We start from the raw sequence: 70552 nt of genomic DNA on the forward strand, positions 1-70552 counted from the left end.
TGCCGGAAGGGTTGAGCGGGACTGACTGTTGTGTAGGCGGATGATCACCTTGCTCCATTGCTTCAAACTCGTCTGTGTGCGGGTTTGTTTGTGAAGGCTCGGTGGCTTCGGGAGCGTTTAGATCATAGAGGTGGCGGTCGGGGTTTGTGACATCAGTTAGGGTGATATTTGGTAGAACAACGCTAGGGACTGCCTGGTTGTTCACCATAAGGTAATATCCTCCGCCTACTCTGTTCTTAATCAGGCGGCTGGATCGGCAGTAGCTGATATCCATAGATAGGGGAGGTAGAGATTCTAAAGTTTGGAGTTTATCCCCTAGGTTTAGGCCAAGTGCTATGGTGGTGATTAATCCACCAATTATAAAAGGTTGCCGGCCTCTAGCACATAAGGTGCGGATATGATGAAATAGAAAGGAGGCGGCGTTTACCTTAGTATCCGGTTCGAAGACGCATTGGAGGAAGAATAGCTCCTTTGAGTTGACCTTGCTGTTGTTTGGTCTTCCAAAAACTGTGTTTTGCAGGATGCGGATAAAGTACCGGATAGTGGGGTTATGTATATGGGAAAGAAGGAGCTCTTCCCAGTTGTAGGTATCGATACCGGAAATTTTCTTGAAAAGGCCGAAAACGTCAACTGTGTTCCAGTTTGAGTGTGGAGGGATTCTGGGGTGTAGCAGACCTTCTATGGGAAATTGTAGCATGGTACTCAATTGGTTTTGGGTTAAGGAGTACTCGGTGTTAAACATACGGAAGGTTGTGGTACCGGTTAAAAATTCGTCTTCACCGGCGGGAGTGGTGTAGTCGTATGAACTTAAGAATTCTAAGGTTAGGGATGGGTAGGTGGGTTGATTATGAGTGCAAAGGAAGGTTAAGTTGGCTTGACGGAGCATCCATTCGATACCTTGGAGTAATCCTAATTGTTGTAAACAAGTTAAATCGGGGTACCTGGTGGAAACGACGCCTCGCTGTTGGAAACGCTCGAATTGCTCTCTTTGATAATTTTCATCTTCGGATCGGAAGATGATATTTCCGAAATTCTGATTTCCCGCCATTGTGATGAATGAATTTTGAAGGGGTGATTTGGAAAGAAAAGAAATGTATTTGATAGGAGAGAATGGTTTGTGGTGAATGAAGGAAGGTTTGGTGGGTATTTATAGGAAAAGAATTTGGAAGTTGGAAAGGAGGTGGTTGAAAAGTGAATGAATGTGGGTAAATGTGAATAAATGGGGAAGATAAAAAGTAAAAAAAAGGTGTAACGTTCGTCTCCAACGGCTCCTTAACGTTCACTAGTCTGAAGGGTGTTACGCTCGTCACAGGGGTGTGACGTTCGTAACAGGCACTTGGCGTGCCGTCCGTTATGGATTGTGTGACGCTCGTCACACATTCCTTTTTGGCAAGGCTTCAGTAGCGTTTCACAGAATCACTTTGGTAAAGGATTTTATTTATATTATTTATTTTGTTTTGTTTTTGATTGGTTTATTCTGCAATATAATTTCTCCTGCACGCTTATTCTACTTTGTATAATAATAAGTCATAGGTAGCAACAGTAGAGAGCTTAATAGCTATTGCATAATAAAATTAAATAAACAGCTTCAATAAAATGATCATAATGTAATACAGGAAAGGAAAACAATGAAATGAAAGAGAAATAAATGTGAACATGAATTCAAATAACATTAATGAATAATCTAACTTAAAACTAAATAACTTAGAAAAATAACTAAATTCTATCCATCTGCACGATCTCTGGCCGGAGGAGCAAAAGAGTTAACACGATGTAGCAACTCGTGAAACTGATCTGTCATACTGTTCATGTATCCTAGAACTTCGTGTCTCATGTCAGTAAATTCTCCTCTGAGGGCGTCTTGTTCTGACATCAAAGCTTCAATGGCGGTGTTATAATCAGTTCCGGGCATATGATGCCGGAGGTCGGATATTGCTGATTCTTCGGTCTGAACAGGCTGAGGAGGAGGGTCAATATCATAATAGCCGGATGGTGTCTGAGGGTCAGATTCAGCATGAGGGATCTGGTCATCATAAGTCTCATAGTCATCACAAATCTCATAGTCCTGGATGGATTCAGTGGATCTAGCAGGAGTAGGGGTTTCGTTCAGGTTGTAGAGCCAGTTACTGCGGTTATGAATGCTAGTCCTAGGATCGGGCATGGTGAATAGGCAAAGAACCTGGTTATCAATAATAAGCTCAAACTCGTCAGACCCTAGGTTTGCTATAAACATAGTGTTGAAGAGGAAGGGTATACTCATAGTAGTAATGCCACAAAAAGGGCTTAGGTCAAGCATAGGTTGACGTAATCCAATAGCATTACCTATCATAGTTATCAAACCGCCTATTCGGATTGGTGCTCGCTCATCCTGGATAAGGTGGTCCAAATTAGCTAACATAAAAGTAGCACCGTTTACTGGACGGTTCTGGGAAGCACAAAAAATGATGAAGAGTTCATCACGTGAAACTAAAGTACTGTTTGGCTTCTTCCCAAACAAAGTGTGGGTCAGGATCTTATGGAAATAGCGAAAGGCCAGGTTGTGTATGTTTCCAGAGAGAAACTCATGTTCTTCGGGCTCATCGTTTCCAGTCAGCTTACCCCAAAAGTGTTCAAGTTCTCTATTTTCAAAAAGTTCTTCCTGGCTTACTGTGAATGTGTCAAAGGAGGTAGGAAAACCCAAAAGGTTGGTAAAGTCTCTAATATTAAATTGGTACTCCATGTTGAACATTCTGAACTGGATAAAACCTCTGCTAATTCCTTTCCCATGGCTGGGTAGATAGATTAATGAGCTAAGGAATTCTAGTGTGAGTCTCCGGTAGGTGGTGAAATGTCTCAGGATAGGGGATGTCTCCCATCCTATCTGGTTCAACAAATACAGGACACTTTGTCTCAGTCCAAGGGCAGTCATAGCCCAATCATCAGCATATAAACTAGGTAGCATCTCTCTAGTGGCTAGTTCTTCAAACTTTTGTTTCTGAGCCATTCCTCTGAATTTGATACCCATACGATCACTATGTCCCATCTGGTTAGTGTTAGCTAGAGAAAAGAAGACATGAGTTTTAGTCAGGATTTGGCCAAATGCCGAAAGAAGAAAAAAATTATTATTATTATATATTTTTTTTTCTTTTGAATTAAAATAAATCAGGAATGAATACTAAACAGAAATTAAAAGAATAATTAAGGAAGAAATAGGAAGATAATAATAATAATATAAGGAGATAATATAATAATTGTGGGTTGTCTCCCACTAAGCGCTTTGTTTAGATGTCGCAAGCTCGACAAAGAAACTGTTAAATATAATCTATTAATCCTGGAGGCATTTCGTCTAAGTGTAGGATTTGCGAATCCCCATTGGTTTCCGCATAGTGATAGTGTTTTAGACGTTGCCCGTTTACGGTAAATGGTTCTGTGGATTTGCCTTTAATTTCTATTGCTCCACTGGGAAAAATGTTAGTGATATGAAAAGGACCTGACCATCTGGATCGTAGTTTTCCTGGGAATAACTTTAGTCTAGAGTTAAATAAAAGGACTGCGTCGCCTTGCTTGAAGATTTTCCTTGATATACGCTTGTCATGCCATTGTTTTGTTCTTTCTTTATAGATTCTGGCATTTTCATAGGCGTCTCTTCTGAGTTCCTCTAATTCGTTTATGTCAAGGATTCTCTTTTCACCGGCGGCTTTATAGTTTAGATTCAGATTTCTAATAGCCCAATAGGCTTTATGTTCTAACTCTACCGGGAGGTGACAGGATTTTCCATAAATGAGCTTAAATGGGGTCGTCCCTATGGGGGTTTTATAAGCAGTTCGGTATGCCCACAAAGCTTCTGGTAATTTCAATGACCAATCTTTCCTTGAAGTGGCGACCGTTTTTTCTAGTATTTGTTTGATTTCTCTGTTAGATACTTCCACTTGTCCACTGGTCTGAGGGTGGTAAGGTGTCGCTATCCTATGTCTCACTCCATACTTAAGCAGTAGTTTTTCGAGTACCTTGGATATAAAGTGCGATCCACCATCACTGACTACTATTCTTGGGATGCCAAATCTCGGAAATATTATATTCTTAAAGAGTTTAGTTACTACTCGGGTGTCATTTGTTGGAGAAGCTATAGCTTCGATCCATTTTGATACGTAGTCAACTGCCACTAGTATGTATTTGTTACCGAAAGAGGATGGAAAAGGTCCCATGAAGTCTATTCCCCACACGTCAAAAATCTCTACTTCCAAAATACCTTTTTGCGGCATTTCGTCACGTCTAGATATGTTTCCCGTGCGTTGACATCTGTCACATTCCTTAATAGCCGCATGTACGTCCTTCCATATAGTTGGCCAATAAAAGCCGGCTTGTAGGATTTTAGAGCAGGTCTTGGATGTACTTGTGTGTCCACCATAAGGAGCGGAGTGGCAGTGTTGGATTATATTTTCTACCTCTTCTTCGGGTATACATCGACGGAAAATACCATCGGGGCCTCTTTTGAAAAGTAAGGGATCATCCCAGTAATAGTGTTTTATGTCGTAGAAGAATCGTTTCTTCTGCTGGTAAGATAAAGTAGGTGGGACTATTCCGGCAGCTAAATAATTTACGAGATCAGCGTACCATGGTGTGACGGATATAGCTAAGGTGGTTTCTGCTTGTTTGTCGGAGTTGCTCTCTTCCAAAGTAGCTATAAGTTTGTCGTACGAGAAATCATCATTAATTGATGTTCTTTCCGGTTCAAGGTTCTCAAGTCTAGAGAGGTGGTCTGCTACTATGTTTTCAGTTCCTTTCTTGTCCTTGATTTCTAAGTCGAATTCTTGTAGCAACAAGATCCATCTTAGGAGTCTAGGTTTAGCATCTTTTTTTGTTAAAAGGTACTTGATAGCAGCGTGATCAGTGTAAACTATTATTTTGGCTCCGACCAAGTAAGAACGAAATTTATCTAGCGCAAATACCACTGCTAGGAGTTCTTTCTCGGTAGTGGCGTAATTCATTTGCGCTTCATCCAGGGTTCTGCTTGCGTAATATATAACGTGAAGCTTTTTATCCTTTCTTTGTCCTAAAACAGCACCTACAGCATAATCACTGGCATCACACATTATCTCGAATGGTTCATTCCAGTCTGGTGTCTGCATTATGGGTGCTGAGATCAATGCTTGCTTAAGCGTTTGAAATTCTTTTAAACAGTTATCGTCGAATATGAATTCAGCATCTTTCATCAATAGTCCGGTTAAAGGTTTAGTTATCTTAGAGAAGTCTTTGATGAATCGTCGGTAAAAACCGGCGTGTCCTAAAAAGCTTCGTACTTCTCTCACGGTTCTTAGGGGTTGAAGATTTTCGATTACCTCTATTTTGGCTTTGTCTACTTCAATTCCTCTGTTCGAGATGATGTGTCCTAAAACAATTCCTTCTTGTACCATAAAGTGGCACTTTTCCCAGTTAAGTACTAAGTTTACTTTTACACATCGCTCAAGAACTCTTTCTAGGTTTTCAAGGCATTCTTCGAAACTATGTCCGTATACGGAAAAGTCATCCATAAATACTTCCATGATGTTTTCGAGAAAGTCGGCGAAAATTGCCATCATGCATCTTTGAAAGGTTGCAGGAGCATTACACAGACCAAACGGCATTCGTCTATAAGCGAAGGTACCAAAAGGGCACGTGAACGTTGTCTTTTCTTGGTCATCAGGGTGGATTGGTATTTGAAAGAAACCTGAATAACCGTCTAGATAACAGAAATGTGAATGTTTTGCTAATCGTTCTAACATTTGGTCGATGAATGGTAAAGGGAAATGATCTTTTCGGGTTGCTTTGTTTAGTTTCCTATAGTCAATACACATTCTCCATCCCGATTCGATTCGTTTAGTTATAGTTTCCCCTTTTTCGTTTTCAATAACGGTTATGCCTCCTTTCTTTGGTACTACGTGTACAGGACTAACCCATTTGCTATCAGATATAGGATATATAATACCTGCTTCCAATAACTTGGTTATTTCCTTCTTTACTACCTCACTCAGGATCGGATTTAGTCTTCTCTGGTGTTCCCTAGAGGTTTTACAGTCTTCTTCTAGCATGATGCGGTGCATACAAATAGAAGGACTTATTCCTTTAAGATCGGTGATGTGGTACCCTAGTGCGGTTGGATATTTCCTTAAGATATGTAGGAGTTTTTCTGTTTCGAGTCTTCCTAGGTCTGCATTAACTATCACAGGTCGTTCAAGTTCTAAGTCTAGGAATTCATATCTCAGATTTTTGGGAAGTGTTTTCAGGTCAAGGGTTTGTTTGTTAAGACATTACGTAGGGTCCGGTGTTATTGCTAAACATTGGTATGATTTGTCTTCTACAAGGCAGTCAGATGATTTGTCTTCTCCTAACTCTGCTTCTTTTATGCATTCATCGATGATATCCATGAAGTAACATGTATCTTCTATTGCAGGTGCTTTCAAGAATTGAGAGAGAATGAACTCAATTTTCTCTTCACCTACTTCGAAGGTGAGTCGTCCTCGTTTTACGTCTATGATTGCACCGGCAGTCGCTAAGAACGGTCTTCCCAGTATAATGGGTGTAATATCATCTTCTCTAATGTCCATAATTGTAAAATCAGTGGGAATGTAGAATTGACCTATGCGTACGGGAACGTTTTCAAGAATTCCTACAGGATATTTGATGGAACGATCTGCTAGTTGCACAGACATTTTGGTTGGTCTTAATTCTCCCATTTCCAGTTTCTTACATATGGATAAAGGCATAACGCTAATTCCGGCTCCTAAATCGCATAAGGCTTTGTCGATGACAAATTTTCCTATGTGACAGGGTATAGAGAAACTACCCGGATCCTTGAGTTTAGGGGGCATGTTTTGGATTATGGCGCTACATTCGGCAGGGAGTGTAACGGTTTCGCTATCCTCAAGTTTCCTCTTATTAGAAAGAATTTCTTTTAAGAATTTAGCATAAGAGGGCATCTGCGTAATAGCTTCGGTGAACGGAATTGTAACGTTTAATTGTTTAAGGAGATCAACAAATTTTCTAAATTGGCCCGCATCTTTGGTTTTAACAAGCCTTTGAGGGTAAGGGATAGGTGGTTTGTAAGGTGGTGGAGGTACATAAGGTTCCTTCTTTTCTAGGGTTTCCTTATTACTCTCTTCCTTTTCCTTAGGTTCACTTTCCTCAGTTGATTTCTTAGGGTTTTGGTTTTCTATCCTTGGATCAGACGGTCCTTCCACTTCCGTTCCACTTCTTAATATAATTGCATGAGCGTGGCTTCTCGGGTTAGGTTGGGGCTGTCCAGGGAACGTACCAGTTGGGGCAGCAGTAGGTGCTTGTTGTTGAGCTACTTGTGATATTTGTGTTTCCAGCATTTTGTTATGGGTAGCCAAGGCATCTACTTTGCTTGCTAGTTGTTTAAGTTGTTCGCCAGTGTGTACATTCTGGTTTAAGAAATCTTTATTGGTTTGTTGTTGGGAAGCTATAAAGTTTTCCATCATGATTTCCAAGTTGGATTTCCTAGGGGCGTTATTGTTAGGCATGGATGGGTTCGGTTTCTGATATCCCGGAGGTATAGCTGGGGCTTGATTTGGAGACTGTCCAGGTGCGTACAAAGCGTTATTACTCTTATATGAAAAGTTTGGATGGTTCTTCCAATTTGAGTTATAGGTATTCGAGTAAGGGCTTCCTTGAGCATAGTTTACTTGCTCTGCTTGGATTCCTGTCAAGAGTTGACAGTCCGTAGGAGTGTGACCTTGGATTCCACAGACCTCGCAATTCTGAGTTATAGCAACCACGGCGGCTGGAGGTGATACATTTAAACTTTCAATTTTCTGGACCAGAGCATCCACTTTTCCGTTAACGTGATCAAGGTTACTTATCTCGTACATGCCAGTTTTCGTTTGAGGCTTTTCCACCGTTGTTCGTTCGGTTCCCCACTGATAGTGGTTTTGGGCCATGCTTTTGATAAGCTGGTAGGCATCAGCATAAGGTTTGTTCATTAGTGCACCACCTGCAGCGGCGTCTATTGTTAACCTTGTGTTGTATAGGAGACCATTATAAAATGTGTGAATTACTAACCAGTCTTCCAAACCATGGTGTGGGCAAAGTCTCATCATGTCTTTGTATCTTTCCCATGCTTCGAAAAGAGACTCGTTGTCTTTCTGTTTAAATCCGTTTATCTGGGCTCTTAACATAGCTGTTTTGCTTGGCGGAAAGTATCGGGCAAGAAAAACTTTCTTCAACTCGTTCCATGTGGTGACTGAGTTGGAAGGGAGAGATTGAAGCCATCTTCTAGCGCTATCTCTCAATGAGAAAGGAAAAAGACGAAGTCGAATTGCCTCTGAAGTGACACCATTAGCTTTAACAGTATCAGCGTATTGGACAAATACGGATAAATGAAGGTTTGGATCCTCGGTAGGATTTCCAGAGAATTGGTTCTGTTGCACAGCCTGCAACAGCGAAGGTTTAAGTTCGAAGTTGTTTGCTTCGATTGCGGGCGGAGCAATACTTGAATGCGGCTCATCTTGCGATGGAGCGGCGTAATCTCTAAGAGCACGAGCTGGTTCTGCCATCTCGGTTATCGAAGGAAAAAGGTTTTTGAAATCAGGAAGTTCTACAGGAGGGAGATTGTTTGCAGCACGATATTCCCGAATTCGTCGTAAGACTCGGAGATATAGTTCGATATCGTTGATTCGTAAATAGAGCGGTTCGCCTTGTGAGCGAGTGCGTGGCATACAAATTAACGAAAGAAAGAAATAGAAGAAAAAGAAACCTTAGTCTCTACAGTGTAACGGAAGAGTTACGATATCGATTAAATAAAAGTCCCCGGCAACGGCGCCAAAAACTTGATCGCGACTTTATGAGTCGAATTTGGGGTACAAACTGCAAGTGCACAGTTCTATCGCGTAGTTTTAAAAGATATCGATCCCACAGGGACTTATGAATCGATATACCGTTATCTAAGGTTACTTCGTAAAGCTAAGGCAGGTAATACTTTGATTGTTTGGGGGAAGAGCTAAAACTAAAATAAGATCTAGATTAAATATTAATAAAGCGGATATCGGTATGTAGTTCGTCGTAATTAGGGAATCAATTCTTTGTCGGTTTCTTGGTTTTAAAATAAATCGTTTCAGTTAACTTTATTGATTAAAGGTTTTATCTCAAACTCTCGCTCTGTTGAATAAACCATGATTTTATGTTAATGTAGCTGTCACTTATAATTAAGTCAAAAACCATTTTTTGAAAGCAATAAAGTTGCAAAAACTCTTTTTAAGAAAACACTGACCGTTTTAAACACCCTTATCTCAAACTCTCGCTCTGTTGACTTAGGTTATACAATTAAATCCGAATGCTTAACTCTCGTCCTCACATTCAATTTTTAAAAATACTTTTTGGAAAAGGTCAGAATTTAATTAACTCTAAAACTTGCTCTCGCCCTGATCTAGAGTTAATGCCTAATTTACACTGTCCAGTTAAAACCTCAAACTCTCGCTCTATTGATTTTAACTTCTTTATGTCTTTTACTTTTGTAAAAAATCTTGTTATTAAACCTGTAAATTGAGACCGTAAAAAGATTGATTTTAATTTTAAATTTAATTAGACCGACTTAGTCTTGATCCCTTATTCCGCTTACTTTACATACCGATATCTAGGCGAATTAGCCAGACATGCTAAACAAACAAAAATACATATCATGCATAAACAGACTCATCCCAGGCAGATAATATAAATAAATAATAAAGCAAAGCATTAAATAATAATTAAAGAACCTGAATGCGTTAAACAATAGTCTTGAACACTCCACCACAAGCCGGTAGGATTTGTTCTTGGATTCTTCAATTAAACAATAAATTAAACCAAGGAAATAAAAACTAGATTCTAACGTAAGGTTAGATCCGGTAAAAAGTTACACAATAGTTTCCGGTTTAGAAACTATTGTGCGAAAAGAATTAACTAAATGCTAAAAAGGAAAATGTAAATTGCAAGGGAAATAGTGTAGAACTTGTAAAAAATAAATAAAGAAACAATGCCTAAATTGCTGGAAAAGAAAATTGCAAAAGCGAAAAACGGCAAAGGAAAAAAATTGGAAAAGCTTCCGGGGCCACTTTAGGTTTTAAAAGTGGCTATTTATATTGGTGTCATTAAGTAACTGCCTGCTGCCAAAAGGTCTTCAACGTGGCTAATTGCATGGCGTGGATATAGGGCCCAACACTCCTCAACGTCTCTTCAAGTCTCTGAGGCGTTACTTGCGCCAAAAATGTAGGGGAATGGTGTGACGTTCGTCACACCATGTGTGACGTTCGTCACAAGGCTGTTTTGCGTGACGCTCGTCACGCCCTCTGTGACGTCCGTCATAGGCACAACATTTGTGTCTTGCGCTTTGGGCTGGGCTTTGGCATTTGGTTCTTTTTCTCTCCTTTTTGCACCTCCTTTTCTTCCATTTTTACTTGTGCTTCAAAATAAACCACCTGAGACAAATAGGAAGAAAATACCACGTAATATCTTATAAAATGAAGTGAACTGAAATAAATAGTCATAGAATTTAATGGAATTAAGTCCTAAAATATGATATAATTTCGTGTTATCAATTGGCTACTAATCCCTTTTATCCGTCAATTGCCTCTTCTCTTGGAGGTCTTATCAAATAACACATGCCTCTTCTTGGAGGTCTTTGGGCACAATCTTGAACAAACATAAACAGAGCCTCTGAAGGAGGACTTGCCAGCAAAATGCCTGCCAAAAAGGTGACAGGACTTCATACTAAATGGAGTAAGAAGCTAACTACCTGAGTGGTGTGTCAACCACAATCCAAAGCTCAAGCAAGAGCTAAAGCAAGCAAGCAACTAAGGTACATGTACAAAGACTAAACAGTTAGTACTTCAGTCATAAAGCAGAAGACAAGCAGTGAAACCCTCTAACAGCTACACAATTCAATGCATAAGTGCCCTAGCACTCAAATGAACTCATGAGCTCACCATATCAATTAAAACCCTACAAAACAAACATAGGTTAGAACTCAATACATTTTGTATCTCACAAGGTGAGACCAAACCAAACATCAATGATAAGTATCCAAACCTGAAACACAAAAGGTAAAGTTAGTTCATGTACAAAGACAAAACTCAAAACCTAACCAAATGACCAATCCAGGACTCATTGTTTTGCATATTACACCTTCAAACACTCCCTCTAATGTCCTCAAAAGTATCAACATCAAATCAATAACCAAGTACCTCAACTGGCCTATGTAACGCAATGACCAAAAATATGCACAAAATGAACTTCCAACTTAGAAAATCCATATCAAAACATAAATGCATGCAATGACCTTGGGATTTTTTGCACGAGTTTCTTATTCCATGAATGTTCAACATGCAAAAAATCAAATCCAGAATGATGCAAATGCTAGGTGAACAAAAATGCACCAATTCAATGTCAAAAATGTGACACAAATTGTCACATTTTTCTCTATGTGTCAAAAATGATGATAACATGTGAGAAAAAATCCAAACCAGTGACCAATAATTCATGTCATGTATGAATGTCATGTATGCAAAAGATTGGATCAAAAAGCTCAAAAATGAGGATTTCACAATGCATTGAATGCACTAGGTCAATTTGGCACCATATTGATTCAAAAATTCCAACATAAAAATCCAGACATCAACAATCCTTGAATTGGACACCATAAAAAAGTAGACATCAATACAAAACCATGAAAAAAAATTGGGACTCAATTGGACATTTTTTGTATTTTTTATGAATTTTACAAAATGACCAAAATAAATGGAATATGCAATGGAAAATGGAGGGAAACGAGATATTCAAATAAACTCAGAAAAATCATCAGCCACAGGATCTGGCGCGCACATGCAATCAACGGTTCAAGTTCAAACTAAATGAAACGTGTCGTTTCATTAAATGACTCAGCCACCCAGTCATTGGTCAGCTCTCGCGTGGCCTTGGTCAAAGCACCCTCAACCAATCACACTTCCACGCAATGGCACACATGGCTCCACCTCAGCCAAACCCTAAGCCAACACAGACGCCGGAGCTCAGCTCCGGTCGTCTTCTCCGATGAACACACAGTGGCTCCCATGGCGGCGCCACCATATATTTTTCCAGAAATTCCTCAAACCACCACCGTTCCACTCGGTTTTCTACGCTGGTTCCAAATATCCTATTGGATTCTCCTAATTCCTCCTAGATTTTGCAAATCGAAGAGAGAAAGTTTCTATATCCAAACTTCCAGTCACCATAGCATCCTCAATACTCACTCAATCTCAATTATAATTACATATCCATAACCTACACATCACGATCTACAATCATATAACCTAAAAACAACAAAAGGAGAAAATAAAATTCGAATCACCTTGGAATGGAGCTTTCTGAAATCACGATCTCACGAGCTTAGCTGCTCCAGATCAACTCCTATGCACTTCCTGTGAAGCTTTAAGCAAAAACGAATGGATGAAACCTCTTGAATGTGCCTCAATTTCCAAATCCGATTGCCATGAGAATGCGCATGAACTGCTTGATTTCTGGATGAATTGCACCAAACAATGGATGATTCTTGATCAGTGAAGCATGAGGATCAAGAATATGCAATGATCTTTGAGCTTTGTGTGCAAAAAATGCAGAATCAAAGAGAGAGAAATTTGAGAGAGTTTCTTGAATTCTGATCTGAAATTGTTGTTATGGCAGTTATGATTAGGGTTTTGCTATTTATATTCCTTGCTAATGACAATGCTAATCATCTTTTCCATGTACTAATCATGATTAGTGAGATATGAAGCAATTTTCAAAAATGCAAAATGAGCTCCCATGCCCATAATACACGTGTTCAGCTCCATGTTATGGCTCCCATCCACTTAAGAACAACCAAGGGCCAGGATTTGAAGATCATTTAGCTTGCATCTTAAGCCAATAATGAATGGTGAAGATTTGCTCCATTTTGAACATGTGTGAAATAATGGACATACACGCCTTTCTCATGCATGGCAAGGGCTCATTTTCACTCAAATATGGTCCATGAAGAATGCTGAAGTGAAGCCTTGCCTTGGTCCTTTGCAAATCTTGATTTCTATCATGATATCATCCTTAGAACAAATGTGAAATAATGTGACTTTTGACCATGACTCCTCTTGCACAATTGAGCCAAATAATGTCACTTTGAGATGCCTTGAACATGAGAAGCAATTTGCAAAAAGAATGAACCAATTTGGAGCATTACATCAAAAGTTATGCCATTTTGAATTTCCATGCACACTTTGTGATCAAATGACCATAACTCCTCAACCATCCATCACATCGACATGAATTAGGGCTTTTTGGAAATGGGAGACAAAGATCTACAACTTTCATGTTCACCAAAAATACATTTTAAACTTATTTGATATTGGAAAGTCAAGTTGAAAGTGGACCAAAAACTTGCCAAATTTGGAAACTTTGAATTATAAGTCATTTTCCATTTTTAGTAACTTTTGCTATGACCTTTGAATCTTCAAGATGGATGTTTATAATGATGAATAGACCCCATTTGAACATGATTGAGGTGTCTCAACTCATTTCCCCACCTCATAGCCCTCAGTTGACTGCACAGTTGACTTTTGGTCCTCAAATGACCTTGAAATGTCTTGATCAACTTAAGCCTCTACCACTTGGTGAAATTGCTTCAAAATGAAACCCTAGCTCATGTAAGCTCTTTATAATAATCATGTGATCCTAATCCCAAGAAAATACCTCATCTCTTTGAGAAACCCTAGTTGGAAGTACTGCATTGATTAGGGTTGACCAGAGGTCACACCCTAACCCAGATGAACTGGAGGATGAACTCTGAAACCCTTGAAGATGATAGAACCATGATGATGGTGATATATCCTTGCATATAAGATGATGCTCAAGACCTTTGAAGAATCAGGAAACCCTAATTGAAGCCCATACCCTCAGATGGTTGATGATCAATTCATAGAGACCCTCAGGCTTGAATCACCTAGCTTCCCCATCTTTTGAAAAGACTTTGGAGGATGGCCTTCTCATTTTCATATGAGATGCAAAATGCAATGCCTAATGCCCTAAAACATGAAATGCGATGTCCCAAACTAGTCTCAAGAAGAGGGGAGCAGATTTTGAGGTGTTACACTTTGCATATACATATTGGGTTAACTTTAAATCTTTTCCCCTTCCCTTGGATAAATTAAAGTTCGATGGTGATATTTTGATTCATGAGTCAAGTCTAATCAATAGCTTGGTCTCCGATTCTTCACCACGACACCATGCTCCAGCCTTTTGGTACGACATATGGGCTTTGCTCATTATGTGTTAGATTTTTGCGTTTTGGAGTATGTTTTGCAGAAGATTTGTTCAAGATTTTACTGTTATTGATTTAATATGATTGGGTGATTTATTTGGCAACTGGATGGAGATTAATTCAGACTTAAATGAAGATTTAAATTTGAATTTAAATTAAAACAAATCATATCTCGTTGGAGATATTCAAGGAAAAAATCAAATATCCAACGGATTCTACATTAATTCTGGACAAAATTAAAGATATTATCCAAAGAGAAAATCCCATAGTTATTTTGCTATATAAGAAGCTCAAACCTACATTGGAAAGCAAGCACTCCAATTGAAGATCTTAGAGTGTTATGTTTACAAGAGTCATTATAATTTTTATGTACACCTCAATGTTTCAATAACTTGGCATAAAAGGTTTGTCTAGTTGAGTTATAAAATTCAACATTGTTATGTACACCTTTATGTTTCAGTAACTTGGAATGGAAGGTTTGTCTAGTTGAGTTATAAGATTCAACATTATTTCATCTTGTTAAGATTGAAGTTGATCACAAGGGTTTAATGGTTTTTTTTCCTTGTCACTAGTTTTGCGGCATATAAGAAAATGAGTAGGTTCTCATGTTTAGAGGAAGACTCTAAATAGAAATTCATTGGGTAGTGTTAGGAAGAGGAATTCAACAAAATAGGGTTTATTGTTGATTGTAAGTCTAATTGTACTAAGCTACTAATAATTAATTTCCTTTCTTGGGTTGTGGACTCAGCCCCCAGAGGTAGGTGTAGTTTCACCGAACTATGTAAACAATTGATTATGTTTTTTATTGCTTTTCTGATTCATCATCTAATGATTTTTATTATAGTGGTTATGGTGTATCTTGTCGAACTTATTGTCATAGCATCGTGTTCGACATCTATCCCACAAGGAACATGATTTCAATTGGTATTAGAGTAGGCACCCTAACCTATTAGGTGAGCTCTAGGGAAAATGAAATTTGCTTAAATGGAGACAATTAAAGATGAAGGATCAGTCAATAAACCACCTATTTTGGATGACACAAATTATGATTATTGGAAGGTGATGATGATGGCTTTTCTCAAATCCCTGGGAAGCAAAGCATGGAAAGTCAGGTTAAAAAGATAGAAACATCCAATAATCACTGTTGAAGATGGCACAACCGATCTGAAATCAGAAACAGATTGAACTGATTCTGAAGATAATGAAGCCCTTAGGAACTCCAAGGAATTGAATGAAAATTTTCAATGGTGTGGACAGGAACATGTTCAAGCTTATCAACACATGTTTTGAAGCCAAAGAAGCATGTGAGCTTCTGAAAATTGCACATGAAGACACATTCAAGGTTTGTATGCCAAGGTTGCAACTCCTAGCAACAAAATTTGAGAACATGAGGATGAATGAAGATGAAACTGTGAGTGAGTTTCACATCAGATTATGTGACATTGCCAACACATCCTTTGCCTTATGTGAAAATATGTATGAAGAAAAGCTTGCGAGAAAGAATCTATGATCATTATCTAAGAGGTTTGATATGAAAGTGACTGCTATTGAAGAAGCTCTAGACCTAAGTAGAATAAAGGTTGATGAACTCATTGGTTCTCTATAAACCTTTGAGATATCCATCAATGAAAGATCATAAAAGAAAAACAAGGTATAGCCTTTGTATTCAACACTGAGGAAATTGGAATTCAAGGTGACAAAGAAGGGATCTTGGTAGATGATATATCTCTTCTTGGGAGAAAATTCAATAATTCCTTGAAATATTTGGACATGAAATAAAGGACCAATGTCCTAGACAAAAGGTCCAACATAATTCCTTGGGACAAATACATGAATGAAGAAGAACCCAATATTGGGAAGGGTACTCATTGCTTTGAATATAGATGCTATGGACACATTAGACAATAATTCCTTAACTATCTAAGGAAACAAAAAAGGTATTAACCATCTCTTGATATAATTCTGAAAGTGAAGGTGAAGGGGAAACTGCCAACAATGGAATATCATATTATGGAAGATGTGTATCTGAAAGAAAGACCAGTATTGATGATATATTTGAAGAAGAGCTTGATACTTCTTTAAACAAGTGGAAATAAGCATGTTTAACTATAGACAATTTTAATAAGACCATTGGTATTCTTCATAAGGATTCAAAAGAACTTGCTTCAACCATCACATATGGAGAAGAAAATATTTCTTCCCAAAACTCCAAACTGGAAAACTCGATTCTTCTCGAATGGTAGTTAAAGAATTCAAGCTTACCTGATAAAAAAAATTAGAATGTGGAGAAATGACTAAGGATGTGAATAAAACCAATGAAGGGGTGGGCATGAAATATGTGAACAAGAAGATCCCCCCCAAAGGAGGTTGCTATTTATGGAATGAAGACTAAACTTTTGAAGTTGGACCATATGTCCCAACATCGTGCTCAACATATGTCACCTTATCATAGGAGAAACAAGAAACAACCTATGATATGTCACCACTATGGAAAATATGGACGTCCAGGGCCTTATTGCTTCAAATGGTTGGAGTTAAACATCAGAGGACACAAGGAAGTTCATGCTAACAATCAAACAAATCCCAAAACAAGCATAATCAGAACCTCACAAGCATATTTTGGTAATTAGCATTTGTAATCCTTAACATGAAGTTACTCTAAAGCACCAACACCAAGGTTATAACCACCTTAATAATTTCAAAGGGTTGCTTTTAAATTTGCGTTACACCTAACATGCAATGCAACTTGTGCCCTAGGGATATTTTCGATTTTTCCACCCCAAGCCTTAAGAGTACTCTACTGAAATGCCATTCCATAAGAGAATTCCATACTCCAAGGCTTCTTTCCCTTAAGTTTGTTCATTGGATTAAGGTTAAAAGTTTCTTTCTCTTCACTTTGTCCACCAGACAAGAAAACTATAGCAAGAACAACGGCCAGAACGATTCGTAACAAAGCTGAAATGGTGTGTTCGACTATAACCTCGGGAGCAACTTTAGTTGAATATGATCCTGGTGTCACCATATTAGGCTTCAAAAGGGTACCTTCTAGAAGAACATGATGGTCACTCAATGCCTTGTAACACGCTGCAAGAACACGTTCAGTTACTTCGGTGCATTTTGCAATGTCATGGGATCCATCTACTAGAATCTCAAGCTCAACAATTGGAACCAAATCGTTTTCTTGGCATATGACCGCGTAACGAGCTAAACTGTGGGTGTTTTCGTGGATTGATAATGGAGATGGTTCATTTGGATCAATCTTTAAAATGGTGCACCATTTAGCAAACCTTGAACCTGGTTCATAATACTTCTTACACCTTTGACCAAAGTCATATAAACCTTGAGTTGTGGTTTCGTCATTTGTGAAGGGAAGTTCAACGGTTCCCTTGTCAACCTTGATACCAGGAAGAACTTCAACTTTCTTCAACACCTTTGTAAAGAGTTCGCCTATACACAATTGAAAAATATGTCAAGGTCATAAACAAAGTTGTCGCAAGCTTTTAGAGGCCCTGTGTAAGCATGGGTTGTAGGCAAGCAGTTAGATTGATGGTGTGTTAAGGCTACCATGAGCGTAACGCTCTCTGAGTAGTGGTAAATGTGTATAACTTAATAATTTTTCATAGCATTAACCTTTTGGGTGTAATGATATGTCTTCCCTCCCATTGGGGAAAGGTATTTATAAATGCTTTTTTGGATCTGGGTTGTAAAGTTAGCAGGCAGTTATGCCCACCTTCATGACTAAGGAAGTGGTCAAGGAAAGACTTAGTCTTCCCAGGACCATGGAAGAAGTGGTTTCCCCTCTTAACTGACTCTCTTTAGTTAGTCATTGTGGGTCCATGTCATCACCCATGTCTATTGGGTGATTAGGACAATGGGATCCCAACCGGGAGGGTTGTATTATCACATATGGGAGACCTCTAGACCCATTATGGGTGCCCTCATGGCCCATTTTGAATGGCTGGTGGCTTCGTTGGGTGCCTCGTCTCTTTACTCCTTAATGACATTCCTCATAAGTTACCCCTCAGGGCCAAATAAAAATATAACACTACAAACATGTTTCATTTCGTCTTGATTTTTGACTAAACATATAAAACCAATAGGTATCGGCTATCTTTACTTGATATTGTTGGTCTTATGTCAACCATGCTGACTTTCTCATTTGGGTTTGCCTTCTTGGAATATCGAAAGGAGGCAAATTTCACATGGACACTAGAGAAGCTGAAGGAGTTGTTCACATATGAGAAGCTTCTTTTCAAGGTCATGGTGACAGATCAAGATCCTTGATGAATGCCATTGAAATTGTGTTCGAAGTGTAAAGAGCACGTTGAGGCTAATAGGCAATAGCCTGTTATGGATATATGGGACTAAGTTATGTATTAAAATAATATGTTTAAGTTTAATTAAAACTAACATCATTTTGAAATAGTATGTGCTCATATCCTTTCATTTTTTGATTATGTGCGCCAAACATGGTTATCACCCTATAAACAAAAGTTTGTTGCTGCATGGACTAACCAAGTTACTCATTTAGGGAACACAAAAACAATCATGCACATTCTATAATATCGTGAGTTTAATATTATTACACAAATTTTAATCTATTTATTTATTTAATTTTTCTCTAATGTTGTTTTATAGGGTAGAGTCTTCTCATTGGAGACTCAAGAACATGTTAAATACTAGTCGAGGAAATTTGTGCAAATATTGTGATGCATCCAACACCATGTTGAAGCTGCAACTAGGTGTAATTAGAGCATTGTTTCAAAAAAGTGTACTCAATATTAAGCATTGGAAAAACACTTCATTGTACTCGATAATGAACGACTTCGTCTCAAGACATTGTATGCAACACGTTGTGACGGAGTTGGAAATAGTAAAAAGAGTTGGTGCTGACAAGGTTGCATGTGGATATTTCATTAGGACAACACATGGGTTACCTTGTGCACGCGAACTTGCAAATATTAAAATACAAGGTTATCTTATTCCATTGAAATCCATTCATTTGTTTTAGAGGAAATTACACATTGAGTAGTATAAAGTCATTGAAGAAGAGAGCGAGACACAATTGGACTTAAACGAAGAATGTAAAGATGTGAAGATGTATTTCAGCACCTTGTATATTGTTGGCCAGAGGGCCATCAATAAAAAGGTGTGTAAACTTAAATATCCATGCACAAATTATATGTGTCCACCACCAGTCATGTACAAGTCAAAAAAAGGAGTTAATAAGAGTAAAAGGGGGCAAAAGAGTGATGAGAATCGTGATCCTTCAAACTGAGAGAGTATGTTGATGCCTTATAGGAAAATCAAACATCCATAAACTCATTTAATAAAGCTTCATCAAGTTAATCGTTTAGAAAGTCTTTAAGACATCTTTACTTGGCTCAGTTTCTTATTTTCTTTCATGACTATATTGAAGATATTATAGATGTGGATGCTGATGGAAATTATGATTTTAGTGTTATTGGAGATTTACTTGGATGAGGGGAAGGTTCATGGTCTTTGGTTTGGACACAATTAGATGGTGACATTTTTCAAAATGGTCATTTATATTCCAAGTTGTTCTATGATAGTATCGGAAGTCAAGAGTCATTGTGAATCTCTAGCTTGGGTGTTCCATATCGTGAGAAATGAATAATAATTTCTAACATGAGTTATCCTATTGCTTCTAGATATAATGTGATATTAAACTCGTTGTCTTGTAACCTTAACATCACTTTCTTCCTACTTGTGATATCCATATATGTCTATGAGTAGACAAAAAATTATTGCTATTGGCTTTGTCGTCTATTTTCTCCTGTCAATGACCACTGAAGAGATAGCTGTAGTGAAGGTGCAAGAGCATGGGAAACAACATATCCAAATTATATGCGATATTGGGAAGAAGAAGTCAAGAAGTCAACATATTTTGGATTGTATTAATATTGTTGTATGGTTAGAATTGTATTGATATTTATGTAGGGTTATGATTGAACTGACACTTTTGTAGGGTTGTAATTGTACCAATACTTTTGTATGAGTGTGATTGTACCAATACTTTTGTATGGTTGTTATTGTACCAACACTTTTATATCTTATGTCATGTTATGTTAGATTATGTTCATGTTATGTTAAGTTATATTCATGTTGCATAATGTAATGCTAATTTTCATGTAATGCAATGTTAAGTTAAAGTCTCAATAAAAAATAATAATTCAATACAACATAAAGTATTCAAAACAATCCAAAATAATGCCAAAGAGACAACAAATAATGAACAAGCATATAACATTTAAACTGGTCTACCATGGGCTCAACATCATTAGTAATGACAACATCCGACTCATCATTATGATCTTTGGACCGATCGGTTCAATCCGCGCTAGTCTGTAGATGATTGTCTCTATCATCTCCACCGCCTCCACCAGAGCTCTTTGCAACATGCCTATTACTCAACCGAAGTATAAATTTTCCAGCTCTTCCTCTTCTCCTCGTTAAACATAAAATAAATACCATAAAAAAAACTAAAAAACACTATTAGCCTACTAGATTTATAAAAAAAATCAGGTCACACCCCTACATATACCGATTTTTTGAAATATTCGATAACCAACATTATAACCTTACCGATAATTTTAAAATATCTGATAAGCTACATGCATTTTTACCGACTATTTTAAAAAGTTCAGTAAAAACTCATAGTATTTATACCGATTTTTTTAAAAAAACTCGATAATAATGCATCAATAAAATTAAATTATACGGGATATTCCTAAAAATACAATATAAACCCATAAATTTGATACCAACAATTTAAAATAAAAATCTATAAAAATGTATGGTTTATGTGAAAAATTAGGTATTATAGCAAAAAAAAAAATCGATTATAACACATAAATCGAATGAAAACCACTACTTATTTATAAAAATTAGGTATTTTTCCACAAAATCTCAAGGCAAAACGTTTTTTTATTTTTAAATTTGAAATAGGTGATTTTGATTGTGATTGATTTTTATGATTCATGGGTATCATAGTCAAATTGTTGGTTATGCGGGGGTTTAAGGTTCAGTTACGGGGGTGCTGGTAGATTTTTCTGAAATAAGGTGAACTTAGGCTCAAGCCCAATAGCCACGAAAGAGATAGAGACCACAGTTTCTACTATCTCAACAATTCCGTTCACTACAATGGCCTCCACCGCCGCCAGATCAATATTCCGATCATCTTCTTCAGCCAGATCAGCGTTTCGCGTCGCATCGGAGGCAAAACCAGCACGTTCTCCATTCCGCACCGCCTCCACTAAACCTCCCTTGCCATCACAGTCCACATTCAGGTAATAATCGATACACGTATCCACTGGAATATTCGTTATCTCCGTGTTTTGATTCCATTTTCCAAATTCACATTCGATTAATGCTTTGGTTTTGTCTGTGTGATTAGGTCCCCTGTTGAATTGAGTTTTTGCGTGGAATCCATGATGCCTTACCACACGGTCACTGCTTCTGCGCTCATGACCTCTATGCTTTCCATTTCAAGCCGCAACTACGCGTGGCTTTCAGAAGGTATTATCAATCAAACTGTTTGATAATACTTTTCAAAAATTCAATTTGTTTAGATGCAAGTTGAATTATTTTTGTTTAGTTGCATTGTTAATTATACACAAACTGAATTATTCATTTGGATTCTAATACTCAGTAGCATGTGGTGCGTTTTGGAGAAAATTGAATAAGAACTTTTTTCTTGTCATATTTTTGTGTGATTGATCAAAGTGCTATACGAACACCTTACTCTGAATGAGTTGAATCTTATTCTCTTTTGTGTTATTTGGCATCTTTAATACTAGGATTTATTAGAATCGGGTTTAGAAAATATTTGCGGTTTTATGTAGTAAAGAGTAGTTGAATTAGAGCTTGAAGAAAACCTGTGCGTGATATGTGCCCATTCGCTTTGGGCTTGCTAGTTTGTCTCTGTTTTGATTTCCTGACCATTGGTTTAATTTTGAATTAGGTAGCTAAGCATCTCTAGGATTCCTTGATGTTCTTTCTACAATTATTTTTCCGGGTATGTTTTCTTTTAGTTCTTGTGACTGAGATTTAATATATGGTGATGCAGCACTCAAATATATACATAATTGTAGGCACAAGGAAGTTTGTCAATTTGATCCTTGACAATATTTTTCCATAATTGCGCTAATCATGTACTGTACCAAATATTAATGGATTAGTTTATTCCCTACTTCGCTTTTCCCTGCACCCCTTCGTAAAACAAACACCCAACTAAATCATTTAGAGGTTTTGATTAGTTTTTAAGGTTTGTGTTATGCGTTATTCAGGTGAATGTTTGTTGCAACTGGCACAACGTTGTTTGAAGCATCCAATACAATTGAAGCAAATTCATTCTCTTGTCATCACCAATGGTTACCTCCTTTTTCACCATAACAAATGGATTCCAACACTTCTCTACAATGCTCTCATAAAAGCCTATCATGTTCAAAACCACAACAAGGTTCTTGTCATTTTTACTCACATGCTTTCAAACAATGTCTCACCCAACACTCACACTTTCCCTCCTCTTCTTAAATCATCACCTCATTCTCTTGTCACATCTCTTCATTCTCAAGCCCTCAAACGTGGAATCTTGTCTGACCCCTTTGTGCTCACTACTCTTCTTGTACTCTATGCAAGAAACAACCACCTTGTTTGTGCACAAAAGGTGTTTGAGGAAGTTCCTCTCTTTTGTATTGTTGCTTCCAATGCAATGATCAATGCTTTTTCAATGAATGGTAATATGCAGTGTGCTTTGTCACTCTTTCAATCTATGCCGTACCAGGATGTTGTTTCGTGGACTACTATGGTTAATGGTTATGCTGTGAATGGGAGTTTCGGTGCTGCGATTCGGTTTTTTGGGAGGATGATGACTCGTAAGGATGTTGTGAGTTGTTTGGTGAAACCAAATGAGGCTACTTATGTTAGTGTGATATCCTCATGTGCTGGTTTAGAAGGAAAGGCTGCTCTTGATTTCGGAAGGCAAGTTCATGGTTACATATTGGTGAAAGGGGTTGATTTGGGAGTTTTCGCTGGAACTTCGTTGATAAATCTTTATGGAAAGATGGGGTGTTTGAACTATGCTGTGAGTGTTTTTAGAGTAATGGTTAAAAGAGAGGTTTGTACTTGGAATGCAATGATTTCTTCACTGGCTTCCAATGGTAGAGAGAAGGAGGCATTTGATTTGTTTAAAAAGATGAAGAAGCGTCAAGGGTTGCAACCAAATAGCATTACCTTTGTGGCAGTTCTTACAGCATGTGCTCGTGGGAGGTTTGTTCGGGAAGGATTGGAGTTGTTTGGATTGATGTCGAGTGAGTTTCAAATAGTGCCAGTAATGGAGCACTATGGCTGCATGGTTGATCTTTTGGGAAGAGCAGGTCATATTCAAGAAGCTGCTGATATCATAAGAAATATGCCTTTTCAGCCCGATGAATCTGTATTGGGTGCCTTTTTGGGTGCATGTAGGATCCATGGAGCTATTGAACTTGGAGAAGAAATAGCGAAGGAGATGCTTAAATTGCAGACGGAACACTGCGGCCAATACTTGCTATTGTCAAGCATGAATGCGGAGAAAGAAAGATGGGGTCATGCTGCTGATCTGAGGAAAGAAATTATGGAGTCTGGAATTCACAAACTTCCAGCATTTAGTATGGTTCATTTGACATAATCTTACTCAAATCTATTAAATATGTTATCTATTTGCTCTATTGTACATAATTTTTAGATATTAGAGTGTTATGGTTTACAAGAGTCATTATAATTTTTATGTACACCTCAATGTTTCAGTAACTTGGCATAGAAGGTTTGTCTAGTTGAGTTGTAATATTCAACATTGTTATGCACATCTTTATGTTTCAGTAACATGGAATGGAAGGTTTGTCTAGTTGATTTATAAGATTCAACATTATTTCATATTGTTAAGATTTAAGTTGATCAATGGGGTTTAATGCTTTTTTTCCCTGTCACTGGTTTTGCGGCATAGAAGAAGGTGAGTAGGTTCTCATGTTTAGAGGGAGAATCTAAATAGAAAGTCATTGGGTAGTGTTAGGAAGAGTAATTCAACAACATATGGTTTATTGTTGATTGTAAGTCTAATTGTACTAAGCTACTAATAATGAATTTCCTTTCTTGGGTTATGGACTCATCCCCCTCAGAGGTAGGTGTAGTTTCACCGAACTGGGTAAACAATTGATTATGTTCTTTATTGCTTTTCTGCTCCATCATCTAGTGATTTTTGTTATAACATCGTGTTCGACATCTGTCCCATGAGGAACATGATTTCAATTGGTATTAGAGTAGGCACTCTAACCTATTGGGTGAGCTCTAGGGAAAATGAATTTTGCTTAAATGGAGATAATTAAAGATGAAGGATCTGTCAACAAAACACCTATTTTGGATGATACAAATTATGATTATTAGAAGGTGATGATGATGGCTTTTATCAAATCTCTGGGAAGCAAAGCATGTAAATTTGAGTTAAAAAGATGGAAACATCCAATAATCACTACTGAAGATGGCACGACCGGTCTGAAATCAGAAGCAGATTGGATTGATGCTGAAGATTATGAAGCCCTTGGGAACTCCAAGACATTGAATGAAAGTTTCAATGGTGTGGACAGGAACATGTTCAAGCTTATCAATACATGTTTTGAAGCTAAAGAACCATGTGAGCTTTTAAATATTGCACATGAAGGCACATCCAAGGTTTGCATGCCAAGGTTGCAACTCCTAGCAACAAAATTTGAGAACATGAGGATGAATGAAAATGAAACTGTGGGTGAGTTTCACATCAGATTGTGTAACATTGATAACACATCCTTTGCCTTAGGTGAAAAGATGTATGAAGAAAAGCTTGCGAGAAAGAATCTCATATGATTATCTAAGAGGTTTGATATGAAAGTGACTACTATTGAAGAAGTTCAAGACCTAAGTAGAATAAAGGTTGATGAACACATTGGTTCTCTACAAACCTTTGAGATGTCCATCAATTAAAGATCATAAAAGAAGAACAAGCTATAGCCTTTGTATTCAACACTGAGGAAGTTGGAATTCAAGGTGACAAAGAAGAGAGCTTGGTAGATGATATAGCTCTTCTTGGGAAAAAATCAACAATTCCTTGAAGTATTTGGACATGAATGAATGACCAATGTCCTAGACAAAAGGTCCAACATCATTCCCCAGGACAAATACATGAATGAAGAAAAACCCAATATTGGGAAGGGTACTTAGTGCTTTGAATGTGAATGCTATGGACACATTATACAAGAATTCCTTAACTATCTAAGAAAACAAAAAAAAGGTATTAACCATCTCTTGGTATAATTCTGAAGGTGAAGGTGAAGGGGAAACTGCCAACAATGTAATAACATATTATGGAAAATGTGTGTCTGAGGAGAGACAAGTATTGATGATATATTTGAAGAAGAGCTTGATACTTATTTAAACAAGTGGAAAAAAGTATGTTTAACTATAGACAATTTGAAGAAGACCATTGGTATTCTTCAGAAGGATTCAGAAGAACTTGCTTCAACCATCACATATGGAGAAGAAAATATTTCTTCTCTAAACTCTAAACTGGAAAACTCGATTCTTCTTGAATGGTAGTTAAAGAATTCAAGCTTACCTGATAGAAAAATTATAATGTGGAGAAATGACAAAGGATGTGAATAGAACCAATAAAGGGATGGGCATGAAAGATGTGAACAAGAAGATTGCCCCCCCCCCCCCCCAAGGAGGTTGATATTTCTGGAATGAAGACTGAACTTCTGAAGTTGGACCATATCTCCCAGCATCGTGCTCAACATGTGTCACCTTATCATAGGAGAAACAATAAACAACCTCTGATATGTCACCATATGGAAAATATGGACGTCCAAGGCCTTATTGCTTCGAATGGTTGAAGTTAAACATCAGAGGACACAAAGAAGTTCATGCTAACAATCAAACAACTCCAAAAATAAGCACAATCAGAACCTCACAAGCATATTTTCATAATTAGTATTTGTAATCCTTAACATGAAATGAATCTAAAGCACCACCACCAAGGTTATAACCACCTTAATAATTTCCAAGGGTTGCTTCTAAATTTGTGTTACACCTAACAAGCAATGCAACTTGTGCCCTAGGGATATTTTCGGGTTTTCTACCCCAAGCCTTAAGAGTACTCTACTGAAGTGCCATTCCATAAGAGAATTTCAGGCTCCAAGGCTTTTTTCCCTTAAGTTTGTTCATTGCATTAAGGTTAAAAGTTTCTTTCTCTTCATTTTGTCCACCAGACAAGAAAATTATAGCAGGAACAATGGCCAGAACGGTTCGTAACAAAGTTCAAATGATGTGTTCGACTATAACCTTAAGAGCAACTTTAGTTGAATATGATCCTGGTATCACCATATTAAGCTTCAAAAGGGTACCTTCAAGAAGAACATGATGGTCACTCAATGCCTTGTAACACACTTCAAGAACAAGTTCGGTTACTTCGGTGCATTTTGCAATGTCATGAGATCCATCTACTAGAATCTCAAGCTCAACAATTGGGACCAAACCGTTTTCTTGGCATATGACCGCGTAACATGCTAAACTATGAGTGTTTTCGTGGATTGATAATGAAGATGGTTCATTTGGATCAATCTTTAAAATGGCGCGCCATTTAGAAAACCTTGAACCTGCTTCATAATCCTTCTTGCACCTTTGATTAATGTCATCCAAACCTTGAGTTGTGGTTTCGTCATTTGTGAGGAGAAGTTCAACGGTTCCCTTGTCAACCTTGATACCAAGAAGAACTTCAACTTTCTTCAACACCTTCGTAAAGAGTTCGCCTATACACAATTGAAAAATATGTCAGGGTCATAAACAAAGTCGTCTAAAGCTTTTAGAGGCCCTATGTAAGCATGGGTTGTAGGCAGGCAGTTAGATTGATGGTGTGTTAAGGCTACTAGGAGCATAATGCTCTTTGAGTAGTGATAAATGTGTATAACTTAAGAGTTTTTCATAGCATTAACCTTTTGGGTGTAATGATATTTCTTCCCTCCCATTGTGGAAAGGTATTTATAAATGCTTTTTTGGATCTAGGTTGTTAAGTTAGCGGGCAGTTATGCCCAAGTTTATGACCAAGGAAGTGGTCAAGGGAAGACTTAGTCTTCCCAGGACCACGGAGGAAGTGGTTTCCCCTCTTGACTGACTCTCTTTAGTTAGTCATTGTGGGTCTATATCATCACCCATGTCTACTGGGTGATTAGGACAATGGGAGCCCAATTGGGAGGGTTGTATTATCGCATCTGGGAGAACTCTGGACCCATTATGGGTGCCCTAATGGCCCATTTTGGGCAGCCGATGGCTTCATTGGGCGTCTCGTCTCTTTCCTCCTTAATGACATTCCTCATAAGCCACCCCCATCAGGGCCAAATAAAAATATAACACTACAAACATGTTTCATTTGGTCTTGATTTTTTACTGTACATATAAAACCAATAGGTATCAGCTCTCGTTACCTAATATTGTTGGTCTTATGTTAACCATGTTGACTTTCTCGTTTGGGTTTGCCTACTTAGAATATCGAAGGGAGACAAACTTCACATGGACACTAGAGAAGCTGAAGGAGATATTCACATATGAGAAGCTGCTTTCCAAGGTCATGGTGACAGATCAAGAATTTTCCTTGATGAATGCCATTGAAGTTATGTTCAAAGTGCAAGGAGTACGTCGAGGCTAATAGGCAATAACCTGTTATGGATATATGGGACAAAGTTATGTATTAAAATAAGATGTTTGAGTTTAAGCAACACTAACATCATTTTGAGATATTATGTGCTCATATCCTTTCATTTGTTGATTATGTGTGCCAAACAAAGTTATCACCCTATAAAGAAAAGTTTGTTGCTGCATGGACTAACCAAGTTACTCATTTAGGGAACACGAAAACAATCATGTACATTCTATAATATTGTGAGTTTAATATTATTACGCAAATTTTAATCTATTTATTTATTGAATTTTTCTCTAATGTTGTTTTATAGGTTAGAGTCTTCTCATTAGAGACTCAAAAACATGTTGAATACTAGTCGAGGAAATTTGTGCAAATATTGTGATGCATCAAACACCACGTTGAAGCTACAACTAGGTGCAATTAGAGCATTGTTTCAAAAAAGTGTTCTCAATACTAAGCATTGGTAAAACACTCCATTTTACTCGATAATGAACGACTTCGTCTCAAGACATTGTATGAAACACTTTGTGAAGGAGTTGGAAATAGTAAACAGAGTTGGTGCTGACAAGGTTGTATGTGGATATTTCATTAGGACAACACATGGGTTACCTTGTACATGTGAACTTGCAAATATTAAAATACAAGGTTATCTTATTCCATTTAAATCCATTAATTTGTTTTAGAGGAAATTACATATTGAGGAGTATAAAGTCATTGAAGAAGAGAGCGAGACACAATTGTACTAAAGCGAAGAATGTAAAGATGTGAAGATGTATTTCAGAACCTTGCATATTGTTGGTCAGAGGGCCATCAATAAAAAGGTGTGTGAACTTAAATATCCATGCACAAATTATATGTGTCCACCACCAGTGAAGTACAAGCCAAAAAAGGGAGTTAATAAGAGTAAAAGGGAGCAAAAGAGTGATGAGAATCACAATCCTTCAAATTGAGAGTATGTTGATGACTTATAGGGAAATCAAACATCCATAAACTCATCTAATAAATCTCCATCAAGTCAACCGTCTAGAAAGTCTTCAAGACATCTTTACCTGGCTTATTTTCTTATTTTCTTGCATGACTATATTCAAGATATTATAGATGTGGATGTTGATGGAAATTGTGATTTCAGTGCTATTGGAGATTTACTTGGATGAGGTGAAGGTTCATGGTCTTTGGTTTGGACACAATTAGATGGTGAAGTTTCAAAACGGTCATTTATATTTCAAGTTGTTCTATGATAGTATCGGAAGTTAGGAGTTCATTGTGAATCTCTAGCTTGGGTGTTCAATATCGTGAGAAATGATAACAATTTCTAACATGAGTTATCCTATTACTTCTAGATATAATGTGATATTGGACTTGTTGTCTTGTAACTTTAACATCACTTTCTTCCTACTTGTGATATCTTCATATATGTCTAGGAGTAGACAATAAATTATTTCTATTGGTTTTGTCGTCCATTTTCTCTTGTCAATGACCACTGAAGAGAGAGTTGTAGTGGATGTGAAAGAGTATGAGAAACAACATATCCAAATTGTATACGATATTGGGAAGAAGAAGTCAACATGTTTTGGATTGTATTGATATTGTTGCATGGTTAGAATTGTATTGATATTTATGTAGGGTTATGATTGAACTAACACTTTTGGGGGGTTGTGATTGTACCAATACTTTTGTATGGTTGTTATTGTACCAACACTTTTATATCTTATGTCATGTTATATTAGGTTATACTCATGTTATGTTATGTTATGTTAAGTTATATTCATGTTGCATAATGTAATGTTAGTTTTCATGTAATACAATGTTAAATTAACGTCTCAATAAAATAAAATAATCCAGTACAACATAAAATATTCAAAACAATCCAAAATAATGCCATAAAGACAACAAATAATGAACAAGCATATAACATTTAAACTTGTCTATCATGGGCTAAACATCATTAGTAACGACAACATCTGATTCATCATTATGATCTATGGATCGACTAGTTCTATTTGCGCTAGTCTATAGATGGTTGTCTCTATCATCTCCGCCGCCTCCACCAGAGCTCTTTGCAACATGTCTATCACTCAATCTAAATATCTTTTTTTCCAACTCTTCCTCTTCTCCTCATTAAAAATAAAAGAAATACCATAAACAACTAAAAACACTATTGGCCTACTAGATTTAAAAAAAATCTGGTCACACTCCTACATATACATTTTTTTTGAAATAATCGATAACCAACATTATAACCTTACCGATAATTTTAAAATATCTGATAAACTACATTCATTTTTACCGGCTATTTTAAAAAAATTGATAAAATCTTATAGTATTTATATTAATTTTTAAAAAAACTCGATAAAAATGCATCAACAAAATTATATTATACGGGATATTCCTAAAAATACAATATAAACCTATAAATTTGATACCAACGATTTAAAAAAAACACTATAAAAATGTATGTTTTATGTGAAAAATCAGGTATTATAGCCAAAAAAATCGATTATAACACATAAATCGAATGAAAACCACTACTTATTAATAAAATTAGGTATTTTTTCACAAAATTTCAAGGCAAAATGTTTTTTATTTTTTTTTAAATTTGAAATATGTGATTTTGATTGTGAAAAATTGATTTTTATGATTGATGGGTATCATAGTCAAATTGTTGGTTATCCGGGGGTTTAAGGTTCCGTTACGGGGGTGCCGATAGATTTTTCTGAAATAAAGTAACTTAGGCTCAAGCCCAATAGCCACGAAAGAGATAGAGACCACAGTTTCAACTATCAGGGTTTTGGACTCCGCATAACAACCAAACCAAAAAACCCTACACCTATCTCAACAATTCCGTTCACTAAAATGGCCTCCACCGCCGCCAGATCAATATTCCGATCATCTTCTTCAGCCAGATCAGCGTTTCGCGTCGCATCGGAGGCAAAACCAGCTCGTTCTCCATTCCGCACCGCCTCCACTAAACCTCCCTCGCCATCACAATCCACATTCAGGTAATAATCGATTCACGTATCCACTGGAATATTCATTATCTCCGTGTTTTGATTCCATTTTCCAAATTCACATTCGATTAATGCTTTGGTTTTGTCTGTGTGATTAGGTCCCCTGTTGAATTGAGTTTTTGCGTGGAATCCATGATGCCTTACCACACGGTCACTGCTTCTGCGCTCATGACATCTATGCTTTCCATTTCAAGCCGCAACTACGCGTGGCTTTCAGAAGGTATTATCAATCAAACTGTTTGATAATACTTTTCAAAATTTCAATTTGTTTAGATGCAAGTTGAATTATTTTTGTTTAGTTGCATTGTTAATTATACACAAACTGAATTATTCATTTGGATTCTAATACTCTGTAGCATGTGGTGCGTTTTGGAGAAAATTGAATAAGAACTTTTTTCTTGTCATATTTGTGTGATTGATCAAAGTGCTATATGAACACCTTACTCTGAATGAGTTGAATCTTATTCTCTTTTGTGTTATTTGGCATCTTTAATACTAGGATTTCTTAGAATAGGGTTTAGAAAATATTTGCAGTTTTATGTAGTAAAGAGTAGTTGAATTAGAGCTTGAAGAAAACCTGTGCGTGATATGTGCCCATTCGCTTTGGGCCTGCTAGTTTGTCTCTGTTTTGATTTCCTGACCATTGGTTTAATTTTGAATTAGGTAGCTAAGCATCTCTAGGATTCCTTGATGTTCTTTCTACAATTATTTTTTCGGGTATGTTTTCTTTTAGTTCTTGTGACTGAGATTTAATATATGGTGATGCAGCACTCAAATATATACATAATTGTAGGCACAAGGAAGTTTGTCAATTTGATCCTTGACAATATTTTTCCATAATTGTGCTAATTCTGTACTGTACCAAATTTTGATGGATTAGTTTATTCCCTACTTCGCCTTTCCATGCACGCCTCCGTAAAACAAACACCCAACTAAATCATTTAGAGATTGATTTAGTGAGACCATACACATTCTTTTTGATTGTAGGCCTAAAGACTATTTGAAGAGCAGGAAGCAAAGGTGGATGCTGAAACTTCCTGTGATATTTTGAGCTTTAAACCAAAGATTTTGTTGCTACTAGGAATAATTTTTATGTAACTAATTATTTGATATTATTTAGGCTTTTAGTGCACAGTTGTGTGCTCCTGAATTTGATTGTCATGCAGAATGTCTCTTAATTTACACTGGGAGTTATCTTATTCTCTCTCAATCTTTCTCTATATGAATAATATTTTCCAGTGTTTGTGCCTCTTGAAAACTATCATCATTTATCTAGAATTGGATAAGAACAGTGACCATCTTGCTGTACTGTAATTTATTTCCCGATTTGCTTGCATCATACATTGTAATAAGTTCACCCTGTGTTCAAGGTTGAGTAGATTCTGATACTGATATTCTTTAGGAGAAATTCTGTTGAGTAGATCGCTTTTATTAACACGGAAACTTGTTTATCTTAGGACTTCTGTTGATCTTTTTGTATGTTAGGCCGTCTATAATGTGTTCTCCATTACTTTTCTTTTCTACTTTCAGCCGGAGATGAGTCATGATGTGATAACTACAGAATCCAATAAAGATTATGCTCAATATTTACATGGTGGTTACCAAAATTGTACTTTTTTCTTCTTGTGTTTGAGCCTTTCTTGCTGGAACTTTTGAAAATGTAGGATTATCATTTCAAGTTCTGATTCAATGTTTTGCTTGTATAGGTCTGTGATATCCCTTAGAAACCGGCTTTGGCTTTCAGAGTCATGGTTTTCACTTCTATTGCCATAATTTGTTTCCGTCTTCAGTATAAGAAGACGGCTCGCCATCCGTTCTCAGAACATTGGGCAGTTTTGTTGTAAGGGTATTCTTAGCATCTCAATATATGTTAATGAAAGAGAAGATTATGTTTCTCCGGAAGTATTGACAAAATTATGTTTCATTTCAATGTATATTTACTTGCAAATGTGTTTTAAGATCACATGATAGCTGATATAATAGATGTTTGGTTTTTATTTTGAAAGAGGCAAAAAAAAAACAATTTAAGAAGTTTAGATTTGATTTTGACTTGTTTGATTCATTTAAAATAGATTTGATTATGTTTTTTTAGAATTTATTCTAATTGAAATTAGAATCGAAAGCTTTTGAATTTAAAGGATTTTTACATTGAAATTTAAATTTTCTATTCAACTCACTTTTACATAAATATATCTAAACTTTAATTGCTTTTCCTTCAATATACTTGGTCAAAAATCAATTCACTCGATCAATTTTTCTCATACCTGTTAGGGATCTTCTCAACAAACAACTCTCATAAGTTCAACAAACAACTCTCATAAGTTATGGGCACAAAATGCTTAGTGCTAAATACTCGGGAGGTATCTTAACACTTCTATGTTTTGAAGACATGTTTCGCATTTTCTTAACATCTCTCATAAGTTATGGGCCCAAATGCTTAGTGCTAAATAACGGTGAGATATGCACCTTCTTCATGCTAACATGACCTTGACACCCTCAATTAAATCTGACACATATTTTCATAATTTTCAAATTGTCCATGGATAAATTTGATTTAAAAAGTGCAAATGAAATTTCTAGTATTCATTCAAATTTTTTGATAACTGATCAATTTTTTTATAGTTTATTTTTAAATTGGTGGTATAATTTTTTTTATCGTTTTTTTAAAAATGTAGTTTATTAAAAAATTTGAAAAGTGACGTAGTTTATTGGAAATTTTGGAATTTTAGATAAAATGTTAAAAAAATTCAAAAATTTTATTTCTAAGAACTTTTCGAAATTTTTGTTAAAAGCAATAAAAAATCCAAAAAAAAATTAATAACGGTTTTAAGGTATTAGCAACTACAATGTGGAGGTATCAAGTTTAATCAAAGGGATGACGAGTTAATTCTTCTAACATAACTTCTGGTTATTCATGCATTTGGTGTGTGTAAGACCCCAATTTTGACCCTAAGATCCTTCATGATATCTCATCATATGCATTGGCTTTGGGATCACACCTTGACATCTTCCTTACCCCTCATTCATTGGGTTTGCATTGGGAGAGATCACCAAACACATTTGATTGTATCATACTTTGTTTTTCATTATCTACTAACCAAAATATCAAAAATATGTCTATGTATAGCTTTGTTTCTTTTGTAGGTAGTGTGTGCATTCACCAATGCCTCATCAAGCTCACAACTAGGGTTTGAGACCTTCAATATAAGGAGATCAATCAAGAGATGGCTCACATTGATTCTAGATATCATATGTGGATCCCAATGATCTCCATTTATCATTTTGATTAAGAAATCATCAAGAGTTTGAAGCTAGGTTGCCTTGGAAACTCTAATTCATCTTGGTATCTTGTGGGACTTCCTCAACAAGTTTCTTCAATATTTGATCAAATATTTCAAGGGATACTTCATTTCACATCATCTTAGGCATATATGATCCTCCACGAGTCCAAAATATCAAGAGAACTTCAAGTTTGCAAGTTGGTTCAAAGAGGTTGACCAGAGAAAGTCAACTGGTCAAAACTGGGGTTCCCTAGACCTTATCTCCTACACTTTTTGTCATTCTAAAATGATTCAAAGATAAACGTTACTCCTTATGACATTCCAAACAACTTTCATGTTGAGGTCAAGAGCTAGTTTTGTTTGGAAAATCATTTTTTATGGTGAAAGATTATATGTCATTTTGTATGTGTCACAGTTAGGAGGTTAACTTCCAAGGACCATAATTTGCTCAATTTTTATGAGATGAAGGCTATCCAAGTTTAATGATCAAATTCAAGATGTCTTATCCAAATTTGATTCTTTGAGAAACTTCAATTTCAACTTTCAAGGGCATGTGCCAAGAGGAAATATTATAGGCCATTTTGGGCCATTACTATTGAACAAGCAATTTTCCTCAACTTCTAAAATGTATAACTCCTTCATGCCAAATCCAAATGAGGTAAAATTTGTGACCAAATTGAATAGGTTTGAAAGAGATACAAATTTGATGAAGTAACTATTTCCATTTGAATCCCATAGCAAAGGTTATTCAAGGTGGAAGAAGTGAACATTTTACTTGGTACTTAGAAAAATTTCAATTATATTTGATTTACCAAACTTCCACCTCAAAATTCATCATTATCCAAGCTTCAAATGGAGAAGTGTTTAACATAAAAGTTGTTCCCCTTGATCTCACCTTTCCAAAAAGTCCAAGATCACCTCATTTGGACCAAGATTGAGGGACTTGCGCTTGGTTCCTTTCATAGGTTTGTTTTGGCAAGATTTGAATTCAATTGTCCATTTCCTTTTGCATGCTTATATGTTATGGTTTCAGTACTCAATGTGCACGAATTGAGTTGGATTGCATCATTCCTTAGGCCCAAACCATTGCCCATGCATCCATGCACCAAAGTTGCTAAAATTGGCAAATTTTTAAAGTGTGTGAAAAGCAACTTGATACACTATAAATACAAGGCCATTGTGATCAGAAAGGGGATCCCTGCTTACCCAAACTTTGAACCATTGCCTCCCTAACCTCCATTAAAAGATAAACTTGAAGGTTTCACTTGAAATCGAGTTTCAAATCTCCTTCTGTTTTGAGATTGAAACTCCAAGAATCCAAGCCCTTCTTTGATCTAATTCACTTCCTGCAATCTTCTGGAGTCGAGCCAATGTCAATTGGAAGCAAGATCAAGCCAGATTCAAGCTACTTGAAGGTGATTTTTCAGAAACTTTCTCTATTCGATTCTCTCTCAATTCTTCACCATTCTCTTTGATTTTTGATTGGCTGAAGTCCTACCAATGTAGGCAACAAAATTGAGTTGCTTTGAGGTCAAATCGAAGCAACTCGGATCATGAACCTCAAATTTCAAATCCATGTATCTTTCAATATACTTGGAATTGGAAGAAATGGAGGTCAAATTCGTGCTCCTGAGCATTTTTCCTTCAAAAACATGTACTCATTTTTCATTTTCCGTTTGGTTGGTGGTGGACCAGTCCGGTGAGGTTGACGGGAGAAGATGACCAGAGCCCTAGCTCTGGTGCTGTGTTGGCATGTCCGGAACCATTTGATTATCATCCCACGCTTTAATTTAATCCTTTGCTTTTACATACCAAGTTTGCAACGCATTGACTGCAGTGCATCATGGAACACACGCGCTTGGCCATCAGTTATGCTACCTCAATTAATAAGGGAGATCTAATGACCCCTGTTTTTTTTTTGTATTTTTCGAATTTCCATTTAATCCACTTATTTTATTTAATTCATATAAATTTCATTTTTAATCCAAAAAATATGGGGCTTTCACCAAAAATCTTTAAATATTTTTCTCTTCCACATTCTGAATTAAAATTATTTTTTGGATTGATTTTGAAAATTTTCATGAATTAAATAGTTTTGTGCATACTTTTAATTGTTTAAAAATACCTCAGACTTTTCAAAAATTGTGAAATTTTTAACTAAGGTCCTTTGACCTAGGATAAATCCCTTGGCCATTTATTTGGTATTTTGAAGGGATTTGAGGTTTTGTCTAAATAAAAATGCATTTTAATTCATTTTTAAATTGATTAAATGTTTAAAAATTATGTTGATCTATTTTTATGGTCTTGTGAAATTTGACTTTTTGTTTGGGCCTTGTTCATGATTGATTTGACTTTTGTTGGATCAAAACCATTGGATTTAGGGGATTGATGAAATGTACATTTCATCTCCCAAAATGAATGGATGGTTTTGATTTTGATGAAATTCCTCTCATGATCAATTTATGTTTCTATCTTCCCCTCCCTCTTCATCTGCATCCCTATTCTTTCCCATTCCCTCATTTGACCAATGAAATCTCTAATGTCTAAATGTTAATTGATTCATCAATGACCTTGTGTCAGATGAATCAATACAAGTGTGACTGAGATAGGTCCATCCCATTTTCTTTTAGTGTGTGGTATATTTTAGGAGTTTGGTTATTTGTACCAAAACTCTAACATGCATTAACACCTATATTTTTATTGTCCGGTCTCAGATAGTTGTGACTTCTACATAAGTCCAATTACGATTGCTTAACATAAAGCTAAATTTGACCCTCAAGGCATATCATTCTAGTAAGTGAGATTGTAAGTCTCTCATTCTTCATGGCATTGTGTGGAGACTTTACCTTTTTTCCTTTCATGAGAGCTAGTGACATACTTGTTGAATTATCTAAGTTGGAGCCCTTCTCATGGAAGATGTATTGGTTCAAGGATTCATACTTGTGAATGAATGATTGAGCGTTCTCCAAAGAATTACTTACTCAATTAAAACTCAACACTAACTTTTGACTAACCATTGAATAACTTTTATTCATTATGCTTTTACTTTCAAGTCATTTACTATTATGCAATTTAAATTTCAGTCATTTATCATTCATTGCCATTTACATTTCATATAACTTGTTTATGTTTATGTCATTTTCACTTTGCTCATTTGAGCTATATCTTGTGATTGTATATACATTGTTTGTGTGTTTTGGTTTTGTTTGTGGTCTTAGGATCTTAAAATACCTATAACAACAAAAACCCAAAAAAACATCTGGTGGACTGTTGAACTTGATCTGAACTTTTGGACTTAGGATTAGGCAACATTCCCTGTGCAAAAAGGACTTGGTCAATGCCAACATTCTGAGACTGAGCTATTGTGAACTACGCCTTTATCTGATACAATCCTTGGAAATTGCCTGGGTTCATCTGCTACTCTATCTTTGTGCTTAATTGTTATTTTGTTCTTATGTATGATGCTTTGCTTTGAGTTGATCAAGGAATGTTTCATCTGATACATGGGAAGACAATGAAGATTGCTAGCTATTGGAATTGCTTGCTTGGATGTGGCTATCTTTATTTGATGCCTTGATCTTCATGATGTTTGGATAATTGCTCATTGCTTATTGATTATTGCTTGATAAAAGTTCAAAGAAAAATGGATTTCTATATGACATTCTTGTCTGTTGGATTGCATCCCATTGGTCAGATCTTTTCAACCCTTAACTTTTAAACTTTTGCTTAGGATATCCTCTTCATCTCCTTCCCCTTCTTTAATTTTAAAATCTCTCCCCCTTTCCAAAAACTTTCTTTGCTTGTAATTTCAAACTTAGACTTTGCTTTAATGATTAGAAACTTTGGCCTTATGCCACTAAATTTTCAAACTCTTTCTTAAATCAAATTTGTAAATAAACTTAATCATATTGACTTAAAATTTCAAAAGACAAAAAGAACTAACAACTCCATTTAAACTTTTGGCCCTTTGTGTCTTTCTTATCAAACTTTTGTTAAAAGCAATTCACCAACTTATTTGAATTTTTTATTATGAACTACGAGGTTTTGATCCCTCATTTTTATGTTGGTATGTAGGCACAAGTCCGAAGGTCTTGTCAAACACAAAACTATAATCAATGAATTCTTTTCTCATCCCCACACTCTATTTTTTCTCAAACATATTTTATACCAAAAACACATGCACACATAAAAAAGGATTCCCTAGGAGTACCTAGGACACTTTGGGTGCTAACACCTTCCCTCTGTGTAACCAACCCCCTTACCTGTAACCTCTGACATTTTATTAGTTTTGATTTGGAAACTTCTTATCTTTAGGTTTTGTTCGTACTTTTCCCTTTTCCTTTGGAAACAATAAAAGCGCGGTGGCGACTCTGGTTTTATTGACGTTAAGCTTATCCATAGCTTGATGGTCATGGATTTATTCGTAAATCTGGTTGTGCGAGAGTTTTTTTTCCTTTTGGTATGCTAAATGGAAATGTGATGTTTATTATCTTTGCAATTTGGTTCATTGTTCATATTAGTAACACAAATATCAAAGACCATGAGTCGAGTTTCCATTATAAAGACCATGTCGGAATTTTCTAACAAAATGAGACTTAGCAAGGCTCGAACTGTAAGAGGACTCTCCAACCTGCTGCAGTTTCAACTTAAATTTTTTATTGAGATAGTTAGTGTTGGATTTCCAACACCACCTCTGGTCCTGTGTAGTTTGGTTCCTTTCGTGTGACAATCTGCTTTCTCTTCTTTTCCCCACTCCCATAATCCTCTGCACTTCCTTTAGTAATCATTACATCCACCAACTGCCTCTTTCCACTCTCCAAGTCCACCAATTATACTTTGCTTAAGTTCACCTTCCTTTTGATCCACTTCTTCCTTTTAACAATTATATCTTTTAAAATGTTTTAGAGACTTGGCACTACTCTTTCAGAATTAGTCAAGAATAATATTCAGAGTGTGTCCATGAATTATAATCATGAGGGTTTTATAATTTGGAATGACTCATCGAATGAGGTTTATTGAGTTTTGAGTGGTTATATATGGTTGACTTCTGATTTGGATCATCGAGATACTCATTTGGATTGTTGGAGTTTGATTTAGAAATTACATCGGCCTGAGAACACAAATCTTCTTGCATGGTTTATCGCTCACAACCCTCTTCCTACTAACTTCATTTAGATATTCTTGCATTAGACGCAACCACTTGCATGAAACTGGTCTCTATACTCTAAAAAAACTACCCAATTTCTAGAGTTGTTATTAAGCATGATGAGCAAGGCATATAATGAGCTTTCATAGTGTGTAAGTTATAACTGAAATGATTAGTTGGTTAAGTAGTTTTAGTTGGTTACAAGATTTAGTTAGGATGTAACTAACTCTAGATCACTATATATGCTTGATGCCTTGTAATGATAAAACTCAGTTGTGAAATATACAAGTTTTATCTTCTCATTCTTTATGATGCAAGCTTTGTTTTTCTATTTCAATGGTGCATGACTTGTAGTTTCACATGGAATAATTGACCTGTAGCTAGGTTTTCATTGCATTCATCGTTGCATTCTTCTCGTTCTTCTTCATAACTCAGTTATTTTTTCTTGTTTTGCACTTCATCTTCTCCATTTTTCTTTCCAACCATGTCTGCCGATAGTTCTTTGAGTTCTTATTCTTCTATCCATGCTAACACCACAGTCTCCACTACAAATAAAGGTTATCAAAATGACACACTCAATCCCTATTTCATGCATCCTAATAAGAATCATGCACTTTTTCTCATCACCCCTCTCTTGAACGCCGGTAACTACCATTGTTGGTCAAGATCCATGACAATGGCGTTAAGATCCAAAAACAAACTGCATTTCATCAATAGTACATTACCTCGACCACCATATGAAGATCGTGACTCCATTTCTTGGAATCGATGCAACACAATGATCATGTAATGGTTGAATAACTCAGTCGAACCTTAGATTTCACAAAGTGTTTTATGGATGGAGACCACTTTAGGCATATGGAGGGAATTGAAAGACTGTTTTTATCATGGAGATGTATTCAGAATTTCATAAATTCAGGAAGAAATTTGCATCCTTAGGCAAGGTGATTGTTCCATTTTTTCTTTTTATACAAAATTGAAAATGTTATGGCAAGAATTGGACAATTTTTGTCCAATTCCTACATCTGAATGTGATATTTCGTGTTCATCCATTAACAAGATCCACATCTATCGAGATTCTGATTAAGTAATCAGATTAATCAGATTTCTCAAAAGTTTGAATGATAGCTACTTTGCAGTTAGATCCTAAATCATGTTGATGGATCCTCTCCCAAATATTTGCAAAGTTTATTCCTTACTTGTTCAACAAGAAAGACAACTTATAGTTCCTATTGATAAATCCAAGTTTTTAGCTTTCCCTGCTACTCAGTCTCAAGGTAGAGGTAACAACTCCATTCGAGGAAGAGGATCAAGAGGTGGTAGATCATTTTATGGTCGTGTAAAAGGCATGAGAGTTTGCACTCGTTGTGGCATGACCAATTACATTATAGATACTTGTTTCAAAAAGCATGGCTATCCTCCTCATTGGCAACAACAAGGTCAAGTTAATAATGTTTCCACTGATCATGATCAAGAAGACGAGGATCAACCTGAAACATCTGAAGAACAACTCAATGATAGTGCATCTGGCCTCATAGGTTTTACACCTGCTTAACACAAGGCTTTACTAGCATTACTTCATCAGTCATCTACCTCTCACAGTGTTAATCATCTTATAACTCAACCTAAGTCCAATACAATATTATCTGCACTATTCCTAATCAAGATATTGCTGAATTTTTCATTCTTGACACAGGAGCAACTGATCATGTGTGTTTTTATAGAAGATTATTCTCTTGTTTGAAAATAATTCCTTCAATGACTGTTAAATTACCTAATCGTTCCTTAGTCACAACCAATTTTGCATGAACTATTCATTTTGATGATAATTTTGTTTTGACAAATGTGTTGTACATGCCTCACTTCATATTCAACCTTATTTATGTGCCTAAAATTACTCTTAGTCTAGAATGTCAATTGGTATTTAACACTACTACTTGTTTCATACAAACCTCTTACTCCAATCATATGATTGGTGTAGCTGAATTAAGAGGAGGACTGTACATTCTCAATCACCCTCGAGTTTCCATCCCTTCCACTACTCCTTCTTGCATCAACTCGTTACTTTCCAAACACAAGTCTAGTTTAGCCATCAATTATGTATTCTCTAGGCATGACACTGATTATAATATTTGGCATTGGAGACTTGGTCATCCATTAAGTCCCAAGTTGATTAAAATAAAGAAATATTTTCCTTTTACCTCTATTGCACCTTCTACTTTACCCTCTGATGTTTGTTTTTAAGTTAAGCAAAAGAGAATGCCATTTCCTGATAGTACTTATAAGTCTGCTCATATCTTTGATATGGTACACATGGACATTTGGGGTCATTTGTCCATTCCTTCCATCAATGGTCATAAGTATTTCTTGATTATAGTTAATGACATGAGTCGTTTTACCTGGATTTTTCTCATGAAAACCAAGTTTGAAACTACCAATCTTATCAAAGCCTTTGTTTTCATGACCCTTACCTAATACAGTAAATCCATTAAATGTTTTAGATAAGATAATATTAATGAGTTTCTACTGCAAGATTACTATAAATCCAATGTCATTATTCATCATACCTTATGTGTTTGTACTCCTTAACAACATGACATAGCAGAGAGAAAACACCAACACATTCTTGTCATTACTCGAGCCCTTTTGTTCCAAGCTCAACTCCTAAAATTTTCTGGTCCTATGCTGTCAGTCATGCCATCCACATCCTTAATAGACTTTTCACACTTTTCTTACATAACAAGTTACCTTTTCAAATACTACATAATTGCCATCCTGATATTTATTCCCTTAGAATCTTAGGCTCTTTATTATTTGCTTCCACATTGCAAGCACATAGAAAGAAACTAGATTCCACGTCTAGAAAGTGTCTATACTTAGGACTCAAACTTAGAGTCAAGGGTCACGTCTTGTTTAACTTGCATTCCAAGGAAATCTTATTATCTAGGGATGTTGTATTTTTTGAAACCATTTTTCCCTATAAACATTCTTCCAATTCTTCATTTACTCACCATTATTCTTCCTCTCATCCATCACATTCTAATGATGTTTTTGTTTTCCCTTATATTACTGAATCTAACTCTCATTACTCCTCTGCTAGTCAACAACCAAACTCGCCTGTACCTACCCATGTCACCAGTCCTAACAATGCTTCTTCCAATCTTCCTAATCCCCCTATTATTCCTTCCATTTCCAATAGTCCACTTGTCCCTAATCCTTTGTTCAATCTTGATCTTCAATTGAGAAGATAAACTATAACTAGTAAACCTCCTACTTACCTCCAAAATCACCATTGTAACCTAATTGAGAATACAATTCAGCTCAACAATTCAACTACCACTCAATCTTCTTCCCAAAGTAAGTATCCTTTATCTCAGTTTCTTTCTTACCATAATCTTTCTCCTACACACAATCAATATATTCTTCATATGTCTTCTATTTCTGAGCCTAACACCCATGAAGAAGCTATTTATAACAAGCATTGGAGTGATGTTATCCAATTTGGGCTAACTGCACTCATGCAGACTCATACATGGAACTTAGTTCCTTTGCCTCAACACAAAGAAGCCATTGGGTGTAGATGAGTTTTCAAACTCAAACTACATGCTGATGGTTCTGTAGAGAGATACAAAGCACATTAAGTGGCTAAGGGTTTCACCCAAATTGAAGGTCTGGATTACATGGACACTTTCAATCCTGCTGTCAAAATGACAACCATCAGGGTTTTCATGGCCATTAAAACTGCACAACATTGGCCTTTGTTTCAGCTAGATGTCAACACAATCTTCCTACATGGTGATCTTCTCGAAGAAGTCTATATGCAACCTCCTCCTGGTCTTTCCTTGCCTCATCCCAATATGGTTTGTAAGCTCCAAAAGTTTCTTTATGGCCTGAAATAGGCAAGCAGACAATGGAACACTAAATTCACTAAAACTCTATTACAGTCGGACTACACTCAATCTAAATCAAACTACTCCTTGTACACCAAATACAATGGACTTTAATTCACAATCATCCTTGTCTATGTAGATGACTTGGTCTTAGGGGGGACTGATGTTGATGAGATCACTAACATTAAGACACTCTTACATAACAAATCCAACGTTAAGGATCTAAGAGTTCTCAACTACTTTCTTGACTTTGAAGTAAGTAGAACCATACTTTGTCAAAGGAAATACACATTGGATCTATTGCATGATGCATGCCTAGCTGGAGCAAAACCATGCAATACTCCCATGCAACCTCATCTTTAGTTGCACAAAGGATCTGGTGAACTTATTTCTGATCCTACTGAGTACAAAAAATTGATTGGGAGACTCTTGTGCCTCACACATTCTAGGCCTGAAATATTCTATGTTGTGAGAAAACTTAGTCAATTTTTGAGTGCTCCTACTACTGAACACATGTTAGTTGGCATTCATGTTCTGGAATACCTCAAAGAAAGTCCCGGTAATAATGTGCAAGACATATAATGAGCTTTCTTAGTGTGCAATAGCTAAAATCATTAGTTGGTTAAGTAGTTTTAATTGGTTATAAGAGTTAGTTAGGATGTAACTAGCTCTAGATCACTATATATTCTTGATGTCTTGTAATGATAAAATTCAATCGTAAAATATACAAGTTTTATCTTTTTCTTTTGTGATGCAGACTTTATTTTTCTATTTCAATAGTGCATGAGTTGTAGTTTGACAGTTGTTTGGATAACTATTCTTTTTTTCTAACTATGCAAACTTTCTTTCTACTATGCTCGTGACTGGTTTAACTATTCTTTTTTTCTAACTTTGTATGCTCGTGACTGGTTTCATCAACATGCTATTTGTTCTACTGGATCCCTTTTCATCATCACTTGTTGGGAAATTTAGAAAGTTAAAAATGATGAAAATTTTCAATATATTAGGAAGCTTACATGTCGATTGTTTATTGTACTTTTAACTCAACTTTATTTTGTAGGTTTTGAATACTATCACTAGGTTGTAGAGCATTCAACAAGTTGCGTGGCTTTTCCATATGGTTCCTAGTTTGAAGTGGCGATGGTAAATCTTTTCGTAATCCAAGTCGTGCTGGTTTGAATGAGCTCGTTTGTAAATCTGTTGTGTTTGGATTTACGCCTTTTTTAGATCGTGTTCTTGTTCCTCTAACTTTCTAGTCTAACTTTCTAGCAGAGATGCATGCTATCTTTAAAGGTCTTCAATTGATTTGGGATCTAGATTACGATATTATTATTTTGGAATCAGATTCAAAATCCACTATTGATTTTATTCTTAAAGAGAACATCACTTATCATCCTCGCACAATTATCATTGTTTAAATTCGAGCTTCAAACCCCAAATTGGTCTTAACTTTTACTCATACCCTTAGAGAAGGTAGATTGGTTGGCTAAACATGGACTCATCTTGATGTTAACCTTAAGTTGTAGACTACTCCCCCTCCATAAATAGCGCATGTCCTACTTGAAAATACAATGATGTTGCATCCACATTAGTTTGTTTCTTGTCATCTTTTCTTGTAATAAAAATAAAGACTCGTTGGAAAAAAAAACATTAATACAGTCTTGAACAAATAATGCCCGTCTGACAAAAAAAAAATGAACAAATTATGCTCTATGAAATTACACTTTTAGAATCATGGTGATATTTTGAGGATGACTGAAAATCTTATGATATCATGCATTTAGGTATTACGGAATACTGTACATTCAGATTGGATTGGAAGTAAAAGTTTCATGTTATAAATTTGATTTCTGCAAACTAAGCAATCAACTATAAGGGAAGAATTGGGGCTCCCCTTTTGAGGCACATGCAACGAGGGACATTAATGAAAGTTCCAACAAGTATTGTAACACACTGAAGAACATTCCAAGGAACACTAAACCTAAAATCTGCCTCCCAGCACATTTTTCTGGTCTTTTCATAACCAGATTCAACAATTATCCACAAGAACAAACACAAATTATCCCAAATACAATTCCTAGTTGAAAAGCTAGCTCCTACATAATCACTTTATATATGAAATAGCGCCTGATTTCACAGCTGTCTGCATAACAGAGCTGGTCTTCAATGTCAACAGCTTTCAAAATGTAAAATCTTTAGCGGGGAACAGAAATGTTAATAAACCTACAAATACAAGGGTTGATGTTAATGTTACAGCTTAAGTGCGAGTATAACCATGATAAGGGTCGATGATAATGTTACAGCTTAAGTGCGAGTAGAACCAAACATATAATAAAGGAGGAATATAATCTCGCATAGATATCATACCTCATTGTAAAAAATTTTAAAAAAGCAAATTACTGGTAGAGTCTGCTGCATTCATTTTACTTGTTCATAGTTGATGATAGGTAAAAATTCCAAAATATTGAGCCCATTGACATAAAAGCTACTCGAGCTGGAAGAGGCACCACCCTGTACAGATTCCATAAAAATAGCAAAGGAATGTAAGACTCATCAATGTCTAAGCAATTCAAACCACAAATAACTAGAATAATTAGTAGAATAATTGAATGCTAAATCATGCATGTGAAGAATGTGAATACGCGTACCAGAAGTTTAACACACTGACAGGGACCCAAAATCTAAACCCTGAACAGAAAAATTTCACAGAAAGATATTAGAAGAAATATGCATATCAGTAAGTCGAGAGTAACAATTAGGCAATGAGGTTTGTACCATAGAGTAAAGCTGGAAGAGCATCTCTTTTGTATTTTTCTGGAAGCTCTGAGAGCTTCTGTTGCCATAAATTGTTCCACGCAAAGACAACCGCAATGACACACGGACCCAACACAATCTGGTTTAGTAAAACCTGTCAAAAGAAAAGATAAAAAAAAAAAAGAGAAATTAGAAGCTGTCACTATCCTTAACTACTGCATGCTTCTACAATGCATAATACAATACCTTTAGCATTAGGTTCTGGACATTTGGTTTAGGGAGACAATGATCAAGCAACTGGTACCAGGCAAAAGAACCAGGACCATAGAAAAGGAATCCATAGGAAGTCATTCGCAGAGCACGTAGCAAATCGTGTTCCGAAAGAAGCCTCGACAATACATCCTACAGAAAACCCGTTTGGTTTATAACAAACTCCAAAGTATCACCATGAAATTTTAACGCAAAAATAAACAAATAGCAGCTCACATTCACCCTCTCAACATGACCAAAACCAAAAACCATTCAGCACATATTATGAAAAACAATATGTTTTTCTCTAATGGCTATAACCATTTGCCAAACGGTAGCACTTACATTAATCTTGACATGATGGATACACCTAAAAAACAACTCTTTCAAACTTCAAAGAAAACACACTTCAGCTGAACCTTACAGAACTATAATTTTACATCAAAAGAATCAATATATAACATCTATGAATCACGGACACTCTAGACATAACACTCATATTGACACACTGTTACAGCGACACTGATAATAATTTTAAAAAATAACAAATGTAATAACAAACTTTTATTTTTAGGTGTTGGTGCTAGTAAAACACTAATTTCATACAAAATTAATCACCTATTACAAAAATACGTCAAAAAATTACCAAGGCAAAATTCTTTTTTATTTTTCTGATAATTTCTATTGAACAGTAACACTTACCTGAGAGGCATTTTCATCCGTCTCTTTGGCTTTGCTCCAACGGTTACTGATCTGAGCAATTGTGTCACCGGTAAGGGCGAGGGAGGCGGCTGTTATCGCCTGCTTCACCGGGAACTGATAACCACCTCCGACGATGGAACCAGGCGAAGTCGAGTTAGAGCGAATACGACGCCGTCGAGATTCCGGTGACGGATTCCACTTCCAGAAGCCGCTAAATCCACTCCCAAATCCAAGCGCGTCCATTCCCTCTCGAAAAACACGCGATTTTTTAGCTCTTAAGTCTTATTCTTATTTCAAGACTCTAACATGTGGTGTGAGTCTGAAACAAAGAAAAAGTGAAAACGCAGCGTTTCAGGCTCAATTTTCCCTTTCCCAAATTCAACAAAAATGGAAAATTTTCAAAATATAAAATATAAAAATGGATTTTTTTTTTCAATTCCGGAATCGGGTCTTCAAAATCAGTGACAATAGTAAAAAAATTTTTTTTTTTTTCTTTTCAAAACCTTACTTTATACCCTTTTTTGAAGTGAAACTAGGAAGATTTTTCAGTTATACGTAGAACAAAGTGCAAAGGTTTTGATTAGTTTTTAAGGTTTCAGGTGTTATGCGTTATTCAGGTGAATGTTTGTTGCAACTGGCACAACGTTGTTTGAAGCATCCAAAACAATTGAAGCAAATTCATTCTCTTGTCATCACCAATGGTTACCTCCTTTTTCACCATAACAAATGGATTCCAACACTTCTCTACAATGCTCTCATAAAAGCCTATCATGTTCAAAACCACAACAAGGTTCTTCTCATTTTTACTCGCATGCTTTCAAACAATGTCTCACCCAACACTCACACTTTCCCTCCTCTTCTTAAATCATCACCTCGTTCTCTTGTCACATCTCTTCATTCTCAAGCCCTCAAACGTGGGATCTTGTCTGACCCCTTTGTGCTCACTACTCTTCTTGTACTCTATGCAAGAAACAACCACCTTGTTTGTGCACAAAAGGTGTTTGAGGAAGTTCCTCTCTTTTGTATTGTTGCTTCCAATGCAATGATCAATGCTTTTTCAATGAATGGTAATATGGAGTGTGCTTTGTCACTCTTTCAATCCATGCCGTACCGGGATGTTGTTTCGTGGACTACTATGGTTAATGGTTATGCTGTGAATGGGAGTTTCGGTGCTGCAATTCGGTTTTTTGGGAGGATGATGACTCATAAGGATGTTGTGGGTTGTTTGGTGAAACCAAATGAGGCTACTTATGTTAGTGTGATATCCTCATGTGCTGGTTTAGAAGGAAAGGCTGCTCTTGATTTTGGAAGGCAAGTTCATGGTTACATATTGGTGAAAGGGGTTGATTTGGGAGTTTTCGTTGGAACTTCGTTGATAAATCTTTATGGAAAGATGGGGTGTTTGAACTATGCTGTGAATGTTTTTAGAGTAATGGTTAAAAGAGAGGTTTGTACTTGGAATGCAATGATTTCTTCATTGGCTTCCAATGGTAGAGAGAAGGAGGCACTGGATTTGTTTAAAAAGATGAAAAAGTGTCAAGGGTTGCAACCGAATAGCATTACCTTTGTGGCAGTTCTTACAGCATGTGCTCGTGGGAGGTTTGTTCGGGAAGGATTGGAGTTGTTTGGATTGATGTCGAGTGAGTTTCAAATAGTGCCAGTAATGGAGCACTACGGCTGCATGGTTGATCTTTTGGGAAGAGCAGGTCATATTCAGGAAGCTGCTGATATCATAAGAAATATGCCTTTTCAGCCTGATGAATCTGTATTGGGTGCCTTTTTGGGTGCATGTAGGATTCATGGAGCTATTGAACTCGGAGAAGAAATAGCGAAGGAGATCCTTAAATTGCAGACACAACACTGCGGCCAATACTTGTTATTGTCAAGCATGAATGCTGATAAAGAAAGATGGGATCATGCTGCTGATTTGAGGAAAGAAATTATGGAGGCTGGAATTCACAAAATTCCAGCATTTAGTATGGTTCATTTAACATAATTTTACTCTTCTCTTTTAAATATGTTATCTATTTTAATCTATTGTACATAACTTGAATCACTTGCTATCTTGTCATTGATAGAAATCAATTGATGATAGCTTTCTGCTAAAGTACTCTATTCCCACCAAATCAGAAAAGCGAATACATAATTTCTCATTGTTGAATATCTATTTCAGTGAGATGAGAATTTGGATTGTAGTATATGTCTTTTGTTTGCTTGAACAAATATTAAACAAAGCTTAAGAAGAACACATTTATTAACTTTAAGCTATTAGTTACAAAGAAATGCCCTGTCACAGTATGAAAAGGGAGGTTTGGAGAATGAAGAAGAAAAACGCAGCAACGGAAACAGAGAGATTGCAGAATGGAGAGAAATCCTGCAGAATTCATTGTAGAATCAGCAGAAAATCTGCAGCATTCATTGCAGAATCAAGAGAAATCTGCAGAATCCATTGCCGAATCCCCCCAGAGAAGAATGCGGAATGAGGGTTAAGCTGTTTAAATAGAGGATGAGATGTCCCAACTGAATCGGGTAGGTTGTTGATCCCCATGTCGGTAGCAGCCATTTTTCTGCATTCCAATACCAAGCATTCAATTAACATTAACTTAAATAACAGATATTTCAAAATAAACAAGCAAATGCACATATGCTGCCATAAATCATACTCAACAATCATTGCAAATACCAGCACAAGTATAGTAATAACCATGTATAATTTATCCTGCGTCAACTAACAGCTAACAACATGAAAACTCATTCACAAAAACAAGTTCATAACAGAAATCGGCGGCAAGGCAACTTGAGAGTTAGTAACGAACATGAAGCAATTTTATAACAGAAAATTAATCAACAGCTTGCACAAACCACGTACATTTCAGCCCCATTCGGTATTTGAACAATATGGCACCGCCATTTTCGTAGCCATTGAAGCAGATGCTTTTCACTCCACGTGGAGTCCATTTCATATTTCAAACTCACCAAAACAAGTCAAGGCACAAAACGACATGGACAGTTTCTTATAATTCCATTCCAACTTAATCGCATCTTGTAACTACTAATCACAAACCAAACTTAACGTAGCAACGAACCCGCTTTCGTCTATAACAATCTCCTAACTTAACTTAAATCCACTAACATTCATTACTAACATAACTAACATTGAATGCCTAACCGTATTTTAATCATCACCCTTCTGGCTCCTAACTGAATTACCGTATTCTAACAGAAATTGAAAAACGACTTAACAGAAAATCAGCTAACTTAACAAACTCTAACAACCTAACCAACCATATAACTGTTTCCCAACTGTTATTAACTAACAAGCTACCCGAACTGACCTGGATCAACAACCTACCCGATTCAGTTGGGACATCTCATCCTCTATTTAAACAGCTTAACCCTCATTCCGCATTCTTCTCTGGGGGGATTCGGCAATGGATTCTGCAGATTTCTCTTGATTCTGCAATGAATGCTGCAGATTTTCTGCTGATTCTACAATGAATTCTGCAGGATTTCTCTCCATTCTGCAATCTCTCTGTTTCCGTTGCTGCGTTTTTCTTCTTCATTCTCCAAACCTCCCTTTTCATTCTGTTCTTCATCCATTATTCTACCTGCAACAACCAAAAAGGGATTCACACTCTACCCATAACAGAAATCCAGAGTTAGCAGGAACAATGAAAGGGAAATAAAAAAAGGAAAGAGAAGGAAGCAGAGTGAAAAAAAGCATTGCCTGCAAAGCGGCTAACGCCGTTTAAACCGCATCGAATCCGCTGTCACGATCGATTTCGTGGAAGGAGCATACCTGTTACAAAGATTAAGCCCTATTAAAGCCCCAATATATTAAGCCCCTTATCATTGAGATTTATTTTAGGCCCTTTATATAATGCATTTTTTTTAGGCCCCATTGAGGGGCCTTATTTTATTCCCAAAATTTGGACGTTGAGTTTATCACTCCATTCATGTTCTGTGCAAAGCTTCCGCCACCGTCAACCAATTACACCGCCGTCGACTTTTCTCTATCACAGAAATAAAGGTACTCTTCTATCTCCATTTCTCTTTAATCTCTAGTTTTCTTAATATCAAATTTCATTTTTTATCTCATTTGAATCAACATGTTTATAATACTGCTTAATATGTACACTCACAAGCTGTTTGTGGAAATGCCTCAACAACTTTATACATGATATAAATTTGATTAAAATGCAATTCTGATGGTAAAGTTTCGATGATTAATTTGCCGTGTTTTAATCTTAGTGGTACTTTGAGTCATTCTGTTGCAAATTTAGGTTCTTTAGTTGATATCAGATTGGAGGGTAATCATATCAATCTTAGTGCCTAGTAATTGGACCAGTTTGATGAATATGAAATTGTTTGATCTGAGTAGAGCATTTTTAACAAAATTTAAAACACAAACTACCATTCCTGATCTTCATGTTCTGATATCTACACCATTTCACCCTGCCTATGTTACTGCTGAAAGAATTAAGAAAGCTAAGAATTTAGAGCTACTTTTGACTGCCGGAATTGGTTCTGATCACATTGATCTCAATGCTGCGGCTGCTGCTGGTTTAACCGTCGCAGAGGTCACAGGAAGCAACAATGTATCTGTTGCTGAGGATGAGCTCATGAGAATTCTCATTCTGGTGAGGAATTTTGTGCCTGGTTACCATCAGTCTATTACAGGAGAATGGGATGTTGCTGGCATTGCACATAGAGCCTATGATCTTGAAGGAAAGACGATAGGAACGGTGGGTGCTGGACGAATCGGGAAGCTTTTACTCCAAAGGCTGAAACCTTTTAACTGTAACCTTTTATATCATGATAGACTTAAGATGGAGCCTGAATTGGAGAAAGAAATTGGAGCTAAGTTTGAAGAGGACCTCGATACAAGGCTTCCAAAGTGCGATGTAATTGCTCCAACAAAGTTACCAGATACAGAGAGATGGTTAGAGGGATTTGCAACCTTAGATAGACGCCTTTTGCCTCCAGAAAGCCACTGGCCATAGATTTTGAGTTCAAGTAGAAAATAAGGTGCTATGAAAGTAGAATATGCATTTCAGAATGTAGGTGATGGAAACAGCTATCAACACTGCTAAGGCTAATAACCATATTAGAAAACTGATATTTGGTGTAATATGAAGAAACCTTGTGGTAGGACTTGTTGCCAGATTATGCCATAAAACCGCTTGACTGCTTAGGCCGAGACAGATACCAAAACATCCTATAGGAAACCGAAGGAGAAACGGCCACTGCTCATCTGTCGGGAGAAGGATGTCCTCATAGTCCTGTGTCAAATGTATGCACAACATTATAATTGATCATTTATTATTATGCACATCCATCTCTTACTTGTTGAGATCATCACATGAAAATCACCTATAAATCTGATCTCCCTTCAAAGTTTGTGTTGCAAAATGTCTAGCTCTTTAGAAAATCAGGCTGATTGGTGACAGATCTCACCCAAGACCAATTATGATCTTTTGTATTCACTGGGTTATTAGCACATGCTACATCTTCCAGTGGAATGTATGCATAGTTTCCATTAATAGGACCAGCAACAAATCCAGTATATCCACCCATAACACCATGAATTGCAGAATGTGCCAACAGTGTACAGTACAGATTATCAGTAGCATTTGCATGAACCGCACGAATCATATAGGTAGGGTCTATATACTTCACTGTAAATAGCTCACCAGAATGCTCCCTATCCCACCACTCAACGTCGCGGCTGCTGAGTGTTGCATGAAGAGCAATGTGACCTGTGCTTCGACCCATCAACTTCACAAGGCCTATACCGTTAACTGCGCTCTCGGCCTCCACGTGAGCCGCACTGATTGCTTGTTGAGCCATTTCAACTGCTGTTTGAAATCCAAAAGATCTGTCGATTATTCCTATGTCGTTATCCACTGTTTTAGGAATCCCAACAACTGCAATATTTAGTTTGCGTTGTCGTATTTCATTGAATATCTTTACAGCCCCTCGCATAGTCCCATCTCCACCTATAATGTACACCTGTTGATGTGCACAAGCGCATTATCAGTAAAACATTTATTTCATTCACATTTTTGTCTATTTAAAATTCAAACAAAACTTCGGAAAGAAACTAAGTAACTAACCTGATATATTCAGTTAGCTACTTGGTAAGACTGGTCCATGTGTTGTAGTTGAAGAATCTGCATTCTAAAAATATCTTGTCATTTATATGTTTTGAGCACAGCTTATCCTGGTCAGCACTCTCAACACCAATCATTAATTATTATCTTTAAATCAAATGTTAATTTATTTTCTTTTTGTTGTATGTAATACTTGCTGCGTGCCTCTTCTGTTATGAAATGAAAATCTATACATGTAATTAAATTTGCACTGAATATTATATGGAACTCTCATGTACTTATGAGCTTATGTTGTGTTCCAGGCCATTGAGAGTTTGCTCAGCAAAAAGATATTCCTTAATATAGAGGTTAGTCCTGCTTTTCTGTTTTTCAGTTCCCAGCTCACAACAGCATATCAAACTGCTGCAGCAATATTGCTGTTTTATTTGAGGTTTTGAAAGCAGTTAATTAAACAGAGACTGGATATGATGAGGTATAATAAGTGTCTATCGCTGTTTCAGATTTCATCATTTTATCTTTCTACTAGTTACCAAATGGAGTATACAAGTAAATAGAATGATATTAAAATTCATTGCAATATATTTTAACTCTATGTTTATATATTTTTTTTAGTTTTTGGAATGTGACTCTTAATATATAACCATGACATAACAGTGTTATGATAACACACATTCTTTTTGTTATAGTATGGAGTCAATGGATACGAGTGAGTATGCACAAGGTCAAGATGAAACTCATAAAGAAATATTGTCAACACTTTGGATTATTTTCACTAAAATCGGCAAAGGAAAAGATGGAGTTGAAAGAGCTGCATGCAATTTTTGTAGTACTGATTTTGCCATTGGAAAAAACCCCAAGTCTGGTCAAAGTTATGGAACTTCACATCTAAGTCGTCATGTTTTTATTTGTAAAAGTTTCCGGTTGAGCCTTCTTAGTCTAGAGGAATCGTCAAGCCTAACCCCAATCAACCAAAACACACATCGTGAATTACTTGGAGAAGCCATTATTGCACATGATCTTCCTTTTAGCTTTGTCGAGTATGAAAAAATTCGAGTTTGGGTGAAATATTTGAATCCATGTGTTGAAATGGCCTCTAGGAATACCATGGTGTCATATATTGAAAAAATATATGATAAAGAAAGGATCAAGCTTAAGGAAATCATGGGAATAAAATTTGTCTAACATCGGATGTTTGGACAGCATCTACTAGTGAGGGTTATATCTGTTTGACTGCTCATTTTGTTGATGAAAATTGGAAGTTAGTTAGTTGTCTTCTTAACTTTCTTCGAATGAAGCCCCCCCACACGGGTATTGCACTGGAAGCTACTTTATTTGATTGCTTAAAGCAATGGGGAATAGATAAGAAAATATTTACTATTACGCTGGATAACGCATCTGCCAATGATAACATGCAAGACCACTTGAAAACTCATCTTCGAGTGCAAGGCAATTTGATGTGTGATGGTGAATTTTTTCATATCCGATGTTCGGCCCATGTACTCAACTTAATTGTCCAAGAGGGTTTAAAAGTTGCTAGTGAAGCCCTCCATAAAATTAGAGAGAGTGTCAAGCATATTAAAGGATCTGATGGAAGGATGCTTAAGTTCAGAGATTGTGTCGAGGATGCAGGGATAAATGTTAGCGGTGGTTTAAGATTTGATGTATCTACTAGATGGAATAGCACTTATTTGATGCTTGAAAGTGCCTTGCAATATAGGAAAGCTTTTGAGTTTTATAAGGTGGCGGATAGAAGCTATAAATATTGTCCATCTGATGAGGAATGGGAAAAGGGGGAAAGGATTTGTGAGTTTTTAGAACCTTTTTATGAAATTACCAATTTGATTTCTGGTTCATCTTATCCAACTGCAAATCTGTATTTCATGCAAGTGTGGAAAGTCCAGTGCATTTTAGAAAAACATCAAAAAGTATTGATAAGGTGATAAAAGATATGTCTGATAATATGAAAATGAAATTTGACAAATACTGGAAAAACTATAGTATTGTGCTAGCATTTGGAGCTATTCTTGATCCACGCTTGAAGGATAAATTTTTGAAGTTTTGCTATACTACACTTGATGCCTCAACCTCTGAAGGGAAACTTAAGAATGTAATGGATAAATTCAAAGGGCTTTATGAAGAATATGTGAGTTATTCTATCAATCAAAGTGTTTCTCTTTCTCAACCATCTAATGAGTTCAACACATTGGCTAAGCTATCTAGAGAGGGGAATAAAACTAAAAAATCAAAGATTATAACAATAAGTTTTTATATTAACATATTTATTTCACTCCATTTCCTCTTTTATATATATATATACTTGTTTGAAAACTTTAGGTTGTCTATTATTTATATTTTATTAGTATTAGAAAAAGAGAAGGATTATTGCATGAAATTGTTAGTAAGGATTATTGCATGAAACTTTGTGTTGTACTCTGTATGTGGCTTTACTAGTAAAGCATACATGTGTATTCTGAATGTTGAGTACTAATAATGGTCACAAGGAAATGCTTGAATAATATTGCAGACAGTGTATTTGGTTCTTTTTCGAGTTACTGTAATCATTAGTAACTTAATCGAAAGTTGAATGTGAGTTATCTAACATAGAAACATAGCAACATATTTCAATTATTTCAATTATTTCAATTATTTCAATGATATTATTTAATTAGTTGTAAAAAAAATATTCAATGTTGTTAAATGATTAGAAAAAAATAGATCGGTCTTTATCTAACATAGAAACATAGCAACATTAAGAACTTACATAGATAGAAATGAAATGTATTTATCTAAATATTGTTTAAAATTATGTTATGTTGTTTCTGTGAATATTGAGAGTAAAATATGTCCTAACTATTTATATATATCGCAGGATTTTAAAACATGGAACTCGATTGAGAGTAGGTTTGTTCTTGGAAAGAATGAATTAGATATATACTTTGACGATGAATTACTGGAGCTAAATGAAGAACACTCTGAAGATTTTGATGTACTTCTTTATTGGAAGTTTAATGAGAAAAAGTTTCCGATACTCTCCATAATGGCACGCGATGTGCTTAGCATTCCTATCACGACTGTAGCATCTGAGTCTTCTTTCAGTATCGGTGGACGTGTTCTTACGAAATACAGAAGTTCTACTCTTCCTGAACACATCCAAATGTTAATTTGTACTCGAAGTTGGTTGCATGGATTTTCGGAAAATATGAATGGTAATACTACTTTGTATTTTATTTATTTTTATTTGTTCATGTTTATGATATACTCATGTCATTGTTTTGTTGCATCTGCACCTAAGTATGATTTATTGTGTTTTTAAGATGAGGAAGATATCAACGCTAATGATGAAGGCAATACTGAGGTGACAATGACTCAACATACATTTGGATTGCAAGATTGAATTGGAAGACTAATTTTAGTGCCATATACTTTATTCTGGTTGTTGAATTTATCTTTTCATGTTTTTTTGGTTGAATTAGTGTCTTTGTTTATGTGATATGTGGTTCATGTTTGTATTGATTTACTTCAATTTCGAATGTTGAATGTCCGGAGTATCGACATATATCTTTCAGTGATATGTTTACATAGTATTTTTCGTGAATTGAGATGGATAATATTGTTGTTTGTGTTTGAAAAAGAACATAAAATCCTACTCAAGTGTATAAATATTAGCAGTCACATAATTGAACTGGTTTGTATAATATGTTTTCTTTTCTTTTTTATTTTTGGAATTTTATGTTGAAAATTTTATTTTTAATTTTTATTAAAGTTGTTTTTAATTTTTGAAATTTTTAACAGATTTATTTAAAAATTATTTTTTTATATTTTGAATTTATTTTATTTTGGTTTTCACGTGCTAAGTGTCCCTGTGTATGGATGGATGTTAGATACATACACGTGCTAAGTGTCATGAAATGAATATATTAGGAGAATTATGACTATTACAAAGAGATGTAAGATATATGTTCGTGTTAAGTGTGATGAAGGAATGGCCAAATGAACTTCTAGCGTTAGCGCCGCTGTTAGGCAGCAACTAGTAGTGCCTGATATGGTGGTTTCTCATCCACTGGTTCTGCAGCGCCGCTGTTAGGCAGCAACTAGTAGTGCCTGATGTCGTTTCTCATCCACTGGTTCTGCAACTAACAATACCTGTCGATGTTTGTCTTCCGCATATGCGTCTCCGTCTTCTACTTTTTGTAAGACATTTTGTTGAATATATCTGAATATTACAACCAATAAAAAACCTGCAAAGAAAATTACATTGTAAGAATCAGCTATCACAGTAGAAAAATTCACATGTCAGAATGATTGACACAGGCAAGTGGCTAACACTAAGAAAATCACCTGTGCAGATTCGAGTCTTTATGGAAGACAGATTCCAAAAGGTAATAAGGGCCGATACAACCACTATCTTCTTGTGACTGCAAGCAATCCACGCGTCCAACAACCGCAGTTTCAAGCACTCAGCTGCATATTTAAAAAAAAAACTTATCTACGGCATAAAAATATGGATTAGTAGACCTACGAATGTTAGTCAATTTATGGATTGAATTATACCTCGCTGATTGATCTGAGAAGCGTAGCAAGAATAAAGCTGTGGTACACTGAAGCTGACAAAAAATCCTGCTCATAAATATATATTAGTACTATTTTTATTCATACTATGAACACTGATAGGTAATAATATTGTCTCACCAATAGCACTAAGCCTCCAAATTGTAATAAGATGGCCATACTGAGCTCCTAGTAGAAGAAAAGGAGCTACCTGCAACAACCAGAAAAAAAAAACTTAACCAACTATACAAATCAGCATGATTTTGCGCACAATCATGGAATTAACTAAGAGTAAGGTTTCATGGATTACTTTCAGTGTCATGGAAGGTTCTCCAGAGAACAGCTCTTTCGTCTTTGACAACGCAAAATTCAAAGCAGGAAGAAACAATTTAGCAAGATGTAAAATGTCATCTTCTTTCAGTTTGGCATAACTCCTTTGCTTGTCAGCTTCTGGGTCTCTGAACACATACAAGTTGTTAATTCATTACCCCTATCATAGCTTAGAATACAATCATAAAAAAAAGTAAAAATATACCTTTGACGAACAGAATTTGAGATAAAAGAAAAAGCCAAAAATAGAATTCCCAATTGTGAGATAGCAGAGAAGATGCTGAAACAACAATCACAAAAAAAACCTCAGAATTATTCACAATACATAACAAAGAAAAGGGCCACAAATATAAAAAAAGAAGAAAAAAAACAGTTGCAGACCTAAAATTGATCCCTTTTGTGAAGCAAGAAGACAAGAAACAAAGAGATCCAAAACCAAACCAAAAGGTTGATTTTTGCACATCTTTCCACATAATTAATTCAGTGATCAAATTTCCAATGCCATCCGAATCATCTACATTCTCTTCTTCTGCTTCTAAACACCAAATAACACACATCAATTATCAATCTCTATTTCAAAATAACATAAACTGGAATCAAATAAACATAACAGCAAAATCTCTATCACAATCAAGGTTTTATAAAAGAGTCCGTCTTCCGCGACAAAATGGTATCAGAAGGTGCCGACACCGATAATGTTATTCATTGTTTTTGTGATAAAGAAAAAATCATGGTTAATTCACACCGCGATTGCGACACTTATACCAACCAAAATCGCAAAAGTCTTTACGCGACCGTTATTTAAAACCGAAATCGCGAAAGTCTTTACGCGACCGTTATTTAAAACCGAAATCGCGAAAGTCTTTAAGCGACTGTTATTTAAAATCTTGATCACAATTTAAAAGCAAAATCAATGATCCAATTTCAAATGAATTCTCTATCACATACTTGGTGGTTGAAAAGGTACCAAACTGAGTTTATCCTTCTTCTGTCTCCCACTGTTTCTTCTCTTCCTCTGTTTTCCAACCTCATCCATCAATGCAATCTCCTTTTCTTCCCTAACCTCAACCTCCGATCTCCTCCTCGATCTCCTGGAGTTTCTCGGAGAAGACAGAGCCGCCCTACACCGCCTTCTCAGACTGTTGGACTCCTGCATCTCGTCATCAAATCGCGGCTTGGATTTTCTGGAAGACGGAGGGGACATGAGGAGAAGCTCCCTGAGTGGATAACAGCGAGTTGGAGATCGGAGAAGAGACAGCGGCGAAGGCGATGATGATGGTTTTGTGGCGGTGGTTGGTGATTGATCAAGGTCGAGTGATATACGCAGAGGTTCGGTGGCGGTTATTTCACCAATGCGGCATAGGGGAGAGGTTCGGGAATTGGTTCGGCGTTCTGATGAACGGTGGTGATGATGATAAGGAGTAGAATCCATGAAGATTATAGTGAAGTGTTGTTGTTACTAGATTGTGATGATGATTATTGAATGAATGAAAATGATAGTGAAGTGATTTTGAGTGTTGTAGCCGTTGGAGAAAGAAGCGATTTTATAGAAGTCATTTGTTAACTTCTTTTTAAATAAGTCAAATCTAGTAGAGTGAGGTGGGGTTGCAAGCTTTAACGGTAAATAAATGCGATACGTAGTTTCCTTTATTAGGTTGGTTAATACTACAAGTTGTATTAAATTTATCTTGTAATGATAAAATAACAATAATGAAAGAAAAACATCCTCATAAATTTGGTATCTTTAATGGGGCACTTCAGTTAATACCATTAAAAATTCCATTCATTAAGTTAAGGCTACTCTTGACCTATGCATTTGCAATCTAAAAAGAAGCTTAGTTGTCGGCTAAAACTAATTGACTACATAAATGATAATTTATAGTTGATGACGGCTAACTCATAAGTTAATCAAAATGTTTGATAAATTAACTATTGGTAGATCCAAAATGATATAAAATGATATTTTTAATTAGAAATTGATGGTTCATTATCTTATTATATTATATTATTAAATTAATTTTTATTTGATAAAAATAAATGTATTAATAAAAACATGAACACAATTTTAATATATATGAAAAATTAAAGATAGCATCCAAATATATTAAATTTGTATATAAATTGTATAATAAAATTTAATGAGATACACAAATTAATAACATTGTAATTTTGAATTCAGTTAGATTAATCCAAAATGATAATAAAAATAAGTTTATTGTTTAATATTCTATAATAAAACAACAATGACATATTGAATTTTTTCGTCTTTGTTGATCTCATTGATTCTCCTATGATGTTTCACTAACTTGATTGTTATCATCACTATTTCGAAATTTATTATATAATTTAAATATTACGTAAAGACATTAAACATTGCATCATCTTTCATTTTGTATATTGAAGGGTAAGAATAGGTTTTTGTAAAACAATAAGTGTATAAGTGAAAGAAAAAGTCACAAGTTAAAAGCTATAAGCTCAAAAGCTACTTCAAATAACTTTTGAGAAAAAAGTTAAAAGTTAGTAAAAACGCTAAAAGCTAAAAGTTAAAAGACAGTTACAAACACAACTTTTTCATTAATATTGACCGAATAGCTAAAAGCTCTTTTTTGGAGTTTTCCAAAGAGACTCTTAACAACATATATAAATCATCACTATATGCGAACAATAATCTAATGAACCTCAACAAACAACCATGTTAACAATTGTGCTTTTTCCTATTACTTTTAGAGGTGTGTTGGTTGATCTACTTGAGGATTCATGGTAATGACAAAGTTGTTTATTAGATAACAGTTGGGCATGAGATACATGATATCGTGTATGAGATCTCTAGACAACTTGCTAATTTTATAGGATCTATGATTCATAACGGGTCCAATAAATTAGGGAGTTAGAGACCAAACAAGTCAATTCAGGTAAGAGTTTCCTTTCATAAACCATATAGGAGTCGAAGGAAACAATTGTTACTCAAATCCATCTGATCAATAAAAAGATAAGTCCTTCATAAGTTCAACTGATTCTATATAACAAAAATCTTTTACTCTTTGTAATTTCCAGCCTAGTATTTTTGACATGGTTATCCTTTAAGGCACCCAATGAAAAATGATACATATGATCATGATAATCATTAATGTGGACATGTATAAATGAAAGAAAAAAAGGTCACCCAAGGTGGTTATACAAATTGATAATGACAACAACATGCAGGCGAAAGAACATGTCATTTTGAAACAACAGTAACTTTAAGACAGTACTCTTTAACTTTAATTTAATGATAACATAATATAAGAGAATAATTTTGTTTTATAATATTTGTTACATACATAGAAAACTGTTAAATATAATCATTGTAATCTCTATTTTGAAAATATTAAGGAAATTATATTTACATTATTCACATGTCTTAGATGAGTCTGAAAGATATCATCTGACAAAGTGATCATTAAGATATTGGTATTCTATATGTTGAAGGGTCTTCTAAATGTGCATTAATGCAACTCACTCTGGTGTCTCCTAGTACAAGTTATCAATACTATCATTTGGTCATGAGTACTCAAATGAGCATTTGTTTTCTCGAGCCAACTCTGGGAATAAAGTGAATGTTTGGATCCTATGATAAAAGATAAAGTTGCTATTGTGGTTATATGTGTTGTGTAAGAAAATGTTTTCTAAAGGTTTTGATGATAATAATTGAACAAGAAAGAATCTTAAGCATCATCAATCAAGAAAACACAAGACCAAATGTTGAATGTTCCCATTGAAAGAACTAATCGAAGTTAAATCAAGAAGGAAATGAAGTTGTGAAAAGTCGTTTGGTCATGCACTTAGTGTTTTATCTTGTAGTTTGATCAGCTAAATATAAATGAAGCAAGAGTAAGTTTTGCAATACTAAAACGATGCACACACGCACTAAAATCCTTCATCCTTTTCTTAAAACTTCTTAAAATTGATTCATGCAAGTACTTAATAAATTAAGAAGCCTTTTAATCAATTAGAAAATTAAAATCATTTGTCTAATCGATTAGGCTCTTTATTTAATTGATTAGAACAAAAGTAATGTCTCCTAATCGATTAGGTAGGTTTGTTAATCAATTAAGTGATGCAGTAGATTAGAGTTTCATTTTCTAACTTAACATAATATATTAGATTGATATTCTAATCAATTCGAAAGTTCCATGTCCCATGAATTGTTGCATTTTTTAATCAAATTTTTTGATATGTAAATGAGTGTTTTCTTCACTTCTCAACACATATATTTTATGAGTTATCAACTCTTCTCTCTCACATATTCTCTTTATTTTATACGTTTTATTCAATGCTCATTATCTTAGTGTTGAGAGAGTGAAAAAAATCATATGAGAGTTGTGGTGTCTTTATGTTGTGCTTAATTTGTTTATTTAATAGGGTAGTTCTCTTGCGGTATTATAATAGATTTGAAGTTTGCAAGCTAAGCTTGAGTTAAGGTTGTTAAGTTGAACTTGTTTAAGAATTCAAGTTGTTTGTGTAAGGTTGTTGGGATAATACTGTACAAAAGCTTAAGTTGTTTAAGGTTGTTGTGATCATCATTTGTAAAAGTTCAAGTTGACTTTAATGGAAATATCAAAACAAAACTCTTGAGGAACGGAGTAAGCCACACAGTTTAAGGTTGAACCAAGACAATCTTTAGTGTGATCTTTCTTATCATATCTCTTAATATTTCCGTCTTTTATCTTTTCCAATATTATTTATATTTTCTACAACTTATTATCTATTAATCCATGCTTATAAATTATTTTAATCCAATCATTTCAGTGAGAAAAAAAATTAAAATTTGAATATCACAATTCATCTTCCTTCTTGTGTGTTGGAGTCACTTGTTCAACAACTATCTTCTACGAGTTTGTTCCCCTGAAAACCATCACTAAATTTTATTACATAAAAATAATAACTTAATTTTTTCCCATTAAAAATTCAAATTTCAGCAACAGCTAAATAATATTACAGAAGGTACAAGCTTTACGTGATAAAATGTACAACGTCGTGTGCGACAAGTCCTATATGTCCTACTAAAAATGATAAAAATATCTCAAATTATCCTTTATCAAAAGATCTAAGAGCATGCAACAATCAACAAAAAAAAAGTTATTTAAAGACTCGATTTCTCTCTGTTTTACTCATCACATTGAATCACACTAAACAACATTGAAAAAAAATTGTGATTTTTTTTTTGATATAGAATAAGCTATACTGAAATAACTAAATAAATAAATAAACAAGCAAGTGATTTCATTGTATATATTTTCTATTGAAAGATTAAAACACTTATGTTTATACTTAGAGTTGTTTACATCATCTTCTAAGTGATATTTGTAAACCCATTTATCAATTATTTGTTTATTTGATTATATTTTCTCGAAGGACTGTGTGTTTGTCAGATTCTTCGAGACGAAAAAAAGATCCATTTGGATTTAAATTTTTGTGTTTTAAAACTAAGATAAAGGTCATTTGGACGAAGAAATATATTAGTGATATAATAATATATTTTACTATAGTGAATAACAGTTATGTGTTAGGGGACTGAGCGTAACTCCAAGTAAAAGAGTTGAACTAGAATAAATTATGTGTGCTAATATTGTGGAACCTTGTTTTGCAGGTGATGTGCTTTTAACAAGAACATCAATTTTTGATGATGACAATTAATGATGAATAATTAAACAGATAAATATGCAAACCTATCTTTAGGGTTTGATAAACTTGACTATTCGATGATGAAAAATAAAGATTACAACTAAAGTCTCATCTTAAGTCACTCAAGCATGTATTAACATAAAGAATAATATCCAACAAAGTCTTGAAGCAATATGGTGATCTCCTAACTTAGTAATGATGATCTCTTATTTTAGTAATGAGTCAACGATTGTAAGGAAAGAGGACTTTATCATAAAAGCATATGGCTAAACCGCACACACACACACAAAAACTATTTTAAAAAATGCTTTACTAAAAGAAAACATTTTGAAAAACATCTGGAAGTTATGACAGATGAACCAGGAGCAATTAAAATAGTAAGAGGCGAATTTTGGACTTTTCTAATCGTTTAGAACTTTTGTCCAAGTGATTAGAAATGAGCTAACTTAAGGTCCAAGCTATATTGAAGGTGCATTGATTATGTGTAACAACTACATATCGTAAACTTCCTTTTTGAGAACTTAGAAACAATTATTTCTATCTCCTAAACGATTACGAACAAGTGCTAATCGATTAGATTATTACAAAATGCGTTAAATGAAATTTCATTTTTGAGTCAACCTCTGACCTATAAATAAAGGTTCCACTTCTCATTTCAAATTATTCAGAATCGTGTTTTGACACTTTCATCTCTCTCTCTCTCTCTCTCTCTCTCTCTCTCTCTCTCTCTCTCTTTCTCTCTCTTTCTCTCTCTAAACATTTCTTTAACTTTCTCTCACTATATTTTTTAGCCTAAGTGCTTTTTTGAGAAAAGTACTTTTGTGAGTGAGATTATTTTTATAATTTTGAAAATGGTAGAATTGTAAAATTCACCATGGGAACCTTTTGTCTATACCTTGATTGAATACTGTATAATTAGGGATTTGTATGGGTTAAAGTTAAACCTGTAAAAAACTTTTGTTTGGGATTGAGTATTTCAGTCATAGTTTAAGGCTGGAGATCAGTCTGTGATAAAATCTCCTAGTTCTTGGTCAACCAAGTATTAAAACCAAGATAGGTTGAAGCTCAGCGCGATACTTAAAAGCTTCACAAGTTCGAGATCATTCCGGTGTTAAAATCTCACAGTTTTCCTAATAATGCATAACGTCTTGTTCTCCATATGAATCTTGTAATCCTTATCAAGTAATTGGCGAATACTTAGAATATTACACTTGATTCGGAGGATATAAAATGCATCCTTTATCAAAGAATGTTCGTCGTCCCTTATCTTGATCGATACATCACAAAATCCTTCCGCCGCTAGAGCGGTATCATTCGCAAACATTACTTTGTTCTTCATGACACAATTGATTTTAACAAACCAATTTTTCCTTCCCATCATATACGTTGAACATCCGGAGTCCAAATACCATTGATGGTTGCACTGCATTTCTTCTTTCAAAGTCATCATGACGTTTTCTTCAGTGTGTAACCGATTGGTATAAAACCGCAACCGGTTACACTTTGGTTCTGCAGTGTTTTTTAAACTTCTCATGTTATTGTCTTGCAACTATTATTGTTGCATTTTCCTTTTGTGATCATGACCGAGAGCATGTTCTCCTTATCGAACACTTTACGTGAAACTCTAACTTCATCTTCTCGAGGTTCTTTCTTGTTGGCATTGCACTATCTTGAAAAATGACCAAGCTTTTGACAATTAAAGCACTACACACTACTCTTGTCAACCATCCTTCTTCCTCCTCTACCTCTAACGTTGTCACCTCTAGACTTGTTTGATCCAACATCCTTATTGCCAAATGTTTTACCCTTTTGGAATGTTGAACTTTTGGAACTTTGAGATTCTCTTCCACCAAAATTTTGAAAGTTCCCTCTACCTTTGTTCATGGGCCACTTTCCCTTCGCCTTCTTATCTCTCTCATTGAAACAGGCTTGCGAAGTGATCTCCGTCTTTCCCTTATCAACATTCATTTCCTTCATTCCCTGCTCATGCGCTTCAAGAGAGCTATGCAGATCTTCTTTGCTCATCGTTGCAAGATCCTTCGATTCCTCAATCGTAACTACCATATTGTCAAATATTAGCGTCAAACAACTCAAGATATTCGCGAAAACATACTGCTCTCACTACGCCAAATAAGGGAAAAGAGGACGCTTATTTTGGCCTATAACAGCGCTTTTAAGCGCCCTCTAAAGTGGCGTTGGCATAGGTAAAGACAGCGCTTTGTTTTCCTGGAGAAAGCGCTGTCTAAAGGGCCACATTATAGTGCGCTTTATGAAAAAAGCGCCCTCTGGAGTGGTCCATAAAGGGACACCTTAGAGGGCGCTTTCTGGAAAAAGCGCCCTCTAAAGTTGTCAATGTAAAGTGTTTAGAGGGCGCTTTCTGGACAAAGCGCCCTCTAAAGTTCTCAATGTAAAGTGTTCAGAGGGCGCTTATTTTTTAAAAATAACTAACACTTTAGAGGGCGCTTTCTGCAGAAAGCGCCCTCTAAAGTTGTCAATGTAAAGTGTTTAGAGGGCGCTTTCTGGACAAAGCGCCCTCTAAAGTTCTCAATGTAAAGTGTTTAGAGGGCGCTTCCTACAGAAAGCGCCCTCTAAAGTGTTAGTTATTTTAAAAAAATTTGTTTGAAAAACAGTGGATATTTAATTGGTAACCTGTTCGCATGCTGCAAAAGTGTAAAATTCATATTGATTTCATCCTTTAATCCAATGTTATACACCATTAATCCATTGATATATACAACATGAATCCATTTATATACAACATTAATCCTCCATATATACAACATTAATATATGATTCTTTGATCAACAATATACAACAACATATTCATGATTTAGTAAAAGTACAACAACAATATACAACATATATACAACAACAGCATACAACAACAACATTCCATACATATATGTACAACAATATACAACCTAGCTATATGATTCTTTGATCAACAATGAATTGACACAATTCATCCTTCATTTCATCCAAATGAGCTCTTGAGTAAGATTTGTATTCCTCAAAGTACTACAATTAAGAGAATAAAACATATTCATGATTTAGTAACAAATTAGATGAGTTATCCAATAATATTAAAATAAACCCTAAGTTATTATTCCATACCATTTTTGGGATGTCTATACGATTCAACGCAATGATATCTCTCATAAATCTCAATACAAAAAATCCGCAATCGACCGAATTATTTTGCTGAGGACACTACACAGAAAAACAAACAATATATATATATAGTTAATTTCTTACAAACACTATTATAAGCAAAAAAACAAACACTATTATAAGCAAAAATAAGATACTTAATATATACCTGAACTCTGACCCAGGTAATGTCCTTCCTAATGCGGTAATTCTTTTTCGATCTAAATTTTATTATTGCCCTAACAAAATAAAAACGTATATTGAGATCAATCTGACAGACATAATTAAATATAGAAATACACACGAATATTTAGGGGAATTTCACTTACGTGTCAACCGTCTTCTTCAAACCCGGATATTTACTCCAATCACCCGATAACGAATCGAGATAATACACTATTAGTCTCGAAAGATCCATAGCAACCAACACCCAGTGACCACTGTAAAATAAAACAAAAATTTAGATGAATGAAAATTTTCTACGTAAAAGATATACATATATTAGAATGAAATTATTAGAAAGAAAATCTAACCCGTTGCCAGAATTAAACGGTAAAAAATACAAACTGCGTGTAGTATTATCGCCGGCCGCCATGAATCTATCGACTAGATCATTCTTTACGGATGTTGGATTTTTCGATATTAACGTTGCGTTGACACGGGAAGCAGCAATAAAATTGAAACGGTTACACAATTCAGTTCCCCGCATCAATTTGTCATACATATACCTTAAATAGAAACATAATAAATATTAGACTACTCATTGAAATGTGTAAATAAATTGTTCAACTAAGTAAATTATAGATTGATCGGAGTACCATATGTATGTATGAATGATAGCGATGCCCAATTCGTCGTGCTCAAAAAGTTGTTGCATGTCCTCCTTTCCAATTATTTCGAAATGAGCTTTTCCGAAAACACCTTCATCAAAATCTATACTACGAATGGACCCGTCCATAATATCGGACTCTTCCACCATTTTCTCAAGACGCATCATAATTTGAGATTTTGTCCCGGCCGTCGTTGGAATATCCTTCGTTGGAATATCCTTCGTTGGAATATCCTTACCATCGTTTTCAACTTTCGACCGGGAACCTAAAAATTCATATAAAATAAATCATTACTTTTTGTGATGCAAAAGAATCGTTGTGTATATAATTCAATGGGTATATATATTTGTACCTCTTTTTGAGATGCAACCGACTCGATGCGTCTTGAAATCCCTTTACCAGCTTTAGGGGTGGGTCTTGTAGGAGTCTAACATTACCATGTAATAAGGATTGATTAAATATCATAATTGTAGCTGAATTGAAATGTGAATACTAAATATTCATAATCATTTAGAACATATATACCTCGGCATCAGGGAAAATTAGATCTGACGGCCAACCAACAAAGGATCCGACTGCATCTCGCATCAACGTTGTCTCTGAAACAACGTCGGGTAATGGTAGACGGGCGTCCGTATCTAATACGAGGTCAACCGAAACTTTCATAAATCCCACCGGGAGGGGATTATGGTGAAGTAATTCACCCGAAGTATTGTGCACTTTTCCCTTGCCAACCATGCGATAAGTTGGTGACGATAGATACAACTGACAAGGTGAAATACCCTAAACCAATAATAAATGTTATTGTTAACTTGTATATGTGTCAAGTAAAAAAGTGCTATTTTAATTTCATAATAACATATATAATTACCTCGGGAAATTTCGGTTGATGATTGATACTAGCTCGGTCACTAGTATCTTTTGCCTCGGAAGCGCACCTTTCCTCTCTATACCTTGCATTCTCGTTTTGAAGTTGGAGTACTTGTGCCCTTAACTCCGCCAAGGTCTCCATCACCTCTTTGTTGGTAGGATTTTTTGTTTTGGTTTTTTTATACAATGACGACGGAGTCACACCAAAACCCTTACCCCTCACACGACCGGAATACTCAGGAACATTTAGTACTCGACTAAGTACGCTCCTGCAATCCTGGACCTCGATTGAAGGTACGATTTGGGATAAAGTCTCCTGAAATATTATTAGAGGAGATTAAAAATGAATTATATGTCTAACAAAATTTTCGATATAATTAAAGAAATAATGTTACATATACTTACACATTCGTCATAAACATTTTGGACCGCTTCAACGACAGCCCCATCCTTCCCAACCCGAGCAGCCTTCCATAATACGTGCTCCGGAAGAGATGTTGCGTCACTTTTCTCCTCGGCTAGCTACACATTGAATTAGATTATAAGATCATCAATTATAACATATTGTGACAATGTATAAGCTCATAGCATTTGAATATACTCACAATTCTTTGTTGTAACCGTGCATAACCCGTACGCCCTTTTTTGTACGGATACGCGGGTTTTGATGCCCTTTTCCTATTTATGTCGCTTACTTCCTGGATAAAAAAGTTTAAGGCATATTAGAACCAAGTAACTTAACAATTGTATAATACCATAATTAATAGACATTACATGGAATTTTTCGTTTCTTCGTTTGGCGACAAAGTTATCCCATTCATCGGCTGAAATAATCTCGGCATACTTCATTGGCCGTTCTCCTTCAACAAATTTTCCTTCCTCATCCTTGAGAAATTTGTTGCACAAAAAGGATCGAAATCCTCGGAGTCTTTTTCCGGCCAATTGAATACAATATTTTTGCCGGCTTTCATCGATGTGAAAGGATCTCTAAAAAACATACAAATGGAGTGTGTTATTATAAAGTAATATTATAACAATATATGGTTAACAAATAGTCAACAAAAAAAACATATAACAATATATGGTAAGTACCTGTATCTCCGACCATATTTTTTCCTTGCCAACCTTCAAGTCCGGACTTCTCCAATTATCACATGTAATCGGAATATGTTGGCGAACAAGGAAACCAATGTAACTTGCCAACATTGAACCGTTAGGCTCAATTAGTTGGTCTTCAGCACTCCAATGTACTTCAAATTTTACACCCTTGTCTCTTGCACGAATGATTGACTTCATAATAGTCAATCCTCGTTTGATTTCTTTTTCAACATTATTACGTGATTCATTCGCGGCATGGGTATCGTCTTGGTTAGCCATTTTATCTGTAATATAGAAATGATTCAATAAGACCCAAGTAAGACAATGATTCAATACGTGAACACATTCATATACCTTCCATTTCTCTCATGTTACAACAATCTAAACTCTTTTTTTTTTATCATTATTGAATACAAACTCACACACACCTACTGCATGCAAAAGACCAATGCAAACTTATGGTGTTTGGAACATGAACAAACTTGCATCCATAATCATCAAACTTCCAAGCACAAGCTCAAACACACTTCAAATATATCAGTTTTCAATCAGAAATAAAAAACTCAGTTTGCCCTAAACAACATTAATCAACATAATGCACAAAATGAAAAACTAAGTTTAGAAAATGCCCTAATCAAACACATGAAGAAAGTGAACGGTAACGATGGAGAAGAGAAATACCTTAAAGGTGACGGTAACGATGGAGAAGAAAGTGAACAGTGACGGTGGAAGAGGTTAACGCAGTGAACGTGAACGGTGAGGGAGGGAGAACGAACGGCGACGATGACGGTGAGGGAGGGAGAACGAACGGAGGACGAGAGTAATCGCAGTAGAGAGTAATCGCAGTTGAGAGAAAACCCAGTTACGTAAACGAAATAGCTTATAGAGAGGGAAAATAAAGAGACATGCAGTATATGTTATAAT

At 35.7% G+C, this 70552-nt stretch overlaps 7 protein-coding genes and 3 pseudogenes across 15 annotated transcripts; 5 read left to right on the forward strand and 5 right to left on the reverse strand.

The window, feature by feature from the left end:
* Nucleotides 1-8046: 8046 nt before the first annotated feature.
* Nucleotides 8047-8146, forward strand: LOC127109128 (uncharacterized; annotated as a pseudogene).
* An 8824-nt stretch (nt 8147-16970) lies between these two features.
* Nucleotides 16971-18122, reverse strand: LOC127103282 (fructose-bisphosphate aldolase 6, cytosolic-like; annotated as a pseudogene).
* Nucleotides 18123-21291: 3169 nt separating this feature from the next.
* On the forward strand, nt 21292-49186 carry LOC127101251 (putative pentatricopeptide repeat-containing protein At1g10330). Of its 2 annotated transcripts, XM_051038611.1 has the most exons (4): nt 21292-21582; nt 21690-21811; nt 22582-23670; nt 48732-49186. In XM_051038611.1, exons 1-4 carry the CDS (start codon nt 21437-21439, stop codon nt 49019-49021), a joined length of 1647 nt encoding a protein of 548 aa, XP_050894568.1. In that variant the 5' UTR covers nt 21292-21436; the 3' UTR covers nt 49022-49186. The 2 variants fall into 2 exon arrangements, with proteins under 2 accessions (XP_050894568.1, XP_050894569.1); XM_051038612.1 differs by lacking the exons at nt 21292-21582; nt 21690-21811; nt 22582-23670 and adding an exon at nt 22321-22540 and having other exon boundaries at nt 47599-49186.
* On the reverse strand, nt 26288-27511 carry LOC127108259 (fructose-bisphosphate aldolase 6, cytosolic-like; annotated as a pseudogene).
* LOC127101258 (protein NUCLEAR FUSION DEFECTIVE 6, mitochondrial) lies at nt 30660-33000 on the forward strand. Of its 6 annotated transcripts, none has more exons than XM_051038620.1 (4): nt 30715-30994; nt 31102-31223; nt 32534-32597; nt 32710-33000. In XM_051038620.1, exons 1-3 carry the CDS (start codon nt 30849-30851, stop codon nt 32548-32550), a joined length of 285 nt encoding a protein of 94 aa, XP_050894577.1. In that variant the 5' UTR covers nt 30715-30848; the 3' UTR covers nt 32551-32597; nt 32710-33000. The 6 variants fall into 6 exon arrangements, with proteins under 6 accessions (XP_050894579.1, XP_050894576.1, XP_050894577.1 ...); XM_051038623.1 differs by lacking the exon at nt 32534-32597 and adding an exon at nt 31667-31720 and having other exon boundaries at nt 30716-30994; XM_051038624.1 differs by lacking the exons at nt 32534-32597; nt 32710-33000 and adding exons at nt 31667-31720; nt 31991-32294 and having other exon boundaries at nt 30716-30994.
* LOC127101253 (uncharacterized) lies at nt 45136-47398 on the reverse strand. Of its 2 annotated transcripts, XR_007794594.1 has the most exons (6): nt 47026-47398; nt 46321-46476; nt 46096-46228; nt 45969-46008; nt 45688-45831; nt 45136-45543 (listed from the first exon to the last, which is right to left on the reverse strand). XR_007794594.1 is itself a non-coding variant. In XM_051038614.1 (5 exons), exons 1-5 carry the CDS (start codon nt 47266-47268, stop codon nt 45744-45746), a joined length of 660 nt encoding a protein of 219 aa, XP_050894571.1. In that variant the 5' UTR covers nt 47269-47398; the 3' UTR covers nt 45136-45743. The 2 variants fall into 2 exon arrangements, 1 of the variants encoding a protein (XP_050894571.1); XM_051038614.1 differs by having other exon boundaries at nt 45136-45831.
* A 427-nt stretch (nt 49187-49613) lies between the features above and the next one.
* Nucleotides 49614-56733, forward strand: LOC127101256 (zinc finger BED domain-containing protein DAYSLEEPER). Of its 2 annotated transcripts, XM_051038616.1 has the most exons (5): nt 49629-51055; nt 53441-53485; nt 53825-55281; nt 56008-56344; nt 56453-56733. In XM_051038616.1, exons 3-5 carry the CDS (start codon nt 55087-55089, stop codon nt 56530-56532), a joined length of 612 nt encoding a protein of 203 aa, XP_050894573.1. In that variant the 5' UTR covers nt 49629-51055; nt 53441-53485; nt 53825-55086; the 3' UTR covers nt 56533-56733. The 2 variants fall into 2 exon arrangements, 1 of the variants encoding a protein (XP_050894573.1); XR_007794595.1 differs by lacking the exon at nt 53825-55281 and having other exon boundaries at nt 49614-51055.
* LOC127101255 (formate dehydrogenase, mitochondrial) lies at nt 51054-52043 on the forward strand. The gene has a single exon (XM_051038615.1). It carries the CDS (start codon nt 51378-51380, stop codon nt 52026-52028), a length of 651 nt encoding a protein of 216 aa, XP_050894572.1. The 5' UTR covers nt 51054-51377; the 3' UTR covers nt 52029-52043.
* Nucleotides 52404-53395, reverse strand: LOC127101257 (ATP-dependent 6-phosphofructokinase 2). The gene is made up of 2 exons (XM_051038617.1): nt 53142-53395; nt 52404-53037 (listed from the first exon to the last, which is right to left on the reverse strand). The coding sequence occupies exon 2, from the start codon at nt 53008-53010 to the stop codon at nt 52441-52443; it is 570 nt and encodes a 189-aa protein (XP_050894574.1). The 5' UTR covers nt 53011-53037; nt 53142-53395; the 3' UTR covers nt 52404-52440.
* A 304-nt stretch (nt 56734-57037) lies between the features above and the next one.
* On the reverse strand, nt 57038-59573 carry LOC127101252 (reticulon-like protein B17). The gene is made up of 8 exons (XM_051038613.1): nt 58965-59573; nt 58398-58551; nt 58222-58296; nt 57997-58144; nt 57828-57897; nt 57690-57755; nt 57477-57599; nt 57038-57376 (listed from the first exon to the last, which is right to left on the reverse strand). Exons 1-8 carry the CDS (start codon nt 59446-59448, stop codon nt 57219-57221), a joined length of 1278 nt encoding a protein of 425 aa, XP_050894570.1. The 5' UTR covers nt 59449-59573; the 3' UTR covers nt 57038-57218.
* Nucleotides 59574-70552: the final 10979 nt, after the last annotated feature.

Source organism: Lathyrus oleraceus, chromosome 7 (assembly GCF_024323335.1).
Source record: "Lathyrus oleraceus cultivar Zhongwan6 chromosome 7, CAAS_Psat_ZW6_1.0, whole genome shotgun sequence".
NCBI classification, from domain to species: Eukaryota; Viridiplantae; Streptophyta; class Magnoliopsida; order Fabales; family Fabaceae; genus Lathyrus; species Lathyrus oleraceus.

Bases quoted from the DNA above. Each gene is read 5' to 3' on its own strand.
- LOC127101251 (XM_051038611.1), top strand. From the start codon at position 21,437: ATGGCCTCCACCGCCGCCAGATCAATATTCCGATCATCTTCTTCAGCC. The intron at 21,812-22,581 runs GTATTATCAATC...TGCGTTATTCAG, and splicing joins CTACGCGTGGCTTTCAGAAG to GTGAATGTTTGTTGCAACTG. The intron at 23,671-48,731 runs GTCATATTCAAG...TGGGAAGAGCAG, and splicing joins TGATCTTTTGGGAAGAGCAG to GTCATATTCAGGAAGCTGCT.
- LOC127101258 (XM_051038619.1), top strand. From the start codon at position 30,849: ATGGCCTCCACCGCCGCCAGATCAATATTCCGATCATCTTCTTCAGCC. The intron at 30,995-31,101 runs GTAATAATCGAT...CTGTGTGATTAG, and splicing joins CCATCACAATCCACATTCAG to GTCCCCTGTTGAATTGAGTT.
- LOC127101253 (XM_051038614.1), bottom strand. From the start codon at position 47,268: ATGGACGCGCTTGGATTTGGGAGTGGATTTAGCGGCTTCTGGAAGTGG. The intron at 46,229-46,320 runs GTATTGTATTAT...TTCTTTTGACAG, and splicing joins TCCAGAACCTAATGCTAAAG to GTTTTACTAAACCAGATTGT. The intron at 45,832-45,968 runs GTACGCGTATTC...GAATCTGTACAG, and splicing joins GTCAGTGTGTTAAACTTCTG to GGTGGTGCCTCTTCCAGCTC.
- LOC127101255 (XM_051038615.1), top strand. From the start codon at position 51,378: ATGAATATGAAATTGTTTGATCTGAGTAGAGCATTTTTAACAAAATTT.
- LOC127101257 (XM_051038617.1), bottom strand. From the start codon at position 53,010: ATGCGAGGGGCTGTAAAGATATTCAATGAAATACGACAACGCAAACTA.
- LOC127101256 (XM_051038616.1), top strand. From the start codon at position 55,087: ATGTCTGATAATATGAAAATGAAATTTGACAAATACTGGAAAAACTAT. The intron at 55,282-56,007 runs GTGAGTTATTCT...TATATATCGCAG, and splicing joins AAGGGCTTTATGAAGAATAT to GATTTTAAAACATGGAACTC. The intron at 56,345-56,452 runs GTAATACTACTT...TGTGTTTTTAAG, and splicing joins ATTTTCGGAAAATATGAATG to ATGAGGAAGATATCAACGCT.
- LOC127101252 (XM_051038613.1), bottom strand. From the start codon at position 59,448: ATGGATTCTACTCCTTATCATCATCACCACCGTTCATCAGAACGCCGA. The intron at 58,552-58,964 runs GTATGTGATAGA...TTTGGTGTTTAG, and splicing joins GGTACCTTTTCAACCACCAA to AAGCAGAAGAAGAGAATGTA. The intron at 57,898-57,996 runs GTAATCCATGAA...TGGTTGTTGCAG, and splicing joins AACCTTCCATGACACTGAAA to GTAGCTCCTTTTCTTCTACT.